Here is a 72,089-nt window from a genome sequence, read left to right on the forward strand (position 1 = left end):
AATCAATTCCAAAAAAAATCACAAAAAGAATGAATTAAGTTTAATTTGTTTTATATTTATTTTTGTATATTATTTAATATTATTTCTTATCTTTTTTCTTTGTCCCGAATCAGAATAAAAGATCAAATATGCCAGAGATTGTATGCAGTTGATTTAAGACTTTTTTGGAAATTTATCGTGTAGTCGCTATGATTCTATCAAGCTTCTGATAAATTTTCATTAACTTTAAATCCGAGATCATCATTCACTCACCATCGATCTTCACTAACATCGTGAATATACTTGACTAGCTTCAAGATGATTCACGTGCTAACATACTAACAATTGACTTTAATTTCCGCATTTTGTTATATTGTCCTTTATATTTCTTGCTTTATGCTTTATTTTATTATTTATTATTTATGTTTCTGTTATTTTTTCTTTGTCCACTTGGACATATTATTTATATTTCTGTTATTTTTTCTTTGTCCACTTGGACATATTATTTATATTTCTGTTATTTTTTCTTTGTCCACTTGGACATATTATTTATATTTCTGTTATTTTTTCTTTGTCCATTTGGACATATTATTTATATTTCTGTTATTTTTTCTTTGTCCACTTGGACATATTATTTATATTTCTGTTATTTTTTCTTTGTCCATTTGGACATATTATTTATATTTCTGTTATTTTTTCTTTGTCCATTTGGACATATTATTTATGTTTCTGTCATTTTTTCTTTGTCCATTTGGACATATTATTTATATTTCTGCTATTTTTTTCTTTGTCCATTTGGACATATTATTTATATTTCTGCTATTTTTTCTTTGTCCATTTGGACATATTATTTATATTTCTGCTATTTTTCCTTTGTCCATTTGGACATATTATTTATGTTTCCGCTATTTTCTCTTTGTCCATTTGGACGTTTATATTCCGCTATTTTCTCTTTGTCCATTTGGACGCTATGTTTATGTTTCCGCTATTTTCTTTTTGTCCACTTGGACCATACTTTACTTTTATGCTAAAACACTAATAAACAACAAAAAACTAAAAAAAAAAAACGCTTAAGGTTCTCTCTTGGACTACTGGTTACTATCCCTAGCATTTTGGAGATTCGGACTTATGGACTTAGTGCCTCTGGACCCTTATTCTGTTATTACTCTGTGGTTGTTCTGTCTGGCATTGGATTGTTGTCTGTTTGCGTATGCAGGTATTTCCTTGAAAGTCCTTGATGGTTAATTCCAAGGCATTGAGATAAGGATTTTACCCGAAAACAGCCGTTACTCTGCCTGATTTTCATCAAACTTTTAATGTGCTTAATGCAAAGTGGTGCTAAAGATAATAAGTTCATCTGGATCCCCAAGTGGTAATGCGTCGGTCAACTGTTGGTTTCTTATTTTGGTCAGATCATTCTCTCCTTAAACTTTTATTTTATGCACTAGGTTAGCCTCTTCATCTCCTCCACTTCTTATATTTTCAAAATCTTCTTCCTTTTTTTCCAAAATCTTCTTATGTTTGTAAAACCTTTTTTTAAAACCTTTCTTAAAAATGTCTTTTGCCCTTAGTGGCTTTTTTGCAAAAGTTTAGACACGATTAATTGTTGTAGTGAGTTGCGATACCCCACGATTTTGAAATTGATTGATATAATGAGATCTTTTCTGCGTGAGAGAGCTAGTGGCATACTCGTTGATTTTATCCGAGTTGGAGCCCTTCTTTCATTAGCGATGCAAAGAACTCATTTGTTTTCATGCTCAAGATCAATGGCCGAGTATTTCTCTCCGACGATGATAAAGTGTTTATTCGTTTTTTTTAAGACCGTTTTCCCTTTTAAGCGGAACTACATTAGCTCTGACTTCTCCATTGCACCGAGGAGGTATGTAGGCACAAGGCTTAATGTCTTGCCGAGCTTATTTTAAAAATCAAACAAGAGCAAAAGTGATCTAAGCAAAACTAAGAGCCCATGGATAACCATGGATACAAAGGGTGCTTAAAACCTTCCCTTTGTATAACCAACCCCCCGAACCCAAAATCTGTCAAAAGGTCTTTCCTGTTCTTTTATGCCTTTCCTTTTTTGGATAAAATAAAAGTCGGTGGCGACTCTTGCAAAAATATAAATTAATAAAAAAAAAGAGAGCAAGGAGTCAGTTCGCCTCAAAAAACCGAGTTTACAGAACTATCTGTTGCACCCCAATTTTTGACCTCTGAGATCCCATCATTTTCTAAAGTATTATGATCATTATCATTATCATTTATCATTATCATTTATCATCATGCATATTTTTATTTACTAACAAAAAAATAAATAGAAAAAAAGTTTGTTGCTTGTGTGTTAAAAAGACAGGAGAATGATCAAGAGAAAGTTGAAGAATTAAGGGTTTTGAGGCCCACAAGAGGTTCAAAATTCTCTCAAGATTCAAAGGTTCCTTCAATCAATATTCAAGTCCAAGGATGGCTCAGTTTAAGGCAGACAACTCTGGAGACTTTGCTAGGGAAATTACTGGTTATTCAGCCTTACGAACTGACTCCTTGCTCTCTTTTTTTTTATTATTTTATATTTTTGCAAGAGTCGCCACCGACTTTTATTTTATCCAACATTTAGGAAAGGCATAAAAGAACAGAAAAAAGACCTTTTGACAGATTTTGGGTTCGGGGGGTTGGTTATACAAAGGGAAGGTTTTAAGCACCCTTTGTATCCATGGTTATCCATGGGCTCTTAATTGCTTAGCTCACTTTTTAAATGCTTTATTGATTTGAAAATAGAAGAAGTGAAGATGGACAATACGTCACATAGGTCTCTGAAGAGTTTCACCGGGAATAATGCCCTTCAAATACCAGATGAAAGTTTTGAAAATAGATGAGAAGTTTTGAAAATACGTTGTTTGAAAATGAAAGATTTTTGAGCAAGCAATTAGGAGTTATCTACTCTCAATTTATAAGATCTTTTCTATGCATTTAATACTTTTCTTAAATGATGGTATGATTAAAAAAAAAAGTAATAAGAGGGAAAACCATAGAGGTGCAAGTGTGCAAAGTGCTTTTTTTAAGTTTTATCTTGATTATTAATGTTTTAGCTTAAAGGTAAAAATATGGTCCAAGTGGACAAAAGGAAGATGACGGAAACATAAACAATGCGTCCAAATGGACAAAGAAAAAATAGCGGAAGCATAAATAATATGTCCAAATGGACAAAGAGAAAATAGCGGAAACATAAATAATATGTCCAAATGAACAAAGAAAAAATAGAGGAAACATAAACAATGCGTCCAAATGGACAAAGAAAAATAGCGGAAACATAAATAATATGTCCAAATGGACAAAGAAAAATAGCGGAAACATAAATAATATGTCCAAATGGACAAAGAAAAATAGCGGAAACATAAATAATATGTCCAAATGGACAAAGAAAAAATAACAGAAATATAAATAATATGTCCAAATGGACAAAGTAAAAATAGCAGAAATATAAATAATATGTCCAAATGGACAAAGAAAAAATAGCAGAAATATAAATAATATGTCCAAATGGACAAAGAAAAAATAGCAGAAATATAAATAATATGTCCAAATGGACAAAGAAAAAATAGCAGAAATATAAATAATATGTCCAAATGGACAAAGAAAAAATAGCAGAAATATAAATAATATGTCCAAATGGACAAAGAAAAAATAGCAGAAATATAAATAATATGTCCAAATGGACAAAGAAAAAATAGCAGAAATATAAATAATATGTCCAAATGGACAAAGAAAAAATAGCAGAAATATAAATAATATGTCCAAATGGACAAAGAAAAAGTAACAGAAACATAAATAATATGTCCAGATGGACAAAGAGAAAATAACATAAACATAAATATGATGAATGATAAAATAAAGTATAAAGCAAGAAATATAAAGAACAATATAATAAAATGCGGAATTTAAAGTTAATTGTTAGTATGTTAGCACGCGAATCATCTTGAAGTTAGTCAAGTATATCCACGATGTTAGTGAAGATCGATGGTGAGTGAATGATGATCTCGGATTTAAAGTTAATGAAAATTTATCAGAAGCTTGATAGAATCATAGCAACTACACAATAAATTTCCAAAAAGTCTTAAATCAACTGCATACAATCTCTGCCATATTTGATCTTTTATTCTAATTCAAGACAAAGAAAAAGATAAGAAATAATATCAATAATATACAAAAATAAATATAAAACAAATTAAACTTAATATTTTTTTTTTGTGATTTTTTTGGAATTGATTTTAAGTTAATTAACAAACTAATTAAACAAATAATTATACAAATAATTAAACTTAACAAGAAAAATATTCTTTTTTATGTCAAAAATTAGATTATAAAAAATATAAACCTAAATCTAAAAGAAAATTATTTTTTGGTTTTTTAGGTATTTTTTGTTAATTATGCAAAGAAAATAAATTGATTAAAAGATATTGAAGAAAATTAAATAAAAGGATCTTGTGTGGTGAGTTTATGATGGATCATGGTGAGCTTGATTAATGGCAAAGAAGTATTTCAATTATTAACATCATCAAGTAAAAAAGGAAACAAGGATGAATACTTAGATAAATAAATCAAAGTATATTTGGAAAATAAAAGAAACTTTTGAATTCAAATGAAATATAAATGATACATATTTTATAGAGTTTCAAAGTGAGGAAACTTACCTTCAAATGATGCTTGGTTTGAGTGGAGGTTTCTTATGTGGCTGCTGTTGCTCCAGTGCGAGTTCAAGCTCCTCGACCTGAGGTTGCTAACCAAAATCAGATTCGTAATAGGGTTGACTTTGACCCCATCCCTATGACTTATACTGAATTGTATCCTGCATTGGTTCATAAAGGGTTGATCACAACAAGATCTATGCCTCCTCCTCGGAATCCTCTTCCAGATGGTTTTAGGTCTGATCTTCATTGTCCTTTCCATCAAGGGGCAGCGGGCCATGATTTAGAAAGATGTTTCCCTTTGAAGGCCAGAGTTCAAGAGTTGGTTAGATCAAAGATGCTATCTTTTAAGAATGTTGGTCCCAATGTTGTCACTAATCCTTTGCCCAACCAGAGTGGCTGAAGACCAGTCAAAGGCAATTATCTTCCTAAAGCCAAGCGTTTCAGACGGGATAGCTCATCCCTGTTGCTGATTAGTCACTAGGCCTTGTTTCTTTACTGTTTGCATTTCCTTAATTGTGCTGTTTACTTTTAGACTTTGTTTGTTTATGAATGGTGATTTTAATGAAATGAGCATCGTATGTTTGAATTCATTTTCATCTACTATGTCTATGTTTATGCTTCTTTTACAAAAAAAATAATAATAAAAAAAAAATTCTATTTTGCTTTCTCTATCAAACTTGTGTTTTATGCAAAGATTGGAGGGAGGATGATGACAATGAAATACCCAGGTTGTTGAACTGTATGCTTTCAAATAAAACTTTGCTGACGATGTACAGGCATTGTTTCAATTCCCAAACACTGGAGAAATAAGGAAGTTAATCCCTCGTCAACCCCTTTGAGCCTAGAAGTTGGTGTTTCTTTCTATACGAAATAACCCACATTTTAACCCGGGGCAGGGTAGTTCCCAGTTAATTTGGTTGTGCATTCTATTTTAAGAGAATCATTCAATGCACCTTTTAACAAGTGTTTTAATCACAAGCTTTCCTCCGCTTACATCAAAGAAATGTTGGAAACGCCGAGCAAAAGTCGATGATGGTTCATTATAATCATTAAGCAAGGTAGTCACTATCTTTCAGGAAAAAAGTATCAAAAAAAGAAAATCGACGAAAAGCCTGCTAAGTCAAAATCAAAAAATGACTTAGGCAAAAATTAAGGCATCCCGCTGACTGTAAGTTCAAAATAAACAGTTCAGGCAAAAGTTAGGGATATCAAAAGAAGGAAAAAAGAGAGATAAGTCAATAAATTCTTGAACCACAAAATGTTGTGACTATCAAAAGGAAGAAGTGACTACCATCTTTAAGTTTTCTTGGCTTGTGAGCTTTCATCATTACAATAGGTAAAATTCCAGAAGTCTCTTGGAACCTGAATGCATATTTTGAATTAACTGAGTTTAGGACTGAAGATCATCATGAAGATGGGGTGGGTTACAAAAATTTTGAGCCTTATACCTTTTGTTTTTTTTAAACCGTGTACCTGACCACGTTACAACCTTCAAAAGCCCTAATTGAAGCAAGGTTTATTTTGAAAGCATACTACAACAAGGTTGCGTAAGCTGACTCCCAAGAGATTTACCAATCATTTATGTTGATACCATATCTTTGCTTTATCTTTCACGTTGATTGTTTTAACCTTTATGTTTTGACCAGTGATTCTATTTTCTTTACAAAGTGACTTTGATTTCAAAAATATGTTTTGAGCATTGCATTAAAATTACCATTCTTGAATGAACAATTTATTTGCAAGTAAGCACTCATCTTCTAGGAAGTTCAAACAGTCGAGAAACTTGGTCATTGATCCTATCAGGGGCACGTTACTTCAAGATCCTGTTGTTCATATGTTTAATCAAGATTTGTTGATCAGAATATCCTCTTCAAGATGTATACTATGGAAAGTCTTCCCAACATTCATTTCAAGAGTTGAATCCGTGATCAGTTCATCCCCAACATAGTTCAACTAAAGCCATGATCAGTTAACTTGCAACAATTATTCAATCCGGGGCAATCTTCTTCAGCAATCCCCAAGCACAATTTATCAGTCCTTCTCAAAGGATCATTTGTTTGATACAGTTATCAGTGTGACAAGAAGTTTGTTCAAGCATCTTCCGAAGCAGAGTTGGTAGAGTTCCCGTGTTGAGGAATCAAAGCTCCAATCTTGCCTCACAAAAGAGTCAATCTCAGTTGTCATAAATAACTACATTGCATTGAGCATTCATCATGCATAGAAAAAAATTCAACATCATGCATAGAAACAAATTCATGCTCATTTATATTTTTCCAAGTCTTGTTGTTATCAACATCTTACCTTGAGATCAAAGTCCAACTTACTTGGCATTGACCTTTAATATTATTCAATCACGCTTTACTCTTGATTGATCTTTATTTATATTCAATCATGTTTTACTCTTGATGTTGTTTGATCGTGCTTTACTCTCGGTTGGTGTCTCAATCATGTTTTACCCTTGATGTTGTTCAATCATGTTTTACTCTTGATGACCTTTGATATTGTTCAATCATGTTTTACTCTTGATTGTCTTTGATGATGTTCAATCATGTTTTAGTCTTGATTGCCTATGATGTTATCCAATCATGGTTTACTCTTGATTGCTTTTGATACTATTCAATCATGTTTTAGTCTTGATTGCCTATGATGTTATCCAATCATGGTTTACTCTTGATTGCTTTTGATACTATTCAATCATGTTTTAGTCTTGATTGCCTGTGATGATGTTCAATCATGTTTTACTCTTGAATGCCTCTGTCAATTTATGCTCCTTTCCAAATTCATTCATGTTTTACTCTTGAATTATTTCTGATATGGGTTCTAGAGATTTTTCTTTCTGAACGTCTCTATTGATTTCCTGTCCAGAGTTCCTTTCACGTTTTATTCCTAAAAGCTTCTGTCGACTGTTTCTTTCTTTTGTGAAGTCCGATTCTATTCCTGGATGACTTATACCTTTTCCCCAACGGAGTCTGTTTACTTCTCCCTTGTGGTGTCCTGTTTCCATCTCGTGGAAATCATATGCATTCAAAATCATAAGCATTACATTGCATCTCAGGTTCAAAAATTGTGTTTTTATATATATTTAAGTCTCTTCAATCACGTCGAAACGAAGATTTCCAATCTTCACATCTCCGGATAGAAGAAACTTAAATAGGGGCATCTGTTGCACCCCAATTTTTGACCTCTGAGATCCCATCATTTTCTAAGTGTTATGATCATTATTGTTATACCCCAAAATTTGCCTGCGTTTTTTTAAAAAAGAGAAGTCAACAGACTTCTGTCTAAAAATTTGGAGTTTTATACAATCTTGGATTTTTATTTCATAAATATCCTGCTTTTATAAATACTCAATTTTTAGAATTTTTCTTTTATACAATATTTTGGTTCGCTGTTAAATTTATTCTTACATAAACGCCAAATACTGTTTATCACTTCATACACTGTTTATTTGAGATTTATTTTCAGATAAATAATGCTGACGCAGTTGGTACAGAATTAAAATTTGCAGGCGCGGAGTCCGGGTTTCAGATTATACTGGTAACAATTAAATTATTATTGGTTTTATTTCCCACTAATTTTTATTTTTATACTATATTATTTTTTCAAAATCTCTTTCTTTCTTTTCAAATATCTTCCTTTCTTTTTCTTTCAAATCAAATCCTAGCTTTATTCTATACCCCTTTTCTTTTCAAAAACCTACCATACTTTTTTTTTCAAATCCTACTAGTATTCAAACGGTAACACTCCATTTCCAACGTCTCTATCTCTCTCTTTTCACTCTATAAATACTCCTCATTTTTTCCATAAATTCTCACATCAAATTTCACTCATCTCCCAAATTTCTCAAACTTCTATCTCATAATTATTTCCTCTTCTTCCCTGGCAAAAATGGCAAAGTGGATGGATACACTTTTTCTTATAGTCATCACTATTTTTACGGTGATCATGTCCTTCTTCTGTCTGCATAGTCCTGAAAAATGCGGACCTGCAATGGTTACACTTCCGATCATCTATTTTCTGTTGTTCATAGCATGGATTATTAATCGTCATTTTTAAAGTTTGTCGTATCTTTTATTCTCAATTAATGTACCGTTTGTTTGTCGTACTGTTCATTATATTTGTACTGTTAGTATTAAATGTTGTACTATCTATTGTACGGTAGTTTAATTATCAAGATAATATTATGTGTGTTAAATATTTATTTTTTTGTGCATTAAATATTTTTTCAAGGTTATTATCGGTAATTTCGTATGCGTACAGTATATTTTATTTATTTATTATGTTTGTGTTTTTCTAACAGCTCAGGTAAACAAATTTTTCACCATTAACACAACAAAAAAAACAAAAAGAAAAAAATTAACTTTAACTGTTAAGTTTTCACTTTAACTGTTACGTTAATACCCGGACGCACAGTCAATAGCTCGAACAGTCAACAGACGACCAGTTTGACCAAAAAGTCAACACACAGTCAAAAATGCAATTTTTTGTCAACATCCATATTTTGTCAAAAGATTCATCATGTGATCAATGGTTGATCATAATTCATCAAGAAAAGTTCAGAAATCAACAAAACTCAAAATTGCAAAATTAGAGTTTTTTACCTAAAAGTCAACTGAACTTTGACCAGCCATAACTCTCTACTCGTTCATCAGAAAAATTACAACCAAAGCTCATTCTCAAGGAAATTCAATTCTCTACAACTTTGATGTTGGGTCCGAGGTCAAGAAATGCTTCCGCCTAAGAGATATAAGCCAAAACATTACAGGTCATTTTCAAAGTCAACAAAAAGCAGTTTTTTGTCAAAGCCCATATCATCAAGATAACTTCTCCAAATGCAAAAACGCTTCCAAAGTGGCTTGTAGAGGACATCTTGGGCTTTCCAAAAAGTACAAGAACACTTTCATAGGATCAAAATTGAGGGAGATATGCCTTGATGAAGTTGACCTTTTTTGGAAAATTGCATGAAACAAGTAATGACCAAAATTTGATTTTTTTTCAAAAAGGCCAATTCTTTTGTGATTTAATCTTGATTCTCATATGTTTAAAGATATTCACAATATATCCATGATTCATGACATTTTTATTTCATTTTAATTAAATTTTATTCATTTAAAATTTAATTAAAGTGAGATAATTCAAAGATATTATCCAAGATGCTCATATGATACAAGCAATGATCCAATTCATCTCTAAAGGCCAAGATTCCATTCAAGATATGCAATGATCATAAGTTGGAAAGAATAATAAAACACTTGAGATTTTAAACCATAGTTAGTCTTTTTAACTTAAGGCATTAAATGCTAATATTCCATTTTATCTTCAAAGTTCATCATCACATATTTATCAATAATTATCCCAAATACTATCATCATTTTTTTTTGTTATAATAGAATATTCTAACTAACCATATTTTTTTCCACCATCATTTTAATAGTTTATCTAACCATCTTATCTTATATTTTTCTACAAATCTTCATTCTCAAATTTTTATTTTAGTTAATATTATTTTAATTAACCATATTTTTGTTTAAATTTATTTTATTAGTTATGTTATTATTATTATTATTTTGTTTTTCTTTTTTTATAATATTTTATATTTTTAATTTCATTTTTGTTATTGTCTTAAACCAAAATTAGTATTTAAGTTTTATTTTGATATTATCTTATAACTTGATTTTACTATTTTTATTTTGATATTATCTTTAAATGTTATATTTTAATTTTTATTTGTGTTATTATCCTTATATCATTGCATACAAGTTTTTCCTATAAATAGGCAACCATATGTTCATAATAAAGGGGGGGAGGACACCAAAAAAAAACATTGTCAAGTCTTTGTTTTCTCTTTTCTTTTCTCTCTTCCAAGTTTCAAGTTTCAAAGGGAGTAAGAATTTGGAATTACAAAACTAAGAAACCTCCACTCAAACCAAGCATCATTTGAAGGTAAGTTTCCTCACTTTGAAACTCTATAAAATATGCATCATTTATATTTCATTTTAATTCAATAGTTTCTTTTATTTTCCAAATATACTTTGATTTATCTAAGTATTCATCCTTGTTTCCTTTTTTACTTGATGATGTTAAATATTGAAATACTTCTTTGCCATTGATCAAGCTCACCATGATCCATCATAAACTCACCACACAAGATCCTTTTATTTAATTTTCTTCAATATCTTTTAATCAATTTATTTTCTTTGCATAATTAATTAAAAATACCTAAAAAACCAAAAAAATATTTTTCCTTTAGATTTAGGTTTATATTTTTATAATCCAATTTTTGACATAAAAAAGAATATTTTTCCTGTTAAGTTTAATTATTTGTATAATTATTTGTTTAATTAGTTTGTTAATTAACTTAAAATCAATTCCAAAAAAATCACAAAAAAAAATATTAAGTTTAATTTGTTTTATATTTATTTTTGTATATTATTTGATATTATTCTTTTTTTTTTCTTTGTCCCGAATTGGAATAAAAGATCAAATATGGCAGAGATTGTATGCAGTTGATTTAAGACTTTTGGAAATTTATCGTGTAGTCGCTATGATTCTATCAAGCTTCTGATAAATTTTCATTAACTTTAAATCCGAGATCATCATTCACTCACCATCGATCTTTACTAACATCGTGGATATACTTGACTAGCTTCAAGATGATTCGCGTGCTAACATACTAACAATTAACTTTAAATTCCGCATTTTATTATATTGTTCTTTATATTTCTTGCTTTATACTTTATTTTATCATTCATATTATTTATGTTTCTGTTATTTTCTCTTTGTCCATTTGGACATATTATTTATGTTTCTGTCATTTTTTCTTTGTCCATTTGGACATATTATTTATGTTTCTGTTATTTTTTCTTTGTCCACTTGGACATATTATTTATATTTCTGTTATTTTTTCTTTGTCCATTTGGACATATTATTTATGTTTCTGTTATTTTTTCTTTGTCCACTTAGACATATTATTTATGTTTCTGTTATTTTTTCTTTGTCCACTTAGACATATTATTTATATTTCTGTTATTTTTTCTTTGTCCATTTGGACATATTATTTATGTTTCTGTTATTTTTTCTTTGTCCACTTGGACATATTATTTATATTTCTGTTATTTTTTCTTTGTCCATTTGGACATATTATTTATATTTCTGCTATTTTTTCTTTGTCCATTTGGACATATTATTTATATTTCTGCTATTTTTTCTTTGTCCTTAAATCAACTGCATACAATCTCTGCCATATTTGATCTTTAATTCTAATTCAAGAGAAAGAAAAAGATAAGAAATAATATCAATAATATACAAAAATAAATATAAAACAAATTAAACTTAATACTTTTTTTTGTGATTTTTTTGGAATTGATTTTAAGTTAATTAACAAACTAATTAAACAAATAATTATACAAATAATTAAACTTAACAAGAAAAATATTCTTTTTTATGTCAAAAATTAGATTATAAAAAATATAAACCTAAATCTAAAAGAAAATATTTTTTTGGTTTTTTAGGTATTTTTAGTTAATTATGCAAAGAAAATAAATTGATTAAAAGATATTGAAGAAAATTAAATAAAAGGATCTTGTGTGGTGAGTTTATGATGGATCATGGTGAGCTTGATTAATGGCAAAGAAGTATTTCAATTATTAACATCATCAAGTAAAAAAGGAAACAAGGATGAATACTTAGATAAATAAATCAAAGTATATTTGGAAAATAAAAGAAACTTTTGAATTCAAATGAAATATAAATGATACATATTTTATAGAGTTTCAAAGTGAGGAAACTTACCTTCAAATGATGCTTGGTTTGAGTGGAGGTTTCTTAGTTTTATAAAATCAAAAAAAGAGAGCAAGGAGTCAGTTCGCCTCAAAAAACCGAGTTTACAGAACTGGCGACTCTGCTGGGGACTGAAAAATCTTTTCAAAGAGGGGTTACCTTAGAGTTTTTGATCACTTTAATATTTGCTTATACTTGGTTATTTTGTACATACTTGTTATTTCATGCTATATGTGTGGTTCCGTCACTTGAGATACATTATGGACAAATCCTAACCCGGATTAAGTACACATAAGAATTAGGTGGAGGGTATAGTCATGTACAGGCGTACGTGAGAATCCTTCCGCTCAGTGGAGGTTCCTTGTTGGTAATATATGTTTAGCATGTTTCGTAGCGAAGACATTATTGCTTTCATTGAACTGTAGAAGCTGAGTTGGCCGTAGCACCCCAACCCATCCTGGCCTTATTAGGTTGTGGCGCAGAAACTATTCAGGTGAAGACTTGGATTAGTTGTCATGCGGAGAGCCACACTCAGACGAGTTTTTCTTGAGAATATTGCTAGCTCACAAGTTCAGTTGTGCAAGCCGGTAATATCCGAAAGAAAAATGTAGACTCTGACGTATCAGTAGAACATGTTGTGCAGGTGATTAACCCCTAGTATCATCCCATGTTTGGTTCTCTGACCTCATGCTCGTGACGCTGGACCTTTGAACCTATGTGTACCATGTTTGTATTACCATGTTTGCAATACCATGTTTGCAATACCATGTTTGCGTTACCATGTTTGCATTACCATGTTTGTGTTACCATTTCTGTATATGTGGCATTCATGCATTCATACATTCATAAAAATCTTTTCCTTTGATTTCCAATGAACTCAGAGGTCTTTTTTTGTAAACATCGTAAGTTTCATCAAACTCAATGGATCTTGGGTGTTGATGGGGTGAAAACTCTAATCCACCAAAATGGATGATTGATTTTGATGATAACTTGATCAATGCTTTAATCCAATGCTTGAATGTTTGCAAATTAATATCTTAAGTTCTTTGAAACTCAAAAAAAAAAAATTAAAAACAACAATTACATCATTTGCATACATACATTCAGGTTATCCATGAAACTTATCCTTGTCTGTCTCCATCTTCAAAGTTATCTGTCTACCATCGAGTTGATTCTTCCTCCTCGAAATCCTCTTCCATAAGGTTTTAGGTCTGATCTTCATTGTCCTTTCCATCAAGGGGCAGCAGGCCATGATTTAGAAAGATGTTTTCCTACTGTTTGCATTTCCTCAGTTGTATTGTTTGCTTTTAAACTTTTTTCATTCCAGAATGTTAATTTTAATGAAATGAGCATCGTATGTTTGAATTCATTTTCATCTACTATGTCTATGTTTATGCTTCTTTTACAAAAAAAAATAATAAAAAAAATTCTATTTTGCTTTCTCTATCAAACTTGTGTTTTACGCAAAGATTGGAGGGAGGATGATGACAACGAAGTACCCAGGTTGTTGAACTGTATGCTTTCAAATAAAACTTTGCTGACGATGTACAGGCATTGTTTCAATTCCCAAACACTGGAGAAATAAGGAAGTTAATCCCTCGTCAACCCCTTTGAGCCTAGAAGTTGGTGTTTCTTTCTGTACAAAATAACCCACATTTTAACCCGCGGCAGGGTAGTTCCCAGTTAATTTGGTTGTGCATTCTATTTTAAGAGAATCATTCAATACACCTTTCAACAAGTGTTTTAATCACAAGCTTTCCTCCGCATACATCAAAGAAATATTGGAGACGCCGAGCAAAAGTCGATGATGGTTCATTATAATCATTAAGCAAGATAGTCACTATCGTTCAAAAAAAAGTATCAAAAAAGAAAATCAACGAAAAACCTGCTAAGGCAAAATCAAAAAATGACTTAGGCAAAAATTAAGGCATCCCGCTGACTGTAAGTTTCAAAATAAACAGTTCAGGCAAAAGTTAGGGATATCAAAAGAAAGAAAGAAAATAGAGAGAAGTCAATAAATTCTTGAACCACAAAATGTTGTGACTATCAAAAGGAAGAAGTGACTGCCATCACTAAATTTTCTTGGCTTGTGAACTATCATCATTACAACAGGTAAAATTCCAGAAGTCTCTTAGAACCTGAATGCATATTTTGAATTAACTGGGTTTAGGACTGAAGATCATCACGAAGATGGGGTGGGTTACAAAAATTTGAGCCTTATACCTTTTGTTTTTTTTAAACCGTGAACCTGACCACGTTACAACCTTCAAAAGCCCTAATTGAAGCAAGGTTTATTTTGAAAGCATACTACAACAAGGTTGCGTAAGCTGACTCCCAAGAGATTTACCAATCATTTATGTTGATACCATATCTTTGCTTTATCTTTCACGTTGATTGTTTTAACCTTTATGTTTTGAACAGTGATTCCATTTTCTTTACAAAGTGACTTTGATTTCAAAAATATATTTTGAGCATTGCATTAAAATTACCATTCTTGAATGAACATTTTATTTGCAAGTAAGCACTCATCTTCTAGGAAGTCCAAACAGTCAAGAAACTTGGTCAGTGATCCTATCAGGGGCACGTTACTTCAAGATTCTGTTGTTCAGATGTTTAAATCAAGATTTGTTGATCAGAATATCCTCTGCAAGATGTATACTATGGCAAGTCTTCCCAACATTCATTTCAAGAGTTGAACCCGTGATCAGTTCATCCCCAACATAGTTCAACTGAAGCCATGATCAGTTAACTTGCAACAATTATTCAATTAGGGGCAATCTTCTCCAGCAATCCTCAAGCATAGTTTATCAGTCCTTCTCAAAGGATCATTTGTTTAATACAGTTATCAGTGTGACAAGAATTTTATTCAAGCATCTTCCGAAGCAGAGTTGGTAGAATTTCCGTGTTGAGGAATCAAAGCTCCAATCTTGCCTCACAAAAGAGTCAATCCCAGTTGTCATAAATAACTACATTGCATTGAGCATTCATCATGCATAGAAAAAATTCAACATCATGCATAAAAACAAATTCATGCTCATTTATATTTTTCCAAGTCTTGTTGTTATCAACATCTTACCTTGAGATCAAAGTCCAACTTACTTGGCATTGACCTTTAATATTATTCAATCACGCTTTTCTCTTGATTGATCTTTATTTATATTCAATCATGTTTTACTCTTGATGTGGTTTGATCGTGCTTTACTCTCGGTGGGTGTCTCAATCATGTTTTACTCTTGATGACCTTTGATATTGTCCAATCATGTTTTACTCTTGATTGTCTTTGATACTATTCAATCATGTTTTAGTCTTGATTGCCTATGATGTTATCCAATCATGGTTTACTCTTGATTGCTTTTGATACTATTCAATCATGTTTTAGTCTTGATTGCCTTTGATATTGTCCAATCATGTTTTACTCTTGATTGTCTTTGATACTATTCAATCATGTTTTAGTCTTGATTGCCTATGATGTTATCCAATCATGGTTTACTCTTGATTGCTTTTGATACTATTCAATCACGTTTTAGTCTTGATTGCCTATGGTGATGTTCAATCATGTTTTACTCTTGAATGCCTCTGTCAATTTATACTCCTTTCCAAATTCATTCATGTTTTACTCTTGAATTATTTCTGATATGGGTTCCAGAGATTTTTCTTTCTGAACGTCTCTGTTGATTTCCTGTCCAAAGTTCCTTTCACGTTTTATTCCTGAAAGCTTCTATGAAGTCCGATTCTATTCCTGGATGACGCATACCTTTTCCCCAACGGAGTCTGTTAACTTCTCCTCTGTGGTGTCCTGTTTCCATCTCGTGGAAATCATATGCATTCATAATCATAAGTATTACATTGCATCTCAGGTTCAAAAATTGTGTTTTTATATATATTTAAGTCTCTTCAATCACGTCGAAACGAAGATTTCCAATCTTCACATCTCCGGATAGAAGAAACTTAAATAGGGGCATCTGTTGCACCCCAATTTTTGACCTCTGAGATCCCATCATTTTCTAAGAATCATGATCATTATCATTATCATTTATCATCATGCATATTTTTATTTACTAACAAAAAAATAAAAATAAAAAAAGAGTTTGTTGCTTGTGTGTTAAAAACAGGAGAATGATCAAGAGAAAGCTGAAGAAATTAGGGTTTTGAGGCCCACAAGAGGTTCAACATTATCTCAAGACTTAAAGGTTCCTCCAATCAATATTCAAGTCCAAGGATGGCTCAGTTTAAGGCAGACAACTCTCCAGATCGCCTGAAGCACCAAATTAGGGTTTTGACCTTTAATCAGGAGATGATTCCAAGACTCAAATTATGATTCAAAGGCCTTCAAATCAACATTATAGTCCCTTCATGTCATTCAATTGAAGAGAAGACCTTGATTCATTGAAAGATCGCAAAACTGCGGTTCATTTGAAAAAAGTCAACTGCAGTCAAAAATCAAGATTTTTGGTCAACATCAATTATTTGAAGTAATATTCATCATTTGATCAAGGATTGATCATAATTCATCAAGAAAAGTTCAGAAATCAACAAAACTCAAAATTGCAAAATTAGAGTTTTTTACCTAAAAGTCAACTGAACTTTGACCGACCATAACTCTCTCATAATTTATCAGAAAAATTCCAACCAAAGCTCATTCTCAAGGAAATTCAATTTTCTACAACTTTGATGTTGGGACCAAGGTCAAGAAATGCTTCCGCCTAAGAGATATAAGCCAAAACATTACAGGTCATTTTCAAAGCCAATAAAAAGCAGTTTTTTGTCAAAGCCCATATCATCAAAATAACTTCTCCAAATGCAAAAACGCTTCCAAAGTGGCTTGTAGAGGACATCTTGGGATTTCCAAAAAGTTAAAGAACACTTTCATAGGATCAAAATTGAGGGAGATATGCCTTGATGAAGTTGACCTTTTTTGGAAAAATGCATGAAACAAGTAATGACCAAAATTTGATTTTTTTTCAAAAAGGCCAATTCTTTTGTGATTCAATCTTGATTCCCATATGTCTAAAGGGCATCCACGACCTATCCATGATTCATGACACTTTTATTTCATTTTAATTAAATTTTATTCATTTAAAATTCAATTAAAGTGAGATAATTCAAAGATATTATCAAAGATGCTTATGGTTGCCAATCAAGACCAATTCAAAGATGCTTCAAGATAATATTTGAGATTGGAAAGAATAACACTTGATTGTTTTAACCATGGTTAAGAAATGCACTCATTGAAAATATTCCATTATCATATTTTTTCCACAAAATCAATCATGAAAATTCCAACTTCCAAGGGTTCAAGATCAAATCATTTGCCTATAAATAGAGCTTCATTTCTTCATTCATGAGGAGGAAAAAAAAGGGAGGAACAAGAGGAGAGCACAACAACAAACACCAAAGCCATAGCATAAGTTTTATATTTTCCAAAAGTTTCAAGAAACTTGTAAAAATCAAGGCTCATTCAAATAGCCACTTTCAATCAATTTCAATCACTCTATTCCACTCTTGGGACATCATAGAGTAAGTACAATGTAATTTTTAATATGTAGTAGTGTTAGGAGTTCATGAATTAAAAACTCCATATTTATGCATATTTTCAATTTCTCAAAAAAAAATGTTTTAATTTTAGTTTTGAGTTGATAAAATGTTTATTTAATTTTTAACATAAAAATATTTTATTTCTTTTCATAATTAATTTATTTTGCTTAATTAATTAGTAATTATGTAAATATTGCTTTTTTTTAATTATTTTCAACCAATCAAAAAACTCCAAAAATATTTTCCTTTTAGACTTAGGTTTATATTTTTTATAATCTAATTTTTGACATATAAAATAATATTTTTCTTGTTAAGTTTAATTATTTGTTTAATTAGCTTGTTAATTAACTTAAAATCAATTCCAAAAAAAATCACAAAAAGAATGAATTAAGTTTAATTTGTTTTATATTTTTTATTTTTGTATATTATTTAATATTATTTCTTATCTTTTTTCTTTGTCCCGAATCAGAATAAAAGATCAAATATGCCAGAGATTGTATGCAGTTGATTTAAGACTTTTTTGGAAATTTATCGTGTAGTCGCTATGATTCTATCAAGCTTCTGATAAATTTTCATTAACTTTAAATCCGAGATCATCATTCACTCACCATCGATCTTCACTAACATTGTGAATATACTTGACTAGCTTCAAGATGATTCACGTGCTAACATACTAACAATTGACTTTAATTTCCGCATTTTATTATATTGTCCTTTATATTTCTTGCTTTATGCTTTATTTTATTATTTATTATTTATGTTTCTGTTATTTTTTCTTTGTCCACTTGGACATATTATTTATATTTCTGTTATTTTTTCTTTGTCCACTTGGACATATTATTTATATTTCTGTTATTTTTTCTTTGTCCACTTGGACATATTATTTATATTTCTGTTATTTTTTCTTTGTCCATTTGGACATATTATTTATATTTCTGTTATTTTTTCTTTGTCCACTTGGACATATTATTTATATTTCTGTTATTTTTTCTTTGTCCATTTGGACATATTATTTATATTTCTGTTATTTTTTTCTTTGTCCACTTGGACATATTATTTATATTTCTGTTATTTTTTCTTTGTCCATTTGGACATATTATTTATATTTCTGTTATTTTTTCTTTGTCCATTTGGACATATTATTTATGTTTCTGTCATTTTTTCTTTGTCCATTTGGACATATTATTTATATTTCTGCTATTTTTTTCTTTGTCCATTTGGACATATTATTTATATTTCTGCTATTTTTTCTTTGTCCATTTGGACATATTATTTATATTTCTGCTATTTTTCCTTTGTCCATTTGGACATATTATTTATGTTTCCGCTATTTTCTCTTTGTCCATTTGGACGTTTATATTCCGCTATTTTCTCTTTGTCCATTTGGACGCTATGTTTATGTTTCCGCTATTTTCTTTTTGTCCACTTGGACCATACTTTACTTTTATGCTAAAACACTAATAAACAACAAAAAACTAAAAAAAAAAAAAAACGCTTAAGGTTCTCTCTTGGACTACTGGTTACTATCCCTAGCATTTTGGAGATTCGGACTTATGGACTTAGTGCCTCTGGACCCTTATTCTGTTATTACTCTGTGGTTGTTCTGTCTGGCATTGGATTGTTGTCTGTTTGCGTATGCAGGTATTTCCTTGAAAGTCCTTGATGGTTAATTCCAAGGCATTGAGATAAGGATTTTACCCGAAAACAGCCGTTACTCTGCCTGATTTTCATCAAACTTTTAATGTGCTTAATGCAAAGTGGTGCTAAAGATAATAAGTTCATCTGGATCCCCAAGTGGTAATGCGTCGGTCAACTGTTGGTTTCTTATTTTGGTCAGATCATTCTCTCCTTAAACTTTTATTTTATGCACTAGGTTAGCCTCTTCATCTCCTCCACTTCTTATATTTTCAAAATCTTCTTCCTTTTTTTCCAAAATCTTCTTATGTTTGTAAAACCTTTTTTTAAAACCTTTCTTAAAAATGTCTTTTGCCCTTAGTGGCTTTTTTGCAAAAGTTTAGACACGATTAATTGTTGTAGTGAGTTGCGATACCCCACGATTTTGAAATTGATTGATATAATGAGATCTTTTCTGCGTGAGAGAGCTAGTGGCATACTCGTTGATTTTATCCGAGTTGGAGCCCTTCTTTCATTAGCGATGCAAAGAACTCATTTGTTTTCATGCTCAAGATCAATGGCCGAGTATTTCTCTCCGACGATGATAAAGTGTTTATTCGTTTTTTTTAAGACCGTTTTCCCTTTTAAGCGGAACTACATTAGCTCTGACTTCTCCATTGCACCGAGGAGGTATGTAGGCACAAGGCTTAATGTCTTGCCGAGCTTATTTTAAAAATCAAACAAGAGCAAAAGTGATCTAAGCAAAACTAAGAGCCCATGGATAACCATGGATACAAAGGGTGCTTAAAACCTTCCCTTTGTATAACCAACCCCCCGAACCCAAAATCTGTCAAAAGGTCTTTCCTGTTCTTTTATGCCTTTCCTTTTTTGGATAAAATAAAAGTCGGTGGCGACTCTTGCAAAAATATAAATTAATAAAAAAAAAGAGAGCAAGGAGTCAGTTCGCCTCAAAAAACCGAGTTTACAGTAGAGACATCTGGAGAGACCACCTCAAAAGATTGGCAGGGAGTTTCGATGAATTCGTCATCCAACTCAACATATTTGGAATTGCTCAGGTGACTAACCACATATTCCTCTTCGCCATAAACTGTGACAACCTTTCCTTTTACTGGATATTTCAACTTCTGATGCAGAGTAGAAGTTATAGCGTTTGCCCCATGTATCCAAGGGCGTCCAAGTAAACAGGAATATGTTGGGTGAATTTCCATTACGTAAAAGATAGAATCAAAGATTTGAGAGCCCACTCTGATAGGGAGATTCACCTTTCCGTACACTGTTCTTGTTGACCCATCAAAGGCTCTTACCACAACATCGCTTGGTTGTAACATAATTCCTTTGAAGTCAAGCTTTTCTAGTACCGTTTTTGGTAACACGTTCAAAGAAGAACCGTTATCTACCAGCACATGAGATAGAGTGGTGCCATTACATTCAATGGAGATATGTAGGGCTTTATTGTGATTCTTTCCAGCAGGGGTTAGATCGATATCAGAGAAACCGAGGCTGTTATTCACGGTTAGATTGGCAACACAATTCTCAAATTGATCGACCGAAATCTCTTGAGGCACATGCGCAGCTTTCAGGAATTTCATCAGAGCTTTGGCATGAGCTTCTGAATACTTTAGCAGAGATAGCATTGAGATTTTTGAAGCAGTGTTCCCCAATTGCTCGACAATATTGTAATCACTCTTACAGATGATTTTCAATATTTCCTCCATTTCTTGTTTTGATGGATCTTTAGCAGTGACTTCCACTGGTATTTGAACTGGTTCAACTTGTGGCTCTTTGCCTCGAGCGTTGTCATCTTGATTAGGAACTGGGACCTGGACTGGACCAGCAGCAATATTTGGAGAAATTTCTGGTGAAAAGATTCTTCCACTTCTCGTGATCTTGCTGGTACCCACAATATTATCCACAGTCGGAGCAGTTAACTTCGTGGCCTCTTTAGTTGAGGTATCCTGTTTAACTCCATGGACATAAACATTAGTGTCGTAACCCCACGGGACAGCTTTGTCTGAGGAGTATGGAAATGGAATTGGACTAGCAATGATTACTGATGCCACTTTGCGTGTAGCAGAAATTTTGAACGGATCCTTGGCAGAGATTTTGAATGGTAAGCTGGAGATCACTGAGACATCCTCTATTCTCATCCCGTTTGCAAAGACTTCGCATAACGCGTCCATAAAAGGGAGCCTCTCAAACATAATGATACGGCGATCCATCCACTTTTGAATTCCCATTCTCCGATTTTCACAACCGTTGGGCAAGTATGTGCAATAAAAGCAATCAGGGTCACAACCTGGAAAGTAACCAGCTTGGATTAGCTTTCCTTTGACTTCGAGGAGTGGAGTTGATAATTCGTTCACATCATAGATGTAAACAGTGTCCAGGATAGCATTAAACAGCTTTATCATGCTTCGGCATAGGTGCTGTGATGACATTTGGAGTTTCTGGAGGATCGAACTCAATTTCCCCAGCATCTATCATATCTTGTATTTTATTTTTCAGGGCCCAGCAGTGATCTGCGTCATGTCCTGGACAATTTGAGTGATACGCACATGTTGCATCGGGGCGATAACTCGGAGAGGAAGTGTTGACATTGTTTGGAGGATCTTTTAATGTGATCAGATCTTCTTTTAGCAAATGCTGCAATGCCTGAGAGATTGGCATGTTGATTCTGGTGAAATTTCTTCTTGGCGCATCTGGTCGTCGCGTATATTTTGGCTGTTGATCTTTTTGAGGCGCAGATGCGTAGATTAGAACTGCCCCTACAGATTGGTGATGCTCATTCTTGCGACCTTTCTGAATTTGCATTGTATTGACCTCATTTCTCCCACTGATGGGCCTTTTTGTAGTACCAGAGGAGGAGCCTATTTGAATTTTTCCATTTTGAATGCCACTTTCGACACGTTCTCCGGTCATTATCAGGTCAGTGAAACCTGCTGATGAGCTTCCCAGCAAATGACTATAGAAAGGGCCAGTTAAAGTGCCCATGAACATGTCGACCAGCTCGCGATCAGATAAGGGTGGTTGAACCCTTCCAGCCATATCTCTCCACTTCTGTGCATATCCTTTGAAACTCTCTTTTGGTGCCATGGACATGCCCCTTAGTTGAGTACGGGTTGGTGCAAGATCAGCATTGTATTGATACTGTTTGTAAAAAGCAGCAGCTAAATCTTCCCAGGTATGGACTTTGGTACTTTCCAGCTGGTAGTACCACTCGAGCTGTGTACCCGACAGACTTTCTTGGAAGAAGTGAATCCACAATTTGCTATCTGTTGTGTGAGGTTGTATCTTCCTCACATAGGACCTCAGATGTAGTTTTGGGCAAGAAACTCCATCATATTTTGCAAAGACGAGAACTTTGAACTTTGGAGGGATAACAACATCTGAGACGAGTCACAGATCATTGAAATCTAAACCAGGTATTTTTTGTATCTCCATAGCTTTCATGCGTTCTTCCAACTGCTGGTATTTGTCATCATCCTGTTCGTCTCCAGAATGATAATCTTCTTCATTGGAAGAGAGAGAGGGTTTCGCAGAACCCTGGTTGTTGTGATTGTCTCCTTGTTCACCATCACCGACTATTTCAGGGATCGGTGGCGTTTTGAACCTTTTGGCTGGGATTCTGATCTTTCTTTTCAGTTGGCTCAAGCCTACAGATCCTTTGGGCTTCTTTTTCTTCTTGATCATCTGGTCTTTCAGTTCTTGTTGCCCCTTTGCCAGTTCCAGAATTGCCACTTGAACTTGGGTGTTCTGTGCTTCGAGATTCTTGATGCTTGTTTCATATTCCATCTCTTCTGACTGAAATAAACAGCGAGGAGATGAGAAATCCGTCATGTGAACCTGTTATGCAATGTTTATGAATGAATGAAATGTATATGCAATGTATATGAATGAAATGTATATGCAATGTATATGAATGAAATGTATATGCAATGTTTTCAAGGATCTTAGAGTTAGATTTGTTAAAACAAAGAAACAAACATTAGTTAAACAATTTATTTCTTTTTTTTTGCTTTTTTTTTCTTTGCCTCATTCGGGCTTACAAAACAGAAATAAAGGAAATGAATGATCCCTCAGGTCTCCCATGGACGCTTTCTCTTTGCACCCAGGAATGTGTTGATTTGCTGTTCTTCTTGGAGTTGTCCGGTGAGCTCCAATAATCTTCTCTCATAGTTTTGACAATGTGCCTTGAAGGTGTCTATTTCCTCTTTTAGTTGAACCCAAGATTTTTGCAACTCTTCCAGGTCAGTTGGCATATCCGGGTGTAGAATAACTTGAGGTTCGTCACCTTCGACTTCTGGCTCAATAGTCACAGGTAGAATAGCGGAATATGGCATGATGAGTTTCTGAGCATGAGCCCGCACCCATCTGAGGTAAGGTTCCATAGGGATAGAATTCCATTGCCCCAAAGTTTTGCTTTCTATTCTATAGACACTGCCCTATGCATGTATAAACCTTCGTCGGTGTCTTTGGGAATCACCCTCGCAATCAAACACAATGCCACGGATAATCATGTCATGAGGACCGTTACTCCTTGCATATCCGAATTGGCGTAAAGCTAAAGAGGGATTGTAAGTAATGCCCCATTTGATGCCAAGGAGTGGCACATTAGGGTACTCTCCACAATGATCAATGATAGTAATGTCTCTTTGAAAGAAGTTGTTCCACCAGATATCTGAATGAGACAAAGACATAATCCTGCGAGATCATTGCATTCTTTGTTCATTTCTCAACACTGATCGGGGAAGATGAAATGTAAACCATCTAGCCAGTAGTGGTATACAGCACATAAGAGTTCCTCGTTTCTTCATGGTACGAGTGTGTAGAGAATGTAGAATGTCTCCCAGCAATGTTGGTACCGGGTTACGGGTTAGGAAAATGTTGATGATGTGTACACTTATGAATTGGTCAGGATTAGGGAATAAAACCAAACCATAGATCAAAAGAGCCACAACCTCCTCAAAAGCTGGATAACTTTTGTTTTCTAGTAGTAATCGAGCCTTTTCCATTAAGAACTTAGCAAGCAAACCCTTAACTCCACTCTTCGTTTCCCAATTGGACTCGATTTCTGATTTTCGCAAATGTAAGGCAGCAGCAATGATTTCAGGTTTTGGAATCCTTTCTAAACCAGTGAAAGGTAATTGATCTCGAACAGGTAATCCAATTAATTCAGAAAACTCTTCCAAGGTGGGTACTAACTGGTAATCAGGAAAGGTAAAGCAATGATGTTCAGGGTCAAAGAACTGGAACAGGACCCGTATCATGTCTTCTTCAAACTTTGAGGTAACCAAATGGAGTAGGTGACCATGCCTTTCGGTGAATTGAACATTCCTGGGGAATTCTGATACTAAGTTTTTCAGTTCAGATGGCACCGTTGAGATGTTGATTCGGATGTAATCTCGGGTAGCGGGAGCCATTACCTGCAAAAACAAAGGTAAACTCTTTGATCCTTGAAGTGTTTAGTGAGAAAATGATATGCTTATGATGCTTATGATGTCAAACATGTGGCACACACAAACAAATCAAACAATAGCCTTAGGTTTAAAGGCTTGCATGAAGCTGATAGGTGATACCCTCCCCACTGAAGTTGAGTTGGTTAAAACCTGTCCTAGAATAGTATTCGGGTTCTATGATCCTTGGAGGTAACATTTCAATACGGCGCTCGGACGGCCGATCAAAATATTCCTCGAGGATAACTAACTTCGATCAATTTCAAAGTTAGCCACTTAATAGGCCACAAGTCAAGTTCAACTAAAAGGTTCTAAGACAAATTAGTGTTTAATGACATTTCGGAAGACTACCAGATCAACCAAAGTATCACACTAACGGTGACTACCAGATCAACCGTATCAGTACATGCCGTACAGTTTCCTTGGTCTATTGTCACATACTTAAGGTATCTCGAGATTCGGGTTAGAATCTTTCACACAAGTCAAACAATTGAAAACATCGGAGTGATCTATTCTCTAAAGGTAACCCCTTTTGAAAACATTTTTTTTTTAGAAAGTATTTCCCCAGCAGAGTCGCCAGTTCTGTGGACCTCGGTTTTTTGCCATACCTCTCGCGGAGAGATACGCGAACTGACTCTTTTTTGTTTCTGCTTTTGTATTTGAAAATCAGAGAGTCGCCACCGACCTTTTATTTTATCCAATTAAGGAAAGGTTTATAAAAGAAACAGAAAAAAGACCTTTAAGAAATTCTGGGTAAGGGGGTAGGTTATACAAAGGGAAGGTGTTAGCACCCTTTGTATCCATGGTTATCCATGGGCTCTTTAATTTGCTTAGCTCACTTGTTTTCAATTGCTTTTAAATGCTCGTATGTGGTTTCAAATACCTTTGTAAATTGAATTTGTAATGACCCTTGTGCGGATGTATACAAAGTGTTTTTATCTTTCAAAAGATGTTTTTTGAAAAAAGAACGTTAACTTCGTAATGATCCTTGTTTGGATATATACAAAGTTTTGTCTTTTTGAAAAGTTTTATTTTGAAAAACAATGATATATGAGAGATTTCTTTGTTTTGATTTGAGCAAGCAAATTAGGAGGTATACCCTGAGTTATAAGGTCTTTATCCTATTTCCTTTAAAAATCTATCCTTTCACCGGATATAAACAAAGGTTCGATTTTGTACTCGAAACAGTAGAATTTGTTTTTTTGATTTTTTGAAAAGAATGAGAAAGGGATTACCTTAAGAGGTGCAAATGTGATTGTGTTTTGATTCAGGTATTTTATCTTTGAAGTTAATGATCTAACGGTTCAATTTTATCTTTGGCATACACGCAGTTTATATGTGCTGGAATTTAAAATGCGGAAATGTAAAATGCGGAAAGTAAATCTACGCTATAACATCGATTGTGCGGGAAATGTAAACTACGCTATTTACATGAATTTGACAACCTATACATTTATCTAGGAATTTAAATTGCAAGAAATATAAAAGAAATGTTTTTGGATTTTTTATGATTGATTTTAATTATAATTAATGCATGATTAATTAAATTAAAATGAGGAAAAATATGAAAATAAATTTCAAACCTAAAAATTAAGTTCAAAATGCTTTTTAATTAATTTTAAAACAAAACTAATTTTTTTGGAATTTTTGAAATTGATTTGAAATTTATTAAGTTAATTAATACATAATTATACAAATAATTATACAAATAATTAAAATTTAAAGAGAAAATTATTCAAAATATGTACAAAATTAGTTTATAATATATAAACAATATTTCATATGAAGAACAATTTTTTTTATGATTTTTTTGATTGGTTGAAAATAATTAAAAGATAAATATATGCATATTATCTAATTAATTATACAAAATATTTAAATTATGAAGAAAAATAAAATATTTTTATACCAAAAAATAAAACATTATTTTAGAAACTTAAAAATATTTTTTTGTGTATTTTTTGGATTTTTAAAACTATTTTTAATTAATTTAATAAAGAGATTAAAAAAAATAGAAAATAAAAAGATAATAATCAGGTGTGGTATTTAAATGAAGACCATGGTAAGGATGAGTGTTTTGATGCGTTGGATTGAGAGTTTAATGAGATCAGATGGCCCAGATATTGAGGTCACATGGAAAGATGATGGAAAGCGCACATGGGAACCCAGGATTCAAAAACACTGGCGCGCGCGTTCTATCCAATGAGGTGAGGACACCTCATCGTCTTCAACCTCCAGCCAGCACCTTTAATAGCGTTTTTGTAATAAAAGTGCTGTAATAGATACGTTCTAAACCTGCAAAAATAGAGAATAGGGTCAAACATGAATATAAATTTGGCGCGACATGCCCATTCGATTCGTCTCAATCTACTGAATTCTACCATGCCCTTAATTTGTCCTATTTTTGGCTCTAACGAAGAACCCTAAATTTGAACTAAGAAACCCTAAAATGGTAGTTTCGTGTACAGGCCCCCAAACTTTAATTAAATGTCCAGAAATGATCAGGACATTAAGCTAAGTTCAAATATATGTCTACATCTTGTTAAACATGCCTGAATGATCAGATACGAGTTGGTTTTATTTTGAATAAATCGTGACCTGTAGTGCTTAGTTCAGTGGGTTTCAAGGCTGGGAAATGATTGGAATAGGTCCAGTGATACTTGAAGAAGGTGTTTTAATGTTTAGTTTGTATTGAAACTGACTTGAATTCAAAATTCGAATTTGGAATTTCTTTGAAAAATTTAAGTGATTACAAGTATGGTTACAAGCATAGAATCTCTTCTGAATTCCTGGTCCTTATTTGTGAAGTACTCTAAGCTATTTATAAGCTATGTTGTGCTTAGAATTGAAGCCAAGAAGCCTTTGGTTGCCTTTGTTGAATTCTTGATTTTTAAATATTAAAACCTTTGAATTGTTGACCAAGTCTTGCTTCTCTTCAATGCTCTTGCCTTGTACTTCAATCTTCTGCAGAAAATTAAAGATTCTTGGATGACTCATGCTTAGAAACTAAGCTATCAATTATCCTTCCATTTTCCATTTTCATTTAATCTTAAAATAGAATAAAATTAAACCAAAAATGGATAAAAATGGTGTGGGATTTGTCTTGGTCGTGGGAGGCCCATAATATCATGGCAAACATGTTTGAACCATGAAAACTTGGCCCCATTTGGAAAAAATACATTTTTGAGCAATGTTGGTTTTATGCATTTTCCCAAAATTTAGCCAACTTCAACAAGGTGTAAATCCCTCAATTTTTGTCATATGAAGGATATCTTGCACTTTTTGGAAACCTCAAAGAGTCCTATAACCAATGTCTTTGGTCTCATGTCAAAATGATTTTTGATGCTCCTTGTGTGTCCTTTTGAAAAAAGTGTCTTTTTGTTGACTTTGAAAATGACCTGTAATGTCTTTGTTCATATTTTTCAAATGGTGAATGTAATGACCATGGGATCAATTGCATTTGAAAGATAATTGAATTTCCTTCAAAATGAGCTTTGGTTTGAATTTTTTGGATGAAGGATGAGAGAGTTATGACCAGTCAAAGTTCAGTTGACTTTTTAGGAGAAAACCCTAATTTTGAATCTTAGGGTTTTGTTGATTTTTGATCTTTCCTTGATGAATTATGATCATCAAATGATCAAATGATGAATCCTTTGACAAAATATGGATGTTGACAAAAAATTTCATTTTTGACTGTCTGTTGACTTTTTTGGTCAAACGGGTCGTCTGTTGACTGTTTGAGCTGCTGACGGTGCGTCTGAGTGAATTGAAGTTTGAAAATTTGTATGATGGTACTTTGAGATGTATGTAGGTCCATGAAATCCATTTGAGGTCTCAAAAACTTGTTTCTCCTGAAAAAACAAGAAATCCTAATTAGGGACTGTTTGTGTAGGAGACAGTTAAGCGTACCTGATTTTTGTGCAGTGCTGAGTCTCTACTAATCATGTGATATTCAGAAGACTTCTAGGACAAAAATCTTGGAATTTTGAAATTGCAAAAGTTTGATTTGATTGATGGTACAAAACACAGAGAATTGTACTGCCAGCAGTTTGACTGTCAACTGACAGTATAGTTTGAATCCTCGACTCTGCGCCTGCAAAAGATTTAGTTCTGTACCAATTGCGTCAGTACTATTTATTTGCAAATAAATATCAAATAAATAGCGTGTGTGAAGTAATAAACAGTAACTGGCGTTTGCGTAAGAATAAATTCGACAGCGAGCCAAAATACTGTATAAGAACAATTCTAAAAACTAAGTATCTCATATGTCAGGATATTTATGAAATAAAAATCAATGATTATATGAAACTCCTAATTTTTAGATTGGAGTTTTCTTGAAAAAAGATGCGGGCAAATTTTGGGGTATAACAGTATCCATTGCCGAGGATTGATGATTTGATGGATCAGTTGGTCGGAGCTAGTATATTGAGTAAAATTGATTTGAGGTCTGGGTATCATCAGATTCGTGTGAAGACGGACGATATTCAGAAGACTGCGTTCAGAATGAGGTATGGTCATTATGAATACACCGTGATGCCGTTTGGAGTTACTAACGCACCTGGTGTTTTCATGGAATACATGAATAGGATTTTTCTTCCTTATCTTGATAAGTTCGTTGTGGTGTTCATTGACGATATCCTGATATACTCCAAAAGTGAAGAAGAACATGCAGAGCATCTCAAAATTGTGCTGGGAGTGTTGAAAGAGAAGAAGCTTTATGCCAAACTGTCTAAATGTGATTTCTGGTTAAAGGAAGTGAGTTTCCTGGGTCATGTAATTTCCAAGAGCGGTATTGCCGTAGATCCGACAAAGGTAGAAGTCGTGTCTTAGTGGGAAGCTCCGAAGTCCGTTACTGAAATTCGTAGCTTTCTGGGTCTTGCAGGTTACTATCGGAAGTTTATAGAAGGATTTTCAAAGTTAGCTCTACCATTGACGAAGTTGACTAGGAAGGTTCAAGCATTCGTTTGGGACTCGAAATGCGAAGAAGGATTCCAAGAATTAAAGAAGAGGCTGACTAGTGCTCCTATTTTAATTTTGCCGAATCCGGCAGAATCTTTTGTTGTGTATTGTGACGCTTCATTGATGGGACTTGGAGGTGTACTAATGCAGAACCAACGGGTAGTCGCTTATGCGTCGAGACAACTTAAAGTGCATGAGAAGAATTACCCAACTTATGACTTAGAGTTGGCAGCGGTGGTGTTTGTGTTGAAATTGTGAAGGCACTACCTTTATGGTTCACGATTCGAGGTGTTTAGTGATCATAAGAGTCTGAAGTACCTATTTGATCAGAAGGAGCTTAATATGAGACAGAGGAGGTGGTTAGAGTTCCTTAAAGATCATGATTTTGAGTTGAATTACCATCCGGGTAAGGCGAATGTCGTTGCTGACGCTTTGAGTAGGAAGTCCTTGCATATGTCGATGTTGATGGCGCGAGAACTAGATTTGATTGAGCAATTCCGGGATTTAAGTTTGGTCTGTGAAGGCACTTCGAATAGTATCAAGTTAGGTATGTTAAAGCTGACAAGTGGAATTCTTGATGAAATCAGAGAAAGGCAGAAGGAGGATGTGGGACTAGTTGACAGATTGACTTTGATTAACCAAGGAAAAGGAGGTGAGTTCAGAATTGATGAGAATGGCATAATGAGATTTGGCGACCGTGTTTGTGTTCCTGACGTTACTAAACTGAAGAAGAGTATCTTGGAAGAAGGACATCGTAGTGGATTGAGTATTCATCCCGGTGCTACTAAGATGTACCATGATTTGAAGAAGTTATTCTGGTGGCCTGGAATGAAAAAGGAAATAGCTGAATTTGTTTATTCTTGTTTGACTTGTCAGAAGTCAAAGATCGAACATCAGAAGCCGTATGGGGCTATGCAGCCTTTATTTATACCTGAATGGAAGTGGGATAGCATATCCATGGACTTTGTATCTGGATTGCCAAGAACAGCTAAGAACTATGAAGCCATTTGGGTTATTGTGGATAGACTGACGAAGTCTGCTCACTTCATACCGATGAGAATGGATTATTCTATGGAAAGGTTGGCACAGTTGTACATTGAGAAAATAGTAAGTTTGCATGGTATTCCTTCGAGTATCGTATCAGATAGGGATCCAAGATTTACGTCCAGATTTTGGGAAGGGTTACAGAAGGCCTTGGGTACTAAATTGAGGTTGAGTTTTGCTTATCATCCGCAGACTGATGGTCAGACTGAAAGGACGATTCAATCATTGGAAGATCTATTGCGTGCTTGTGTATTGGAAAAAGGTGGTACATGGGATAGCTACTTGCCGTTGATTGAATTTACTTACAACAATAGCTACCATTCGAGTATTGGTATGGCTCCATTTGAAGCTTTGTATGGTAGGAGGTGTAGGACACCACTGTGTTGGTATGAATCTGGTGAAAGTGCAGTGATTGGACCAGAAATTGTTCAAGAGACGACGGAAAAGATTAAGATGATTCAGGAGAAGATGAAGGCTTCTCAAAGTCGTCAGAAGAGCTATCATGACAAGAGGCGAAGAACACTTGAATTTCAAGAGGGAGATCATGTGTTTCTGAGAGTAACTCCTTCGACGGGTGTTGGTCGAGCACTGAAGTCAAAGAAGTTGACGCCGCGTTTTATTGGTCCATTTCAAATTACGGAAAGAGTAGGAGAGGTGGCTTATCGTATTGCTTTACCAACAACACTTGCAAACCTACACGACGTATTCCATATATCTCAATTGAGGAAATATATTGCGGATCCGTCTCATGTAATCCAAGTGGATGATGTGCAAGTAAGAGATAATATGAAGGTTGAGGCGTTGCCAATGAGAATTGAAGATCGGAAGTTAAAGCAACTACGTGGTAAAGAGATAGCATTAGTCCGAGTGGCTTGGGGAGGAGCTGCAGGTGGAAATGTTACGTGGGAACTGGAGAGTCAGATGGAGGACTCCTATCCCGAACTCTTCGTTTGAGGTATGTTTTCGAGGACGAAAACTCTTTTAGTGGGGGAGAGTTGTAACACCCCGTTAATTCTTGTTTATTAATTTAATTATTTTTTTAATTAAATTATTAGAATTAATAATTTTTGGGAATTATTTGGAAAATGATGAAATATTAGTTTGGGCTAGAGTGGTGGTTAGCAGAAGGGGGTGTTAGCTAAGCAAGCCCATTGTAATATTTTATTTTATTTTTCATAAAATAAAGGGAATTGGGAAAAGAGGAAGTAGAAGCACAAGAGACAGAGTCTGAGAAAAGGAAGAACACGTGAAAGAGAGAAGAGCCAAAGGGGAAGAAGACCTTCGAAGATTCGACTCTGAGGTAAGGGGGATTCTTCGGGTTAGTAATCCTTATGCGATTGTAGGTAGTAGGATTGATTAGGATTGTTGTCTATTTCAATCGTACGTGTCAGGTTTGGGGATTTTGTTAGGTTATGATGAATTTGTATGAATTACATGATTCTGTTTATACTCATGATATATGCTGTTAATACTTGTATAAAACTTGTCTGAAATATGTGATGATGTGAAAATTGATGGTATTTGCGTGCTATGCTCGTATGTACCTGAAATTGGGGAAATGGGATAGGGTAAATGCTGTCAAAATGGTGAATTTGGCTGTGCAGGTACGTAGGAACCGGTTCCCATGTTGGACGAACCGGTTCCCCCTTATAAAAACAGAGAGGTGTGGATTCTGGGTTGCTGGGAACCGGTTCCCAGATAGGGACAACCCGGTTCCCCATAGTAAAAATCATAGGCGTGATTTTGGAAGCAGCCAGGAACCGGTTCCCATGTGGGACGAACCGGGTTCTGCAGCATTTTTCTGAAAATGTTTTATTCTTTAAAAACCCATAACTTTTGATCCGAGTATCCGATTTATGTGCCGTTTTGGGGGTTGCGAAGCTAATGAGGTGCTCTATCTGATAAAGTAATAATGAGGGCAGTGGCCGACTTTATTTTTATTTATTCAATTAAATTATTGTTGAATTGGATTATGGCAGCAATTAACATTAATATGATGGGTATGTTATTGTGTTGATGTGGTGTACATATGTGAATGATTGAATGATGCTTATACATGTACATACTTGTTGTGACGTTATTGGTAAGAGGTGATAAGCGATGTTAAGCATCAGATTGATGATGATATATGATGATATAAGTATGTGTCATGTGTGCATTATTCATAAATCATTTGCATTGGAAGGCTAATTCCCATTGTGCGGAGATTAGCAGGAAGTCATCGTGTGCCCATGTGGGGTGTGAGCGATGAGGCAGTAGTCGTGTGCCCATGTGGGGTGTGAGCAACTAGAGGGCAGTATCAAAGAGAGAAGTCATGTGAATATGATTTCACGAATTTTGGTACCACATGCATGAGTGTCAGTCCATTCATTGCATTATAGCTTGATATAACTGGATGATTGTGTGGTGTGATAGATGATACTTATGTACTGATGCTTGCTTGTTATAATAATTTCCGATTATATGTATGTTGAATGGATGATAATTGCTATGAGATTTTATTGCTTATGATTGTATAATGGTTATTAATTCGAATGAAACTCACCCTTACTTTGATGATTTCAGATTAAGGATGTAGCGGCGTCTTGATTGGGTGAAGATAGCTTGTAGGCTAGCCTGTAGTTCGTGTTGAGTCATGCTCTGATTGTAACACTGGGATCGATTAGTCTTAGCGTTACTTGCTATACATTGTTGCCATTTTGGCTATGGATTTATGTATTGAGTATTTGTTGCCATTTTCCGCTGTGCTAAACACCTGTTTGATATTGGTTAATTTCTAATAAAGCATGACAATCGACTTGATGTTTTTATTTATTTAATAATTGTAGCATCCTTGCTGTTTATTTACTCTGATTATATTATATTTCCGCGGGGGTTTAGAAGGGTGTTACAGCAAGGACAAGCAAGCCTCCAGTGGAGCGCAAGTTGTTCGATTCTGAAAATCAGAAAGAAGAAGAAAAGATGCATTCCAGCCCTTGGAAGGAAGACGATAGGATGACAAATGATTTCGACTCAGACGGAGTATCGTGTATAAACCTCAATTGCAATGTTGTGTCAGTACTCCCTCATGATTTTAATCAAGAAACAGAAGCTGAAGATTGTGGGGAAGCTGATGAGGAAGAGATGGCAAGACACAGACCTGTGTGTTATTATGTGCTAAACAATGGGGCAGTCGAAGAGCATAATGCTTTCTTCGAAAGGCCTGATGAAGGTATGAGGAACCATTTGAAACCACTCTACATAAGGGCCAAGATTGAGAATGTTGGCATTAACAATGTCTTAGTAGATGGGGGGCAGCGGTGAACCTAATGCCCCAATACATGTTGAAGAGAATTGGTATGTTCGATACTGATATAAGACCACATAACATGGTTTTGTCTAACTATGAAGGCAAGATATGGCAAACTTTAGGAGTCGTTCAAGTGAATTTAACTGTGGGTTCCGTCACAAGGCCAACGATGTTCATGGTGATACCAGCAAAGGCGAATTACAATCTTTTGCTTGGAAGAGAGTGGATCCATGGAGTTGTTGCTGTGCCTTCGACAATGCATCAAAGACTAACCATTTGGAGGGAAGATGGCATAGTAGAAAACATTGAAGGAGATCAGAGTTACTACATGACTGAAGTTAATCAAGTCAATAAAACCAGTTTCGACAGGAATTTGGCGAATATAGGACCTTGCCATGCTGCTGAAGATATATACACTACGAACAAGAATGCTTTATACTATTTGTCTTTACACCCTAATGGATTCCAATGGAATAGAGAGATAATGGACGGTCCAGAAGATACCGCACCAATGGAGTATTTGCAAACAATACGGCCAACAGGCTGGGATGACGACGTTGGTCATGTCTGAAGTATCTTTTTTCGAAAAGATTTCGGCTTACATAGCCGAGAACAAAAGAAAGACGGCTCTCGAAGCCGAATTATCAAACATGACAATCAGTACAGTTCAAAGAGAAGCACAAACGAAGGATTCTGGAGTACATCCTACTCCTCAATTCCTCAATGTTTCAGTTCAAGCCGAAAAAATCTCAGGAGAAGAGATGTATCAAAGACTGGACGTAATCTACGATGAAGAACCCTTGGGATTCGAAAAAGACCCAATGGCGTCAAATATAAAAATGTTAGCCCAAGATCCACTCGAAGAAGTAAATCTTGGAGACGGAGACCAGAAGAGGGTAACATACACCAGTACAAAATTAGAACCAATGTTGAAGTCAAGAGTCATCGCGTTGTTGAAAGAAAACAAAGATTGTTTTGCATGGGATTACGACGAGATGCCTGGTTTAGGGAGAGATTTGGTCGAGTTAAAGCTGCCCATAAAGGAAGGAAAAAAGCCCATCAAGCAAACTCCTAGAAGGTTCGCACCAGAAATTCATTCGAAGATCAAAGCAGAGATCGAAAGACTTCTACGATGCAAGTTCATCAGAACTACAAGGTATGTTGAATGGATTGCTAATATTGTGTCGGTTATTAAAAAGAACGGTTCATTAAGAGTATGCATAGATTTTCGTGATCTTAATGCAGCAACGCCTAAGGATGAATATCCCATGCCTGTGGCAGAAATGTTAGTAGATTCAGCCGCAGGCTTCGAATATCTAAGTATGTTGGATGGATATTCGGGGTATAACCAAATCTTCATTGCAGAAGAAGATGTGTCCAAAACAGCTTTTTGTTGCCTAGGGGCCATAGGCACCTACGATTGGGTTGTAATGCCTTTTGGTCTAAAAAATGCTGGGGCAACTTATCAAAGAGCAATGAATTCTATATTCCATGATTTTATAGAAACTTTCATGCAGGTATACATAGATGACATTGTTGTAAAATCTGTTTCAGATAACAGACATTTTTACCATCTGACCCAATCGTTCGAGAGAATGAGAAAACATGGCTTAAAGATAAATCCCCTTAAATGTGCTTTCTTTGTGCAGGCTGGAGATTTCCTGGGCTTCGTAGTCCACAAAAAGGGAATAGAAATTAATCAAAATAAAACAAAGGCTATTATGGAAACAAAGCCTCCATCCACAAAGAAAGAATTACAGTCTTTACTGGGAAAGATAAACTTCTTGAGAAGATTCATCTCTAACTTGAGTGGATGCACGCAAGCTTTTTCTCCCTTACTTCGACTCAAGCAAGGAAGGTTTGAATGGCGTGCTGAACATCAAGAAGCTTTCGAAAAGATCAAGCAATACTTGATGCATCCACCAATATTATCTCCCCCAAATGGGAAGAAACACATGCGCCTATATATCTCAGCGTCAGATAATACAATAGGTAGCATGTTAGCCCATGAAGACGATAATGGCATCGAAAGAGCCATATATTACTTAAGTAGAGTACTCAATGATGCAGAGACTAGGTATAGCGCAATAGAAAAACTTTGCCTTTGTCTGTATTTCTCTTGTATCAAACTCAAGTATTATATAAAGCCAGTTTATGTTTCGTCTAATTGTGATGTTATTAAACATATGCTATCAAAACCAATATTGCATAGTCGAACTGGAAAGTGGCATTGGCCCTTACTGAGTACTATTTGATATTTCAACCCCTTAAAGCAATGAAAGGTCAGATCGTATCAGATTTCATTGTTGACCATGTAGTGGTTGAAAACCCTCAACAATATGTAGAATTGAAGCCTTGGAAGCTATACTTCGATGGTTCAACCCATAAAGAAGGAACCGGCGTTGGAATACTGATAATTTCTCCTGATGGAATTCTAACAAAGCTCAAGTACAAGATTGAAGGTCCCTTATGCTCCAACAACGAAGCTGAATACGAAGCACTGATTGCTGGACTTGAAGCTTTGTTAGAATTGAGGGAAACTAGAGTCGAAATTAAAGGAGACTCTGAACTAGTGATTAAGCAATTGACGAAAGAATACAAATGTATCAAAGAAAATTTGATCATGTATTTTGTCATAACAAATAGGCTGCTCAAAAAATTCTAGTACGTGGATTTAAATCACGTATGTTTGTTTCTATCTAATGGGTGTGTACTATGTCTAAGCCTACATGCGAATAAATGCAAAAGAAATACGGGGAAAAGAAGGAATATTTACAATTGTGCTCGTTCAAGCCCCGCGACTTGATGCCTACGTATCCTTTTCAGGAATCAGAGCGTCGTAGTTCGGCTCAAGATGTTTTGTTTGTTTTGTGTTTTTTAGTTGGGCGGAGTTAACGTTCGTGCTATTGCATAAGGGGACGACCTACGATGCGTTCGAGCGGAAATAACAATGCCCTTAAGAATGCCAAACGAGGCAAGAGAGAGAAGAGAGAAGATTTGTCGAGCGTCTCGAGTTACTCCCTTAAACAAGTGAGGTTCGATCCACTCAAGTGATCCCCTTAAACAAGAGGGACGAGAGTTTCCGTTCTTTTTTATTGTTTTCACTTATTTATTAATGTTTTTTAAGAGTTTTCTTGGTATTTTTTAAAGGGATTTTATTTGGATATTTATTAAGTGTTTTAATGTCATAAAAGAAAAAGAATGATAAAAGGGGAGACTGGCCTAATTTCTAAACCTAAAATTATTGTTATTCTAGTCTAAGTCTAATGTTAATATGGTGACCAAATTCTAAAAGGAGCACTAAAATGGTATTAACAAAATAGGCCAAAAATATGGCCAAAAGCTAAGCAACAAAATCACAACAATTATACAAAAATTAACATGTAAATGATACAAAAGCAATTCAAACATTAGTGCAAAAATTAACCTAAAAAATTACTACTATTTTTATAAGCTTTTTATGAAGGAATTTAAATGTCAAAATTAACCCAAAAGTGGCCTAAAAATCTAACAAGTTTTATCGATTTCATGAAAGAGAAATGAACTCTAAATCAAGCAAAAAGAAGACTAAAACGATAAGCCTAAAATTAATATTTTTTATGGATATTTTCATATGACAAAATGTACTATAGTCTAAAAGAAAATAACAGGAGAAAATTAGTACTTTTATTGCCTAAGAGGAATGAGAAAATCTAAGAAAATTCTAAATTCTAATGTGAAACAGGGGGGTGTGAATTGAATCCATGGGTGCAAGGAGCAGGCGCTGGGCCTAGGGTGTTGGCCCAGCAGAGTTTTTTCATTATCAGATTTTGTAGCAAAAGGAAAGATTATGGGCCCAGGGGGTGCGTACAGCAAGCCAGCCCAATATTGTTTTTTTTTATTGTTCACAGCCTTTATTACCAAGAAAAAGTTACGGGCCCGGAGGGGTGTTAATGGTGAACCGGCCCAGAGAACGTTTTTGTTATTATCTCAGAATTGTCAAAAAATGGTATAGGCCACATGGGGGTATGCATAGCAGTTCGGTGGCCAGGCCTAAGAGTTATATTGTTTGATCCATAACATTTCATTATTCAGATTCTAGAACAGAAAATAAATAAAAAAACAAATTAATAAAACAAAAAGAGAATTTGGGAATTAGGGTAAGACTTGTGACCTTTCAACTCTCACGTGAAGTTCAGGGTATCTCTTCGTCCTTCTTCACTCGCGGCGGCTCACCATTCCCTCTCCGACGGAGCTCAGACCACCGTCGTGGACACACATCTCTCCAATGCCTCTCGTCCCTCTCTAGCTCTTTCTCTTTTCGCCCCTGTGATTCAAGATCGGGACACCTCCGTTCTTCGCCTCAACCTTCTTCGTGTCAAATCGATGCTTCCTTCAGCTCGTCTTCGGTTACTGATGAAGATTGACACAGAGAAGAAGTGATTCCGCACTAGATGAAGATGATGTTGAAAGTAAGACTATGAATTGAAGACGCGATGATTGACGCGCATACTTTGTCGTTCTTGCGATGCATCTCAGGCGAGGATGACGGTGAGGATTGAAGAGGTGAAATGAAGATTGTTGTAGAATCCGGAGATTCAAGGTTGATGCGAAGATGAAGCTGGAGTTGTGATGATGATCGAAGCCATGGTTAGAGAAGATTCTGGTGATTTGAGGTGTGAAGAAGAGGGATTGAAGATTGATGAAGGCCGAGAGAGGGTCTGAAGATTGATGAATTGATGAAGGTTCAAAGAGAGAGAGGTTAACAATGGAGAAGATTGAGAGTGTGGAGTGAAATTGAAGATGATGAAGAATGGTGTAGTAGATGATGAGGAGTATGATGATTGAAGGTGAGGAAAAGTGGTGGAGGAGATGGAGAAGAAAATGGAGTGAAGAGTTCAGAAGATGGAGATGAGAGTGAAGTGAAGGTGATGATGAATGAAGAATCGAGAGAGTTCAGAGAGATTGGCTAGAGATTGAAGGAGGTGGAAGATGAAGTTTTAAGAGTGAAAAAATGGTGGAGAGAGGATTGAAGATGGAGATTCTAAATTTATAGAAGTAAAGGGAAAAGAAATCAGTTACAGATGAAGAATTTTTTGCCAATGGATTTGAATTTTTCAGTTATCAAAGGAACGGTTAGGATTCAATCTAAAAGGTTAGTTATTTTCTGTTACAAAATGTTAACTGAATGTTATAGTTAGTTACAAAATTCTGTTGTGTTAGTGCTAGGTTGTTAGTAGTTAGGAGTTAGTTTGGAATTAGTTATAAGGTGCAAATCTGTTAGTTAGAATAAGTGTCAAAATTAATGAAAAGGCTGATGGTTAAAAAGCAAAACAGTTAGTTTGCAACAGGTGAGTTATGAAAGTTTGTTACAAGGTGAGGTTGATTTCTGTTTTTGGTGGTTAGAATAGTTATGTAAAACTGTTAGCTGTAGTTAGTAATTGGTAGGAAATTTGGGAATTGGAAAATGGGAGTTTATGTGATAGTATGGCTGGAATTTGAATGTGGTATTTTTGTGTGATACGCGGGTTATTTGGTCTATTTTGGTTTAGTGTGAAAGGTAGGATTTGTATGAAAAAATGTGGTTTTTAAACATGTTGAAATGCATATGTATATTTCTTTTTTGGTTTTCTTTGGATGTATGCAGAGCTGGATTTTAACCGTGTGTATGATATATATATATATGTGCAGGTACGTTCACAACTGAGATGGTTCCTTCTGAGTCATGTTGCAGGGCTGATTGAATGGTTTATGGAGGGCTGTACAATGCGAACACGATAGCAGGTGAGTGATTTCTGAATGATGAGCTGAATGACGCGAATTTAAACTGTCTGTTTGGGATATGTAGGTTATGGCATTGGTGTAAAAAGTTGGGGTTACTAGAAGGTTTGCTGGCTGGTGAGAAGCTGAACCTATTAAACATGATGATGATAGACATAGGTGTAAAACTATACATATATCTGTACTGATATGGATGATGAATGCTGTCAATAATATTCAGTAAAAACTGGTATGAACATCTTAGTTAGTTGCGAAATTGTTACGGGAATTAGAAGGAACTGATTAGCCAGAGATGTCATTCCCGGCCGCTATGGCCGCTATAGCGGCGCTCCGGAGCGGAACGGCCCCCCCCCCGCGCGCGAAACATGGAGCGGTTGCGGACATGCGGTAGCGGGCGCTACAGCCGGGAAACCGGATCGCGGATCGTTCCCGGGCGGAGCGGATCCGGATCCTTTCCTTTTTTTTTTAATTTTTTTCTGGGTAAAATTACTTTTTTACCCTCGTTTTAATCCTTCCCTCAAAGTTCAGTCACGATAATCTCATTTCACTCTCGTTTCACTCTGCCCTAGCCAGTAGCCACCGAAACTTCACTCTTCTCATCGTTTCACTCTTCTCATCGTTCTCATCGTTTCACTCTTCTCATCGCTTCCGCCACCAGCCACCCCAGCCACCGTTCAGCCACCACCAACCACCGTTCTGCTTCCAGCCACCGTCCTCTCACGGTAACTTCACTCTTCTCATCGTTTCACTTTTCTTTTCTTTTACACTATTTTACTTCCAGCCACCGTTCTTTTCTTTTCTTCCCACTGTTTTCTTTTATTTTACTTCTTTTTGTTAATTCTTTTTCTCCACTGTTTTATTAAATGTATATGTCACTGTTTTTTGTCGATAGAACAATATGGCAGCATCTTCCTCAACACCAAATTCTTCTACGTCGGTTGCTTCGTGTGCTGCAATATTCAAACCAACCAATAGTAAAGACATAGGATGGAAATATAATGGTTTGAAGGATTTGAATAATCGGAAGAAGGTCACATGTGATTTCTGTAACATGACAAGTAGTGGAGGAATAAGTAGAGCAAAAAGGCATCAAGCAGGAATTCAAGGCGATGTAATTCCTTGTTTGAAAACACCGGAGGATGTTAAGGCTATATTACGTGCCGACATTTTTGAGAAAGAGAAAATTAAGAAAGGAATACAAGAAATTGCGGTGCAAATAGATGCGGATGATACCCTTGATATCGAGGAAATAAGTAGGATTAGAACCGGAAAGAGGATTGCCGAGAATGAGACCTCTTCAATAGCCATCAAGAGGACTAAAGGGCCATTAGATTTGGTGTATAAGAAGGCTAAGGACACAAGTATCAATGATGCTTGTGATAAAGAAGCGAGGGCAAGAACTATCCAATATGTTGCTCGCTTTTTTTATACGTGTGGAGTTGCTTTTAATGTAGCAAATGCAAGAGCTTTTAAGTTGATGTTGGAAGCCGTTGGGAGCTATGGTCCTCATTTGAAGCCGCCAAGTTATCATGAACTTAGGGTTCCACTTCTTAAAAATGAGTTGGAATATACGAAAGGTTTGTTGAAGAACCAAGAGGTGCAAAGAAACAAATACGGTTGTTCAATTATGTCGGATGGTTGGACGGATAGAAAAGGTAGAACATTGATCAATTTCTTGGTCAATTGCTCGACGGGGACCATGTTTGTGAAGAGTGTGGATGCTTCCGACTATGCAAAGACGGGTGAAAAGCTAGCCGAGTTGTTGGACACATTTGTTGAGGAAATGGGTGAAAAAAATGTTGTCCAATTGATCACCGATAATGGAAGCAACTATGTAGCGGCGGGTAAAATATTGTGTGAAGGGAGGAAACACTTGTTTTGGACTCCATGTGCTGCCCATTGTATAGACCTTATGTTAGAAGACATAGGCAAAATTCCAAAGGTGAAAAATGTTATACAAAAAGGGATTAAGGTTGTGGGCTACATTTATAACCATACTTTTGCTTTGAATTTAATGAGAAAGACTACCGGCAATGTTGAATTGGTTAAACAAGGAGTGACAAGGTTTGCTACCCATTTCCTTTGTCTACAAAGAATGCAAGAACTAAGAGGAAAGCTTAGAGAGATGTTCCTTTGTGAAGAATGGACAAGTTCCAAGTGTGCCAAAGATCCTAAAGGAAAAAGGGCAGCTACTACTATTCTTAATGTATCATTTTGGAGTGATGTTCTCTACACTCTTAAGTGCATGGCGCCTCTTGTAGATGTGTTAAGAATGGTTGACAATGAAAGGAAACCCGCAATGGGATACATATATGCCGCAATGGGGGTAGCGAAGGAATCGATTGAAAAAGCTTTCAATTTAAATTCAAGCAAGTATAAAGATGTTTTTGAAATCATTGATAAAAGATGGGAGTGTCAACTTCATCATCCGCTACATGCTGCAGGCCACTATCTCAATCCTGAATATTATTTTTCTAAACCAGAAATTGAGTCCGATGCTAGATTGGTAAAAGGCCTCCGTAGGTGCATTGAGAGACTTAGTGAAAGTGAAGATGTGGAGGATTTGATTTCAGTAGAATTGGCACAATATCGGAGTGCTTCAGGTCTCTTTGGTATAAAAGCGGCAATGAGACAAAGGTCGACATTAGCTCCAGGTAAGATGGAATGATTTTTTGAAGTTTTACATGTGATATACTTTGTGTTATGTATATAGAATGATTTTTTACAATTACTTGCAGCTGAGTGGTGGAAGTCTTATGGAGCCGAAACTCCGCATTTGCAATTGTTGGCTATTAAAGTGTTGAGTTTGGGTTGCAGTGCTTCCGGATGTGAGCGTAACTGGAGCATCTTTGAGCATGTGAGTATTAATTTTATACTAGGATATTAAAGTATCGTACATGCAAGTATTATTAAATTAATACTTCAAATTATTGTATTTTAGATTCATTCCAAGAAGAGAAATAAATTGGAACATCAAAAATTGCAAGACTTGGTGTTTATCAAGTATAATCAAGCTTTGGTAGAGAGGTTTGAAATTCGAGATAAAATTGATCCTATGGAATTTAGCGAAATTAATTTCCACACCGAATGGTTGGTGGGAGAGATGGAAAAGGTAGGAGATGTTGGTGAAGAATTGGTTGATCCAAATCATGATTTAACTTGGACTCAAGTTGCCGATGCTAGTGGGGCTAATGAGCCTTTAATCTACACTAGGAGGTCAATGGCACGCCCACAAACATCAAGGCCACCAAGAGCAACAATTGCACCAAGAGCAACAATTGCACCAAGAGCAACAATTGCACAACAAGTGGTGGTAGAAGAGGTTGAAGAAGATGTTGAAGATGAAGAATCGGAGGAAGATGTTGAAGAAGATGAAGAATTGGAGGAAAATGTTGAAGAAGAAGAAGAAGAAGAAGAAGAAGATGAAGATGAAGATGTTGAGGAATATTTTGATGATGCTACATGATTTTTTATGTTTGCTTGAATTTTCATATTATAGTACTAAGTTTGAATTTGAATCTATATGTTTTGAATCTTTATGTTTTGAATTATTAAGCATGGCTCTTTGTTTGACATTAGATTTTATAAATATTTTATGAGTGATGTGTTTTATAATTTTCTATATAATTATTAGTATATAAAAATTTGTCCCGCTATCCGGGATGCCGCTATTCCCACTATTCCCATTCCCGGGGGTCGGCCGCTCCGCTCCGCTATCCGGGATTAACAACTCTGTGATTAGCTTAGAACTGTTAGTGTAGATACTGTTAGGGAAGTTAGTACTATGTAAGGAGTTGGAATTACTGCTGAGCTATATGTTGTTTTCTTGCTGAACCTATATTATCTCAATGATGCAGGGCGGTATGTGTGACTGTAAGTGTTATGATTTCATGAAGTATGAATCAGGTGGTGAGGTCTTAGCAGCTTGTTGGGTTGAGGTGAGTTTGAATAATTATTGAAATGTGGTTTAGAAAAAGGATCCGTTAGAGATTAGTCAATAGAAATGCTGGACTGTTTGTAGCTTGAATTGGTTTGAAAATGATATGAAAGGGGTCTGTTTTGGTATAGTTTGTGGAACTGTTTTGAATGAAACTAGTTGTGTGATATGGTTTGTATGTGAATTTTGGTGTCTGCAGGTGATAGGAGGATCAAAACTTCATGTTGAACCATGGTTGGCTTGGTAAGTGCAGGTCTGTTTTGGCTATACTACGGGGATGCAGGCTTCTTTATTTGTTGCTGAAAGTTTATTTTGTTCTTGTTTTAGCAGGTGCAATGCGTAAGCTAATACCATAGCTAAGATGAAGTGGAGTTGACTTGAAGAATCAGAGAGAGAAGTTTAGGATCAGTTTGAATTCGGTCAACTGTTTGACTAGAAAGTCAACTATAGGTCAAATGTACAATTTTGATGTGGTTTTCAATGTACTTTGCTTTTGCCTTGTCTTTGTATGTTAACTTCTTTAAAACTATGGACAATATTCAATGTTCTCCTTCAATTTTAAATTCTCACTATTTCCTTCAATTTCTTCCACTTGAATTTATGTTATCTTGAATGAAAGGCTTCTAAATATAATGGCTACTTGAATAGTAGTGTCCAATGTGAAATAAGGTGGATTTCCAAATGTTTGGTCAATAGAAAGTCAACCCTCCATGGTTGCCTTTGTTGACCAAAATCCAACCTTTATAGGAATAACCTCTATCTCCTCCTTTCATGATATGCATATAAGAAATGGTCCTTATCCAACTTCGAATAGAAATCCAACTGACTTGCCAACATTAAATATTACACGATGCTCCTTTTGATGTTCCTTATTTAGAAATTTAAGCAAACATTAGTTGAACTAAGATAGCTTGTATTCCAAGTAACCACGACCAACCCTAATCCATGAGAGTGATGAGTTCTTGGCCCATCATAACTATATACAGAGGTATGAAACTCGACTCATTCCATGATCATTGATCCAATGCCAAGTTTATTGATTAATGAATGCATGAAGTACGTTAATGCCCTGATGGAGAGTATGTACATGAATGAGAAGTCTAAACCAGATAAAATTGAAAGGGGTAGGACAAATTTGGGGTATGACAGCTGCCCCTATTTAATTGTCTTAAACCTGAAGGTGAGATTGGCGTCGGCCTTTCGAACATTCAAGGTAGAAGAAGAATAAATATCAAAGACCCGAAATTTGTCTTGAAAGATGATGAAGCGTTATCCTTATTTTTCATTTTGATATCTGCTGGGGGAGGAGATGGTTTTTGTTTTACTGATGGAATGAGTTTATGGTGGGTAACGGTTGAATGGTGATAGCTTGTAACGTAGCCAAGGTGCCAATACAAGGTTCTCAAAGGGAGTGATTGATGTATGTGACAATGATTGGAAAAAGAAGTAGGTTTGATAGAAAGATAAGGTAACATAGACGAATGTTTTTAATACAGGCGAGTATCGAAAGAAGATACAGACGAGCATCAAAGAACAACATAGACGAGCATTGGATCAACACAGACGAGTATCGAAAGAGGATACAGACGAGTGTTGAATCAATACGGACGAGTATCGAAAGAAGATACATACGAGCATCAAAGAATAACACAGACGAGTGTTTGGGACAATATAGACGAGCATCGGAAGAAGGACACGGACGAGCATCAAAGAATAACACATACGAGTGTTTGGGACAATACAGACGAGTATCGGAAGAAGGACACAGACGAGCGTCAAAGAATAACACAGACGAGTGTTTGGGACAATACAGACGAGTATCGGAAGAAGGACACAGACGACCATCAAAGAATAACACAGACGAGTGTTTGGGATAATACAGACGAGTATCGGAAGAAGGACACAGGCGAGCGTCAAAGAATAACATAGACGATTGTTTGGAACAATACCGACGAGTATCGAAAGGAGATACAGAAATAGAAATATATTAGAGGCTAACAAAAGGGGCTACAGAAATAGAAATATATTAGAGGCTATCAAAAAGAGGCATTCAAAAGATTTTGGATAATAAAAACTAAGGCCTATAACACCTCCATCAAAGCCTCAAACAAAGCACCCTCTAGTTGATCCTTTGTTCTATACCCTCCAAAGATACTAGGGGCAGGCTTTCTGCTTCAAAGAGGTCTAGAGATCCAGACCTACGCATTCTTCTCACGAAGCCCTTACTCAGAAACATGTAAGACAACAACCTTCCATAAGGAAGACATGTTACTGCGCCTTGACGAGAAAAGGTCGTAGCAACAGCTTCGACAAGCTGTTTGAAGATCATCAATGGAAAGTTGATTTTCCTCCCTCTGAGAGCACAGAGGATGAATTCCAAGTCTTCCACCATGATGATGTCTTGATCATGGTTTCGTGGATGAAAGTTGCCCACTAAGAGTTGGTGCCAAACTCTAATGAGTTTAGCGCTAAAAGGATCATTAGCCATGAGGGACATCAGATGTAGTCATGCTAATGGTGGTGTCATCAAAAGCTTCTCCAAAATTTTCACATCTCAGCAGTTCAGAGATGGTTAAGGGAGTGATGGCAATGTGAGCCCTTCGAACCTGAGATACTATGGTGGTTCGTCCTTCTGGATCTATGCGCAGGGACACAAACATCCAGAAATCTGCCAGCATGTAAGGGTAAATGGATCCCTCCAGGATTTCCTGGTAAAACTGGAGGTGTTGGTCAGCAAAGAGTACACCAATGTTGATGCGGTTGTCATTGAACTCCTCCTTAGAGAGGTTGAATTCTTTTTTGATGCAGGACCTGATGGTAGCATGAGTTAAAGGTTGCGCCATTGTAAGGAAGAGAACAAGAGTTTTTAGCAAGTTCTGTATTTGGAAAATGCAAGGAGGAGAAAGAAAATTTTAGTAAGAGTTTGGTGAAAGAATGAACAAAATGCTAGGCCTTATATAGAAAACCTTGGCCATAAAGGAACGGTTTATTTCTTAAGTGTTGATTGGACTGTGTTTGATATCCCCAAGAGGAGTTATGGCCTACGCCGTTTCCCGCCTTGGATGTTGAAGTGTAATCATTCTAAAAACTGATACACGCACGTCTCAATAGACGTTTTGGAAAAGTGATGTCATCATTTAATGATGGTTACGGCTAGGGGAGTGGAAACGTCAAGTTTAGGCTGAAGAGGCTGCGAAGAGTAATCATGTCACGTGGGGGCATTATTAAAGTCATTATTATAATAAAAAATAATGTTGGCAATTTTTAGGAATTATTAAGATACTACTCGTGATAATTACAGAAACAGATATATGGAAGATGGAAAGACAAAGTTACTCATATTCCTGAGGAAAGTTTGATTACAGAGTAAAGAAAGGAAAGAACTAAGTACGAAGTACAAAAAGATAGTGCAAGGTCCAAAATGGTTAATTAAAATCCTTGGGAAGGTTATCTTTCATCTTCGAATACTGAGTTTCCCATAAGAACATATGACGTTCGATTAACGCCTGTTATCTTTTCAGTTCTTCGATCTTTGGCACTAGCTTTTGTATCGTCTCGAAGTGTCGAATCCCTAACTGCGCTACTTCAGTCAATTCATCCTGATTGGTTTGATGGATTGCTACCTGACGAGACCGGGCATCCTTTATCTTCTCTACGAGGAGCTCAATTTCTTGTTTCCAGGATTTGATATTCGCCTCACAATCTTCATATTCTTGCTAGTTCTTCGAACGCTCAAGCTTAAGGGCGTCAGCCTTTTTTGTTGCATCGTTAGCATCTTTCCATGAAGAACTATGAGAAGTCACCTTTGTTGTGAGTTGTTCGTCAATATTTCTTTTACGAAGAAGATTAGATTGGAGTTGCTCGATCAGAGAACCCAGTAAAACAATCACTTCTGAGACTTCCTCTGAAACTAGAAGTAAATCCACTTTCTTCAAAGATTGTTTAGACCATAACATTTGGTGGAATCCTTGCTTAGAGCTTCAACGAGGTTGGTTTCAAAGAAATTTTCTCTTATTTGACGGAGGAGATTAGGGATATCATCCTTGTCGCCAGTATCCGCCAGGACGTTAGATGAAATTCCAAGCCCAATGGGCGAAACGCTATCAACACTCATCATGGTCTTGAGGAAGCTTACGGGATCAGTTTTCTTAAGTTGCTCCAGTTCGGAAGGAGTAAGCATTGCGGAGGCCTGCTTCGAAGTAGTCACAGGAGTGACTATAGTTCCGAAATTAGAAGTTTCATGAGAACCAGGTGTAGGCAGTTTGGAAGTTTCTTCTGTAACATCTTGTTCAGATATAGTATCTTCGCTGCCAGTTGGTTGTCTGGTTGCATTACCACTATCTGAACATTGAGGATTTTCCCCCATATTTTCATCTTGATGAATAGGTGGAGAATCATCATTCGAATGGCTTTCTTCTGCAGGCACAGTTGGAATGATAGTTGTAAGGGGCTGAGCGTCTTCGAGAACTGGAGAAAGCATAGGAGATTTGTGTCGAGAAACACCTGTGGTGGGCAGTTAGAATGGATCAAAACGAAAAGGGTGCAAGAAATTTATTTGTCATTCGAAAAGGCAGACATTTACCTCGAAGATTGTCAAGGTCAATGTTTAGACTTGAGGTTTTGAGATCAGAAGAAGCTGTACCGGCATCATCCTACATTCATAAGGTAAGATGTGAATGTAATCATTAGAATTAAAATTTGAAAAGATGATTATGTTGTGAAATCCAAATACCTTGGTTGGAACATTATTTGGGCTTGAGTTGTGGCTCTCTACAATGGGGATAGTACTAGCAGCCTGTAAGGGTGATCCATCAGAAGATACCTTGTCACTTGACGAAGTAAGCTTCGAATTCCCAGATCCCTATTCTTTGGTTGAAGGGGTGGCAGCTTTCTGTCTTTTCTTTATCGCTTGTCTAGTGCGAGGAGGAGATTTATCTTCGTCATCCGAATCAGCTGTTTGAGGAATTTTTCGCTTCGAAGAAGCTGGAGGTTTCGAGCTCTGAAATACATATTAAAACCAAGTGAGTAATATTCATAAAATTTCAGAAGTTAGAATATAAAGTATGTATGTACCGTGGGTTTCTTGCCAGTGGTGACAGAATCACTCCCACTTGCCTTGGTGTTCCTCGAAGCTCTAGAACCCTTCTGCGCAGGGGCTTCTTTGATATTTTTCTTTCGAGTAACAGCTGTGAACAAAACATGAGTCAGTATTTCAATGAAGAAGGAAAAGTTAGTTGAAGGATTGTCTAAACCCCAACCTTTAGGTATTGGAGTCAAGACACGAACGTGCTCAAGATCTATATGAAGATGTCCTTTGAAAGTATTCAAGGTATGCTTAGTCGGGCCCACTCGTTCAGCGTGTTTTTTAGATTGTTCCTGAAGGATTTTTATGACATTCCCACACACAAACCAGTCTGGAAAAGGAGGGCTTAAAGCCACACCAAAATCAGCACTAGGTAGTGGAGGAAATTTTGGGGGATTAAGTTCAAAAGCCACTTCATAACGTAGATCAGGTCGAACAGACGTGGGCAATTTCAACTTATCCAGTTTAGTAGAAAACTTTTCACGTAAAGTGACCGCAGCTTCACGAACGGTCCGACTAAGATCATCAGGCCTGTATATAGCTTCAAAGAATTTTTGAAATGCTTGGATTTCTTCAATATGAGTCGAAGTACCTTTATGGAAGTTCGCCTGCACATCAGCAAAAGCTTCAGTTAGTTCCCGAGTAAGGCTTTCATCATCGAAGATTTGCGTAGAATAATATTCTGTCCACTATTGATGAAAATCTATGGTAGAGTAAAAAGCAGGTTCGAAAGAAACGGGAGACAAAGTGGTGATGCCAACATATTTGGCGATTTTTTATTCATATTCATCTTCTGCCAGATGCGAAGTGTGTAGACACATGTGATTCCTTTTGTCATACAAACACTTTGGTTTGAACTGAACCAATCCAAATTGTCTCGAAACCAGATTTGGTTGATAACAAAGGAGACAGCAGTGACTTTTTGAAGATCGAAGTCGGTGATATAACAACTTTGGGGTGAGGAAAGCTTCCCATATAGCCATGGATTCGGCTTGTTGATCAAAAAGAAGTTGTTGGAAATTCTCGAGTAAACCATTCGGGACCCACTTTCCGTTGTACGAATGGAGCCATCGAGGGACTAAATTGATAATGTTTAGCGAACATCATTATGTATGCCAAGAAGGTTTCGCGAAGTTTGCCAGTTTCTTCATTTGGAGTCAGGTAAGCTAATTTGGTTCCTTCCATTGTTCGATTCTTTATAGTTGTACTTTCTTCATCCACGACACTTTTATATGGGAGGTGAGCCTCAAAAGTGGCATTAAGCCATAGTTGCAACAACCAGAAGGGACCAGCAAAAAGAAGAGATCATGTTTTGTAGTTCTTAACAAGATCTGTTGCTTCGCCAAGATTCTCATAAAGAAATCCTAGAATTAACTGGCTTAAGTTTAATCTTTTCCCAGCATTCAGCTGGTTAGACATGCAAAGATATCTTTTTGCTACTTGTATGGACCTAGAACAAAAGACGCATCTCGAAAGCCAGAGTGCTAGAAATGCTATATGTTCTTCATCAGAGACGTCTAGGTTCGTTTCGTTATGGTATTGTTGAATGAAGGCAGTATAAGTGATTGTGGCTTCGTTAAATTGGATGGTGTCAGTATCCATGAAATTAGGATCGAAGGTTTCTCCAGTTGGTCGAAGCCCTGTGATAGCAGCTACATCGAAGAGGGTAGGGGTAACCATTCCGCATGGAACGTGGAAAGTATTGTGAGAAGCATCCCAGAAATAAACGGACGCTACTAACATGGTTTGGTTATATTCTAAGTCTGTTTTGGATAACTGGATTAGATCATAATCCCTATTTGTTTCCAGAAAGACGCCTTTTGTTTTTCTACCTTCGTTAGCCAAGCATAATACAATTCAGGATCTTTTGCTAAAGGGATTGACCTAAAGACTTTCACAAAATTGGTTACATAGTTTAACCTAATTTTCTTCAAGACCAAAGAAGTTTCAGTCAAGGCTTCTTTTGTGTTATCAGGATCAGCTAAGACTGGGTGACCTTCATCATCTATCTTATTCTTGCTAACTAAAGGTCTAGTTTTATAATAAGCAGGGAAGAATTTACTCAAAGAGGGGTTGTTTCGTCCTAGTAACGGACCCATGAAAGCATGAGTTTTTCCAGAAAGTTCAAAAGGGAAGATTACCTGAGAAGCGTAGATGGCGCGCGCCTCTGCAACATTTGGGTCTGGAATATGTTCTTGATTCCCTACTAGTGTGGGATTTGGAAGCTTTTGAATAGGTTGAAGATCATTTGAAGAAGACGCCATGAGTAAATTTGATTTAAAGAAATAGGTTAAACGAGACCAAAGAGGATTTTTCTTTTTTATGTGTTGAAGGTAAGGAAAATAGAAGTGGAAGTTATGCGAGGGCGGAAGTTCAAGTATTTAAAGGCTTAACGGAAACCCTTTCAAATCTTTAGGGTAAAAGTCAAAAGACACGCGGCAGGCGTTGATTCAATCCAACGGCGGTCGAATAGTTGTTAGCCTTACTCCTAGTATATAGGAGTAATGATCATGAAGTAATGACAGAACGTGGGAATGTAAGTTCTGAGAAGACATCTTTGAAAATGACAAGACGTTTTGAAAGTGGAGTCATAAATGATAATGACGTTAGTCAGTTGTCTTGGAACTCTGAGAAATGAGTAAAACGAAATCTCATTATAACAAGAAACGCCTATTTCTCTTATTTTTCGAAACAGGCATTTATTGGGGGCAATTTGTTGGCTGAAGATTTCGTTTAAGGAGAATATTCTTTGAAGAGTTTAGAATTCGAAGAAAAGATGGCTACTGATGGCCATGTTTCGAGAATGTTGTTTAAGTTGGGATAAAGATGGTTAGAATTAGAGCTAGTTCAAAATGAATTATCTTTAAGACTTAGACGTTTTGCGAAATACGTAAGGTACTGAGGCTGAACGTGTCTTCGTGGCATTCTCGGTTCTGATCACGTTGCCACGCGTTGAAAGAGGATTCAGGCGGGAGGATTTGAATTTTGAAGTAGTTTGTGTAACCGCACAAAGACAGATGGCATCCCAGGGAACGAGTGTTTATTTTGTACAAATCACTCAGAAGTCACTCAAGTATCAAGTGTTTAGAGAACGAGTTCGCTGAGAAATGTACGTATGACACCAACACCATTTTAAGTACATTTGTATTTTCCTTTATTCAAGTATCTTTTCAATTTCTTTATCTATTCTTCTAACTTTTATTTCGAAGCACTTTACATTTCTGCATTTTACATTACTGCATGTTATATTTCTGCACTTTACTTTTCTGCAATTTACACGCTCTTATTTATGTTTTCTTTGTCGAAAGTTACATTAACTTGTATAACCAGTACTGTTTAAAGTGAATATTCATACGATCACATCACAAACAAGTTTTCTCGAAGTCAGAACAGACAAGCATGAATCGAATCATATCGAAAGACATTTGTTTGACTATGTCCTAGGATCAATCTAGTGGATCCTGCGAGTAACCAAAGTATATTTTATAGTTTGGAGGACTAGCGGTTGTTTACCGGAAATCACCGTAAACAGTAGTACGAGGTACAAGGTACAGACGAATGTTTCCTTCCACTACTGAGAAAGGAGGGACGTTGCATACTATCTTGTCTCCCACTATGATCAAGCCGCCAAACTTCTAGAAGTTCCAAAATTGTCCTCCTACGAATATATTATTATATTGGCTGTATAAAGGGCTTGAAGACTCAAGAGAGAGCTGCTAATTAACGATCATATCCATCTTTAAAAGACTGTTCATAGCTTTATATTCTTAAGTCTAGAATTTGAAATATATCATTTACACTCAGCTTGTGTAGAAGAACTTATACTATAAACAAACTCTGACTCAAAAGGTTGTTTGATTGTGCCTCAAGAGACCTGTTGGTCAGTAGTCTTGAGAAGTTTAGGACTAGAGAGTCTTAAAGGTTGCTAGTCACATGTGGTTTCTTGTGCAGGGGTGTTAGTCACTTGCGGGTAGCTTGTGCATTGTGTTGTCCGTCACTAGCGTTTAGCTTTTGCAGCGTTAGTCACTAGCGGTTGCTCATGCATTTGTAATCAGTTTGGTTATAGTGGATTAAGACCTCGATTGAGATAGGCGAAATCACCTTGGCGGATGGACTAGACTAGCTTGGGAATTTCTCAAGTGAACTAGTATAAACATACATTGTTCTTTCCTTCTTGTGCTTTATAGTTATTATCAAGAGTAAAGATTTTGCTGTTTAAGAGGGGAGTTGTTTTTTATCAAAATTTTGTTTGTTAAAAACCCTTTTCAAACCCCCCATTCTAGTGTTTTTCACACCTTCAATATGGTGGTAGATGATTATAGTATGGGATATGATCATTGAAATTATTTTGAGAAAGAACTATTCCGTTGCGTTATTCATATATGGAGAAACATGAAGTTTTAATATGTGTTATAATTTGATCAAGTGTATGTTATGTATGTTTTGTTGATTTTCATTGTTGTGAAAATGACATGTTGCATACTTGTTGTATGTATGTTATCTTACTCCGCTATTATGCTAAATTAATTTGGGGGTTAATAAAAGGGGTGTTATAAAAATACCATAAAATTAAAAGGGCATTATACCAATGATTATGACCAACTAGAGAAGGGGGTTGAACATTTAATGAGGAAGGGCATTTAAGGGAGTCTGTGCATGGAACTTCTCGTAACAGAGGAGAAAGGTCTCCCAAATCCAAGATAGGTCACCCGAGAATCTCCCATCCATGGACAGATACGGGCCCGGAAGATTTCGGGAAGATTTCGGGAAGATTCACCATAAACTCATTATCATCTCTAGAGAATTTACACGAGGAGAATCGAGCTCTTCTCGAAGAAAAGATATGCTCACCAGGCTATACATATTTTTGAGTCACTATATAGATTGAAGGCTATACATTTGATTTTCACACCTAGATGTTTTATGAAACTTACCTCCCAAGGATGACCTCATGGTCATTAACTTACAAGTATTTGATTGAGATATCAAAAGAGTTCTCATCAATCTCAAGATTAACTTACAAGTATTTGATTGAGATATCAAAAGAGTTCTCATCAATCTCAAGATTAAATATGAATATTTGTTTATAAAATAAATAAAAGAAAAACTTATACTTACATTATCTATATGATAAATTGAAAAATCAGGTTAAAGCAATCACACATGATATGATACATTTTTTTATTTGTAACAACCGATCAATTTGAATTGTAAAATAATACAATAAGATAACATAAATAAATTCAAAAATTATTTTCAACGTCAATAGAGGCTAGAGTCACATATTTAAGGTTGAATATTTAAAGAAAGAGTTGGTAATCAAATGAATGATAATAAAAACAAAGTATTATAAAAGGAATTATTTATAAATAAGTTAAGCATGAAAGGAGGCCTCGATTTCTTCCTGCTTTATTAAAGTTTAACCTGACCCCTCCACTCCATTCCACATGCTTCACCTCAAAATCCCCCTCCGACCACCATTAATAGTTTTTCCATCAAAGAAGAAACTGACACAATTTCCCTTTTCCTTTAATGATTTATTTACTATTCTCACACTGAAATTGAACTTGCAGCACAGACAGACCACTCTTTTCTCTTTATGTATCTATGGATGGATTGGAATCTCACACCTTTGCATTACTCTCTATGCATCCTTTATCCAATTATACTACTATTCAAAAATCATTTCCCTATTATTAATTTGGTGTTCCCAAAAGATAAAAGGTGTTATTAGTTTTTATCCATTTAAATAATAAGTGGTTTCACGCTTTTTGATTCTAAAAGCCCTTGTTTGATCTCTTTCTTGTTGAATTGAAAGCTCCTTTTCTAATTAGTAACTCAATGCTGAAACATAACATGGTCTTTTATTTAGCTTAAAGGAAAAGCATTCCTTATATAATATATAACCTTCATACCTACATTCACTTTTTGAATTGTATATCAAGCATTCTATATATGTTTTAGACTCTACTCGCAAAAACACTCACGGTAATTTAGCATATATGTAAAACACAAAGGAAAACTCAGATGTAATGAAGATGAAAATCTATAATTTACACTGAATGGGATAGATTAATTTTATATAATTTTTTAATCTCAAATAGTCTATTTTAAAGCTAAGTAGTGTGGTTTCATAAGAGTGCGATCCTCGATCAAACACACTCTTCCAATAGATAAAGCAACTTTTAACCTTTTATCAATTATTGCAACACTTTACAAAATATTGTCATTTCTGAATTCAAAAAATAACAAATTAAATTAATAAATGCAATTATATATAAGGGACATTAAAGTGAGTTAAATTTTTTATGTGGGACTATCTTTCATGCATTGAATATTCATTTAGTCACTTGTAAATTTTCTTGTTATTTTGGAATACACCAATGCTCATTAAAAATTACTCCTTCCCTTTTTTATCCTAAGAGCATCTCCAATGGTGCAACTTATATTTGAGTTCTTTATGGGACCCACTAAGCCACATCATATTAAAAGAATTTATTTAATTTTAATTTTAATAAAAATTTGATATGGGTCCCACAACTTTACCTCATAACTTGATTTGATTGGGTACTACAATCTTTTAGTTGTTGCATTGCAATGCAACTCTATTATGACATGGCAAAATTTTTAAATATTTTATAATTAAATTAATGATACAGGTGGAGAACTCAATAGAAGAAACTACCATTGAAGATGGTCTAAGTCGCTTTTAAAAAAAGGGAAATGCTAACAAGTGCCCCAGGGACACTCTTTAATAGCTTTAAAAAGTAAGTTTTTCTTGGAAATATGCGTAATTAATGCATCGAAAATTGAAATGGTGAACTTTTGAAAGAATATTTTCTTTATTTAGAATGCTTAAAGAGTGCCCCTGGGGCACTCGTTAGCATGACCCTTAAAAAAAAATATCACAATTTAAGTCCCTTTATAATTTCAATGAATAATTAATGATATTTTTTCTGTTATATCCTTAAATATTTATTATTCTCTCTCCTTTCAACTATGTAAATTTATCTTCCACATGTCATTAATGAAGAACAATTTTGTAAAAACCTACATAATTTCTCATTTCCATATAATATTCATTATTTTTTTGGGGTTAAATAAGTTTTTAGTTCCTCTAAATATCTCAAACTTCATTTTTAGTCCCTAAAAAAATTTGCTTCAAAGAATGGTCCTCAGAAAGTTTTTCTTCCACACTCTTGATCCCTCATGTCTAACGGCGTTAACAGAAGCTGACATGGCAATGCCAGAGTGGCAAGATGTGACGTGTCATGCCACATGGCCAAGGTCAACGTCACACTTGAACCCATAAAATTTTGTAGCTAATTGGTAGCTAAAATCGTAGCTAATCTGTAGCAAATTTATTTGGTTAGGTTTATATACCTATGTGATGTTACAGGAGAAACAAGTAACTCCAATCCTTAGTTATTAAGATCGTATGCACCAACAATGGATAAGCTAGTTAGTTTAGATAACAAGTTTCATGGTTTTGCCAAAGTATTATACATTGTTTCATCGGTTATAATGGAACCACACTTATCAAGTTGCAGCACCTATTCAACAAAATAAGAATAGTAAAGAAACATGTTGAAGTTGAAATTATAGCAAAATTACAAGAATGAAACATGTTACGTCTAATTCAGAAGTCACCAAAGTTCAAAAATATTTGAGAAATTCTACTTTTGTCAACCAGGAACAATCTCTAAGCCGAATATGATTAGGAAAACCACCAAGAAGTAGTTCAAGAAAGCGACCATTTATTTCTCCTTAATAATACAGGAAGTTGCTAAGCCTTTGTGTCTGCTTATTACTAACACCAGCAAGTAAAGCAAGTGGATAAGAATGCTTGTCAAGAACTTTAAGAGTCAGTTCTCGCAACGACGAAACACGAGACTTTCTATAGATAGGTTTATAGAGATTTGTATGATTGCCAGGGTCTGCAAAATTGTACAAGTTTATGGCTTTATATGCTTAAATGTCTCTCTTGTGAAGTAATGGTTCAATGTATGTTATATGATCTCTTGGATTTTGATTGGCAATGATGAAAGAAATTTCATCGTCGGTATATTTGGAACCTTGACATTTTGAACTCACGTAAACCAAACACTATTTTATCTGCACTTAAGTTAACCTATTATCAAATGCCATGCTATCTATAAGAATGCTTTGCTTTGTTCTCCCTTTACCCAAATAATCATGCATTTGATAGTTATGAACTTTTCAAAGGAGTATATCATGCATAATATTGTAATGGTGATTTGTTTTAAGTTTAGAGACTTAGAATAGTCGACTTAAGCATTTGAGAGTGATACAAATGGAATTAATTTGTCATTTTGTCAACAAAGATATTAGGGTTTATCAACATAAACATACTGCATTCTTTTAAAACCAAAACCATTGAAATAAATTTGCTATAGATTAGCTACAAAATTATATGGGTTCAAGTGTGATGTTGACATAGGCCACGTGGCATGACACGTCAGCATCTTGCCACCCTGACATTGCCACGTGGCGTGCCATGTTAACTTCTATTGACAACGTTAGACATGAGAGACCAAAGGTGTGAACCGGAAACTTTAAGAGGATCATTCTTTGAATGAAGTTTTTGAGGGACTAAAATCAAATTTTAAGATATTTAGAGGGACAAGAAACTTATTTTATCCTTTTTCTTAATATGTCTGAAAAGTCCAAAACGACTTATAATAAAAAATGGAAGTAGTATTAATTATAACAATCTCTCACTTGGTCTAATAATGAAAAGATCAATTACAGAAAAGGAAATAAAGAATGTTAATATCATTAATTATCTTTCGATTTAAACTTAGCCTTAGTAAGGATAACACAAAATCTAATCGGAATTTCAGGTAGCAAGGCTTTAAACCTGTTATTCCTTGTGATTAGATTGACGTTACCTTACACACACTCTTGAATGGTTCTCGGCCTACATTTCTCACCCAAACATTATTTTATGGCCATGTATTCCTATTTCGTGAATTTATCGTGAGAGAAACTCCAATTCTCACTTTGAGATGGCACCATATCGAAGTTCACATAGCTGAAGTACTTATTGTATCTTATTTACTTGGAATATATATTCTCAACATTGAACTTCATTAAGAGTTTGAAAACTTAACCCTCTAAATCAATAGTCAATATTATTAAATAATGTTGCGTAAACATCCAAATCAAACGGCTTGTTGTTACTACTAATTGAATATAAATTTTAATGTTTTCTGAATGTTATATTAGGTTGCTACCATTATTAGAAATCTTACTAGAGGATTTTTAATCACATACCTCTCGAGGTAGTCTTTACTAAGTCTCTCACCAGTAGCTTAGTAAATGAATCAGCTAAATTATAACTTAAACATTTATATGTGAGTAAAATGATTATATCCTTAATCAATTTTCTCACACAGGAATGGCTAAGACCTATGTGTTTAGACTTTGTATTATACACTTTGTTGCATGCTCTAGCTAAAGTGTCGTGTCTATGGCAATGTATCAACACCTCTAAAACATTGTCTTTGGCCAATGGAACTTCCAACAGAATGTCCCTTAACCATTTAGTTTTTTGACCAATGGATGCAAGAACCAAGAACTCTGATTCCATGGTTCGAAGAGTGATATATGTTTGTTTCTTGCACTTCCAAGAAATTTCACCCTCGACTAGTGTAAATATCCACCCAATTTAAGATTTATGATCGCCAACCATCGATATCCAACTCACATTGGAATATCCTCCATGAAGGCCGATATTTTTGGTTTTCAATGTGAAAAAGATATTCATCCTCTATCAAATGTAGTTTTTATGAAGACTATCAAAGAAGAAAGGGCTTAAAAAGACTTATAATGAATACTTGTCAATTATGAAGCTTAATCAAGTGATAAACCAAGATGTTTGATCATGATTAAGGTTGGAGAATACAATAGTGATCAACGAAGAAAAAGATTAAGATATTAATGGATAAGTGTTAACCTATGATAAAGTTAATAAAGATAAGAATCAAGCTATTGGATCATGTTTAAAGATTCATTACAATTCAGGTTATATAACTTTATATGCTCAGAATATCTCACGTCTTTTCAATTCTGAATTTATTTTACCATCATGCATTCAAAATACTCAAGCATTGCTATTAAAAATATGTTTTTTTTCCATTTTTCAATTAGTGTTATAGGTTACACTAAATTAGTAATCGGTTACTAGTTCATTCTATTTTTCCTAAATTGTGGCAGTTGATACCATCGTATAACACATTCAAAACTTCTATAATCATCTTATTTTTGCTAATCGGTTACATGTTAATTCTATTTGAATTTTTTTGAATGTTTAAAGAATGGTAACCAGTTACGCTCTATTTATAACTAGTTACACATTGTAGAAACACAACTTTTAATGAACTAACTTCATTCCAAACCATGACAAGCTTCATGGAATTGTTCAAAACATGTGCATATTCTCGAAAATGTTTCATAGGATCTATATAAGGCTAGGTATAACTGAAATTCAAACTACCTCTTTCATACATCAACTTTCAGACAATTTAAACAAGTATTCCAAATGTCCATACAACTTTGACGATGAAACTTTGTGCATAATTTTCATATCATTCAAACATTCTGAAAACTTAAATGTATATGTTTGGATTCTGATCAATAGAAAGAGAAGAAAATCACTCATATTAGAAATCATTTAATTAACAATTGTATATTAAATCACTTCAAAGTGTATTGTGACTTAATCATCAAGTTTGTGGTGATAAATTGTTGGAAAAAGGTCCTTTGAATTAGGTTGATTCAAAGTCCACCATAGTGTTTGGTGTTTGTAAAAAATGTCCTATTAATTGGGATGATTCAAAGTCCACCATTGTGTTTGGCGTTTGTGAAAATGTTCTTTGAATTGGGTTAATACAACGTCCACCATAGGTTTGATGTTGTGTATGCTTTAGAAGGTTGTAAAGAAGTCTTTGTGTGAAACTTGTTCAAGGATCTAAACTTTGTGGAAAAGCCTTTGAGGCGTGAATGAACTAGATGTACCCTTGGTTGATAAGGGGAACTAGTATAATTGCCTTATATCCTTTATTTTTTAGCTCTTTAATTTTCTACATTTTACTATCCTGAGTTCATAACATATTCATAACTTTTGAAAAAATAACAAGTTAAGAATTTTTGCGCAAAAACGAGAAAAATCAAGAAACCTTATCTCATAGTTACATAAACAAATAAATGAAAATCCTTGTGATGGCCATCTAATATTCACCATTTGGATTGCTAGTAAATCTACTCATTTTACAAACTACAATGCTATGTCGGGTTTAGTACATTGCATCAAATACATTAGACAACCAATTGCATTTGCATATTCTGTTTGAACCATAGTTCTTCCATCAATCTTTTGAATCTTTGACACTAAAATCAAATGGAGTACTCACTTCCTTAAAACATAAGTGTTTTAACTTATCAAGCACTTTCTCCATATAATGTGTATGGCTAAAATCATAACACCCATTATTTCTCGTTAATTTAATACCTAAAATAGTGTCAACTAGTCCAAGATTTTTCATCTTAAACGTGGAAGATATAAACCTCTTTATTTCTAAAACTTCATTCATCTTGTTGCTAATGATTAACATGTCATCAACATTGAGACAAATTAATATCATAATATTCTCACACACCTTTGTGTACAAACAATTGGCACAAGTCTTAGGAACAAATCCATTTGAAAGTATCGTAAGAACAAGAGTTAGTTCTGTAATACATCTCTGTATTTTGATGATAACAATGAAGTATTTGTGAAAATAACTCGTCATACCCTAATTTTGACCCCCCCTGAGATGGCATACCTTCAAACATCTCATCAAACTCAAGATAGGTACTCAGAGCAGTCACCTATTCATCTAATACCTAATCGAGGATGTTCAAAGACAAAAAGAGTTCAGGCAAAGGATCAATCAACAAGAGAATAACCTCTAATAAAATCACATGACTCAAATGATTCATTCATTTCACCTATGATTGATTAGACACCAGTCATCAAGACTCGGGTTTGCTTAAGTTCACCAATCTAGAGTTTTGAGCCCATCAAGGACTGAAATCAGGGACCACATTTGGGAAACCCTAAAAAGCTCCAGGACATCACTCAAAGGATTCAATCATATTCAAATGATCCATATAACAATATCCACTGGGCATTGTACCTCAATTCAAGATCTACAGTCATCAATTTCATCTGGTCGACAATTAGGGTTTTTAACCTAATTCACCAGGACAATTGACTTTTAATCAGGACATGGATCCACAACTCAAAACATGACTCAAGAACTTCTATTACCTCAATATAATCCATTCATATCACTCATTTGAAGAGGAGAACTTGATTCATTACTAAAGTCCAAGATTCTACTTCATTTGGAAAAGGTCAACCATACAAGATCACCTTTGACTTTTGGGATTTTTGGTCAAACCATGACTTTTGAAGTTCAATATCATCAATATATGATTATTGAAGTCATTTGACCAAGAGAAATCAAGAAAATCAATCAAGAATCAAAAAGTCAAAAGATTGACTTTTTATACTTAGAAATTTTTCTGTGTTTAAAGCTCTTTTTTTCAAAACTTTGGAAGGGAATATCTCAAAATTTCAAGTACAAACTGGAAAAAACTTCCAACATCAAAGTTGTAGATTTTGATACAATGAACAACTTTGTCACATATGATTTTTTTGCTAGAAATCAACCATTGAAGAGATATGGAGCTTCAAAGTTGCTGCCTCCATGAAACTAGCAAGAAACCCTAGTTTTCTTCAAACTTTAAGCACATTTTTCTCAAATTTCCCAAGAGATTTTGAAGAAACTCCAAACTAATGAATTAAATTACATGTTAAGGGCTTTCCAAATTGTGCTCAACCTTCTCCAAATTCATTTTGAGCTAGGAGTTATGATGATTCAAAGTTGGGCTCATGAAGAGAAATTATAGGTCATGACCAAATTGGAATACTTGCAAACATTGTACCAATGCCTATACCATTTGATTCATCCTTGTCCATGATATATCAGAAGAGATTTAGAGGAATCAAATGCATTATTTCATTATTTCTGGCCAAGTTACAAGAATTCAATGCCATGTGATTAAGTAATCATTACCAAATTGGAATCTTGATGAATCACCAAGGAATCTTCCCCCAAGCCAATTAGAGCTCACTTCTGCAACAGAATTGTCCCCTAAGATCACACAAAATCAATGGCTAGGGGATTGATCAAATGGAATCAAAATTGCCATCATTGCATATGTGATATTTCAAAGTTTCTTCATAGCTGAGAAACTAAGTTAACCTCATTAAGCAAGCTTACTATCTTCAACTGCTCTGAGCCTTTTGCCTATAAATACAAGGGCATACTCCAGTATCAAGACACACCAAAGCAACCGAAATCTTGCTTTCTCTCTTCTCTTCTCATACTTAGGTTTTTCAAAGGTTCTTTGGCAAGAAGACTCATATTCTTCAAACCAAAGCTCTTCCTTTGAAAGTAAGTATTCAAACACATCAAGGGAGGTATTTAGAGGTGATCCAAACATCTGGAACACTTCTGTACGTGGAGAATCATCATCTTCACCTATCACTTGGAGCTACATCAGTTGGGGTCGAGCAAAGGGTTCTGGGGAGTCTCAACTCAAGCTAAGCATCTCAACACCTTCCTGGGGGTTCACTGAAGCTACTTGGATCATTGCAACAACTCTGTAGCACACTTTGATCAGAGCTCAAACTCCATTTTTAAGGTAAGCTTCATGAACTTCAAACTCCATAGTTCACGCATGATAAATTAAAAATGAAGTTACCAGTTGGTTTCTGCAAATATAGGGATCATTAACCCCCAATCAATTGCATCATATCATACATATACATCATTTCATTTTAAATTCAAGTTTTAGGGTTCTTAGTGTTCATGCTTGCGAATTTTAAGTTACACTTAGAATAAATGAAATTAAAGGATACCATTATGATCCTTGTCCAAAAACGAGTAAAATCCATCTTTACATCTTTGGATTTGGTTGAGAATTGAGGGAGATAGGATTTCCAGAAATTTGAAATCGTGAGGTTGAAGATGAAGATGGTGGCGCCATTTTTCAAATTTCCCAGGGAGGAGTTTATTTTATTTTGAATGGTTAGGGTGTCATCTACGAGTTCATCATAGTGTCCCAATGGTTACAGCGCGCGTACAAAAGCTTTGCCTTGCCTTAGGTCTGGGGTTCAATCCCCCCCTCAGACCTTTTGTTTTGATCATTTCATTTTTTAACTCATTTATGAACTAGTTGTAAAACATATTGAACTGGAGGTGTTTGTCTAACAAGCCACGCGCGTGGTCCAGATGGTAAGTAATTTGTGTGTTGATCAAGAGGGCGTGGGTTCAAGCCCTTTGGGAGACAAAACCTTTTTTTTTAACACTTTTCTCATTCAAATTTTTCACAACTTCAACTAATTAATTCACCTATCAAATTAAATCATTTTCACTTGATTGTTTCACACATTTCTCATTTAATATATCTATTTTAAGAATATCCAAAAAATAACAAAAAATATATTATTTCAATATATTTTAATTAGATTTAAAATCATATGTTTTAAGTATGTTTCAATACTTTAAAAATATAGTTTTCACTTAATTTTCAAAACTTAATCTCTTGCATCTATTTTTGTGATAAAACCCTAATCATTTAGGTCTTAATTAGGTAAAGGCTTTGCCTTTCTCATAATTAAGTTGACTTTTGTCAATTTTTAAAACTGTTTTCAAACTCCGATTTAAACGGACGATCTAGGTTTTCAAACAACAAAACCTTGCATCACTTCAAATCATCTTCAACTGTTTTTTAATAAACAGTAAATCATTTTTATTGGGCCTCTAATAGAGTATAAGTCCCAACCCCTTTTTATTTTCAAAATACAGACAATAAAACTGTTTACAACAACAGTATATCATTTTCAAACAACAGTTTCTCATAAACAGTAAATGTTTCTTCTTTGGGCCTCTATTAGAGTGTAAGACCCAACACCTTCTTTCTTTTCATAGTTTGTTTTCAAAACTGTATTTACAAAATCTTCTTTCTGTTTTCAAAACATTCTTCTGGTATTTGAAGGGCATTATTCCCGGTGAAACTCTTCAGATACCTATGTGACCTATGTCCATCTTCACTTCTTCTGTTTTCAAAAAACCTTTAACTGTTTATCATAAATGTTAAACTATTATCAATAAAACAACAAAATTACTGGTGAGGCTTTGTACATACATCTTCAAAGGCCTCCACTCCATCCAGGTTAGGCTTTACAAGCTTTCAATTTACAGTTTTCATTTATATTACTGTCAAATATAAACTGTGTATATATTGTTTAGAACTACGTTTGAGTAAAACCTTAGGACATTTAAACTATATATATATATATATATATATATATATATATATATATATATATATATATATATATATTATAAGATTATGGCCTAGGATTGAGAATGTCTTCCCGGTGAAGGCTCTTTCCTAATTAGAGATCTTTTGTTCAAACCCTCAAGATGAATTATTCCCGGTGAAACATCTTGAAAAAGCCTGTAACACGGTGAACTGACTTTTTAAAGAAATGTTGCGGATAGCAAGAGTCGCCACCGACTTTTATTTTATCCAATTTTAGGAAAGGCTAAAAGAACAGGAAAAGACCTTTTTAAAAAGATTTTGAGTTTGGGGGGTAAGTTATACAAAGGGAAGGTGTAAGGCACCCTTTGCATCCATGGTTATCCATGGGCTCTTAATTGCTTAACTCACTTTGTTTGAAATGTTTGAATTGTTTGAAAAGATTTTCGAAGAAGAACTTTAGCTTGTAAATAAGCGTAGTCTTTTTGAAAAGTTTCTTTGAAAAGGAATGGGAAAAGATTTTGATTTGAAATTGAATTTAGAGCAAGCAATTAGTAGCAACTACCTTAAGTTAGAAAAGTCTTTCGAGTGAAAGGATCTATCCATGCCATAAGAGGGTAGGAATTCTTTCAATTGGATGTTTACGGCTCATCGAGAAATCGTTCGCCATAAGACTGTCCCATGCCATAAAGAGGGCAGGTAGTCTAAGGGAAGGATATAATAGTCTTTTTATCTGTTTAGGCATCATGCGAGGATACCTTAGCAATTTGGGACAATCATCATATTTTAGCGAGGCAGCTTCGAGGGAGTTTCAGTAACTTTGAAGGCAACATTGCTTTAGGTATCCTCGAAACTGAGGGACTTTGACTATTTAGCACAATTAGAGGCAACAAAATCTTTAAGGCAACAGGCAACAAAGGCAACAAGAGGAATTACCCTAAAGGTGTGTGGGTGCAACAATCACGTGATTAATATTCAGATAATTTTATCTTATAATTAGTGATCTAATTTATTTTCAAGGCTTGCACTCCCTAGGATTACTAACCACGCAGTTTAAAATGAGCAGAAATTAAAGCCTAGGCTATTACAATAAACACCTGCGGGGATGGGGGAATTAAAACAGAGAAAATAAATAAATAAGAGTGATGAATAATTATCTTTAGCCTTGAACTTCCTCGAACCCTTGATCAACTCTACAAATTAAGAGGAAAATAAATTAGGATGAGTGTAGCAGAAATTCTTCAACAGATGAAGTAAACCCTAATTGAACCTATAAGGCAAAAGTAAAAATTAATAAAAATTAAATTTAAATAAGAAAAGGATCGGAACTCGGCTTTTTAATCTGAGGGTGCGTGGCTGGAGAAATAGAGAAAAATAGAGGTAATCCTGAAAATTTGCGCAAAAAAGAGAAAAGGTTAGTGTATGAGTGATCTACAAACCTTAATTGATTAAAAAATCTATAAACCCTAAAAAAGTTTACAAACTCTACCCCTGAACCTAACAGGTTTATTCAAGAAAACTTATTGTGACCTACCGGGTTTGTAAGGCTAAAAAGATGCTTTAATGGATAACACCTACATTGACAGTGATTAGTTATCATGCTAAAAATCAGGATTTAGGGCATACAAATAATTTTAATGAGCCCAAAAGTAAATTGTAACCCTAGAATAAATATTAATTTTAAAAAACTAAAAAAAACAATTATTTTTAATATTAAAAATAAAACCGGGTTTTCGACTAAATAAAATATTTAGTTATGATAAAAGTAATTAGTTTAAATAAGTAAAGAATAAAAAGAATTATAATATATAAAAAAAAAAAAGAAATAAACAAAGGTGTTTTATGTAATTAATTAAAAAAAAAAATAAGGATTTTAGAAAACTTACCTCTAAGATCCAGTGTGGAGGAGCTGTGAAGGTGCACCATGGGGATTCACGCTAGGGCTCTTGGATCTGGCATTGATGAGATCTGAAGGCTGGCACTTGATGGTGTACCATGGAGTTGCGAAGGCGTGGTGCACCGAATTTGCAAGTAATTCATTAGGAAAAATAATAGTGTCTCGAGCCAGGTTCGAACCAAGGCATGTGAGATTGCTGCAGCCTTCCCTTGCAATTCAGTCCACTTGGCTTTCTTGTTATTAATCTCCTTTCAACAAAATAAATATAACAAACAAGAGTAAATGGAAAAAGGCAAAATCATTCAACGTGGGACCCCCTGTATTCCCAACGAGCCAATTAAAAGAGAGAGAGAAATGCCTGGCTGTTTGACCAACGAATGGGGGAGGAGAGAAGTCATGGGCACTTTGGCCAACGAACTGCATACTGCCAGCGCAACAGTCAAGGAACCCATGTACACTGTTCATCATCTTCCTCAAATCACTTGCGGAAATTGCTGCGATTTTTTATACGGCTTTACCTGCGGATTTTTCCGCAGGTTCTTCCTCATCAAAACTGCAACCTGAAACGTGAAGAAAGAGCAACGCAAACAAAAACCTAATTGCCCAGGTTGACTAAATAGGCTATTGCGCTTTCAATGGAATCCTTATCTTTCCTTGAAACAGCCTGCAAGCATCACCACGAACGGATACAAGCTTGGTGCCCTAATCATGGCACGTTACAATCCCTACGTGTAACCTTACAAACGACGATCTAAAATAGCTTTAAACATCAACAAGAGTCTATATTCATGCATATAATCGAGCCATAATGCCAAGATAACGAGTTTGAAAGAATGAAAATCTCACCAATGGTGCAAGTTGAGTAGGCTCGTTTTAGGCACTTTCAAGCTTCGAGATCGATTGAGAATGAGTCCTGGGATCTTCAGAAATATGATGCCACACTTGGAATGGATTGAAATTGGTTATGGGGAGTTTTTTTGATCGTGCCTCTTTTCTTTAAACTTTAAGCTTGCAAACCCTAGTGCTCTTTTGCCAAAATTCCCCCCCTGCTGTATGGAAATAATGTGAATATATAATAGTGCAATTTAGGGTTATCTTCATGGGCTTGGATCTTTGTTTGAATCACATGGAAATTTGGTTGAAAAAATACAATATTTCTTTCTATCTTTGGCCAATTTCAATCCATTCTTAACAAAATGTTGTGCACGAATCTTGATGGAAAATATGAGGAATATCTGAGTGGATATGATTGGGAATTAGAGCCAAATCAAATCTCTTTCATAAAGCTTTGATTATTTAATATTAATCACCTTTTAAATGAATAAAAATTCAAATAAAATTGAATAAATCACATAATTTCGTGGCAATTGATTATTGACTCCTAAATATCATCAGGATGAATATTGGATCTTAAAAACTTGGGCCCATTTGCAAAGAAATCCATTTTAAGGCTTTTTATTTCACATTTTTTCCTCCAAAATGGTCCCACTTTAACAAGGTCTATCTCCCTCAATTTTTGAGGTATGGAGGAGTTCTATAACTTTTTAGAACCCTTGAAGAGTACTCTAACCAGTGTCTTTGGTCTCACATCAAAATGATTTTCCATGCTCCTTGTGTGTTCTTTTGAAAAAGGTGACTTTTTGTTGACTTTTGAAAAGGACCTATAATGTTTTAGTCCATATCTCTTAAATGAAGCATTTTTTGACTTGGCATGTGAGAGACAAAATTGTAGAGAATTTAATTTCCTTCAAGATGAGCTTTGGATGGAAAATTTCTGATGTTCCATGTGGGAGTTATGGCTGGTCAAAGTTGGGTTGACTTTCTCCTTAAAAACCCTAATTTAGAAACTATAGGTTTTGTCGATTTCTGAGCTTCCCTTGATGAATCATGATCAATCCTTGATCAAATGATGAATGATACTTCATAATGAGAATGTTGACCAAAAATCAGAAGTTTTGACTACGGTTTGACCATAGTTTGACTTTTAGGTTAACCAGTCGATTATCGATCGTTTGGGCCGTTGAGTGAGCAATCTTTTGAATCAGTACTTGGAACTTGGCATGAGGGCACTTTGGATCATATGAGAGGTCATGGAATCCATTTGAGGTATCAGAGGTTCAAATTCCTTGATTAAATCAGAAACCCTAATTGAAGGCTTGTTTAGGAGACAGGTAAGTGAGCCTAATTTTGATATAGCCTTGAGCAATTGAAGATCATGTGAATCAAAATCCCTTGAAATATGATGGGAAAATTTTGGGGTATGACAGCTGCCCCTGTTCAATTTTCTTAAACCTGAAGATGTAGATTGGCTTGTGTGCCTGTCGGAATCTGAGGGTAGAAGAGGATTGAACACTAGAATACCCAATAATTTGCCCTAGCTGAAGCATAGACTTTTGTCGGAGACGGGCTTAAAGATGCCATCTGGATGAAGTGTGCTTTTAAGATGCCAACTGTCTTGGTAAGTTTTGAAAGTCAGAATCAATCGTACGTTAGATTATATCTGAATTTGAAGTGTTGAGGAGTAGTTGTTGAATGTTAGTCGTGTCAGCACCGTTCGTAGTGACTGAATTAGACTTTGGAAAAGTTGGTTGTGTCTACACCGTTCGTGATGATAGAATTAGATCTTCGAAGGTCGATCGCGTCAGCAACGTTCGTAGTAACTGAATTATATCTTGGAAATAGAATACCATAACGGGTCGTACATTAGACCATATATGATAGAGGACGTCAGAATGAGTCATGTATTTAAACCATATCTGAAGGAGAATATTAGATCATATCCGTTGGAGGGTGTCAGAACGAGTCGTACATTTAGACCATATATGTTGGACAGTGCCAGAACGAGTCATACATTAGACCATATCTGACTGAGAATACCAGAACGAGTCATACATTAGACCATGTCTGGAAGTAGGACATCAGAACGAGTTATTCATTAAACCATATCTGAAGGATAATGCCAGAACGAGTCATACATTAGACCATATCTGACTGAGAATACCGGAACAGGTCATACATTAGACCATATCTGATAGAGAATGTCAGAACGAGTTATTCATTAAACCATATCTGAAGGATAATGCCAGAACGAGTCATACATTAGACCATATCTGATTGAGAATACCGGAACAGGTCATACATTAGACCATATCTGATAGAGAATGCTTGCTTGTTAGAGTTGATAAGTTATTTGGTGAAGTTTTGGAATGTAAGAGGCTTGTCAGAATGAATCTTCAGCTTGATTATATCTGAGAGGAATGCTTGTCGAGGCGGAACCTGAAAACAACGTTAGAAATATGCAATGTCATGATGCATGTATTATATAGTAATGTATGCAATGTATGAATATGATGTATGAGTGATGTTGTTTGGAGTGTTTTGAGAAAATAAATCTCTGTATTGTTGTGATTCTGATGCTTGGTCTTGTCTTGAAGATATGCAGCTGGGAATTTATGATTTCTGCTTGGGGATGAAAGCGATTTGAATGATTGATCCTTGATGTACCCTGACTGGGGATAGGAGAGATGAATAGACCATGTTGGAGGAGAGCAAAGTGTCGGAGAACCGGTAGTGCTGAAGACGTGAATTCCGTTGAGGAGCTAAGTCTTTGTTAGAACGAGAACATTTGAAAGTATCTTCTTAATGATTACTCTGTAGGGGTATGATCCTGTGTAATCGGTTTTGTAGGAAGATGTGGATGTCTTAAACATTGCCCCCAGTGGTTATAGCACTTGCCATTCCTGGACTCGCATTGATTGGAACACTAGTGAGTACTGATCGAAGTGTTGAATATGCCTTGTATATCTTTGCCCCAGCTATTAGGGAACTTTGAAGACATTCGCCTTGCGAGGACTTTATAAGATGTGTATTATGGGTGACATGCCCCTAGTACTTAATATGATGCCCCTGACTAATCGGGAAGTAGCTTCAAATCCACATGAGCGCATGCCTCTGATTGTTTGGTATTTTTGAGAGATTCTTGGAATCTTGACCTGATTGCCCCAGATCGACTAGATGGACTGTGTCATGCCCCTTGTATACACAGGAGACATTGCTTTTGAAATGATTTCGTCTGTCGGGAGAACTTTGAGTCATTAGTTATACCCTGTGCAAATTATTTCTGTTGCTAACATTTGAAATTATGTAGCAGAATATACTTAATAATGAATTCATAAGATGCAAAGCATACGTCTGTCTTGAGTTTTTTTGAAAAACATAAAAAACAGGAGATGTAAAAGCGTGATGTTTATAAAAACGTGATGTTTGTAAAAACAGGATATCAACTCAGCATTTATGGCAAATCTTCAGGAGTCAGGATACCTTTTTAGCGACAGTATGCTTTCGAACTAACCATGCTTCAATTAGGACTTTCAAGGGTTGTAACATGGCTTGGTTCACGGTTTTAAGAAACAAAGGATAAAGGCTCAAAGTTTATTTGTACCCATCCCAATCTTCGTGATGTTCTTCGATCCTATGCCCAGTTAATTCAACTTATGCATTCAGGTTCCAAGAGACTTTTGGATTTACACCTTTGATAATGACGATGGTTCACAAGCAAAGAGAACTTTTGAGATGGCAGTCACTTCTTCCTTTTGGTAGTCACAACATTGTGTTGTTCAGGAATTTATTGACTTCTCTTTTTTTATCTTTTTGATATCCCTAACTTTTGCCTGAACTGTCTATTTTGAGCTTACAGTCAGCGGGATGCCTTGATTTTTTGCCTAAGTCTTCTTTTGATTTTTGACTTAGCAGGCTTTTCTTTGTATATATGTTTTTTTTCATTTTTTTTGAAAGATATTGACTGCCTTGCTTAATGATTGATGAACCCTCATTGGTTTTTGATTGACATCTCCAACACTTCTTTGATGTGTGCGGATGAACGCTTGTGATTGAAACCTTTGTTGAAAGGTGTACTGAATGATTCTCTTAAAATAGAATGCACAGCCAAATTAACTGAGAACTACCCTGCCCCAGGTTATGATCAAGGGTTTTAACTAATACAAGAAAGTAACTTCTACTTCTTAGGCTCAAAGGGGTTGACGAGGGATTAACATCCTTTTATCTCCACTGTTTTTAGGAATTGAAACATTGCCTGTACATCGTCAGCATAGTCCGCTCAAAAGCATACTGCATGAGGTTGCGGTATCGTTTTCGTCATCCTCCCTAAAAAATCTTACAGCTTAGCAGGAGTTGAATAAACACAAAACATATGCAAAGTAAAGACACAATTTAAAATGAGTGATAGCGAAATAATTTATTCAAGACAAACATATGCAATGCACTGATGATGATTAGTAAAACAGATAATGTCTATCATGAGTTAAATGTTTAAACAAACAGAAAAGAAACTTGCAAATGAAAGTAGATCTAATGATCCAAAAGTTCATCCGTCTAGACGTCAATTAGTATTGTCATGACTAGGCATAGGAGCGGTGATCACCACAAGAGTTTCGGGAGGGTTGAATTTGATTTCCCCGTTATCGATTAGACCTTGAATCTTATTCCTCAATGTTCAGCAATTGTTTGTGTAATGTCCAGGAATGCGCACCTCGCATTGAGTTTATAGCCATGAGTGGAGGCGTTAGAATTCTTAGGAGCATCCCTCAGAGTAATCAATCTGATCTTCAACAGATGTTGTAATGTTTGAGCCGACGACATATT

At 35.2% G+C, this 72,089-nt stretch overlaps 1 protein-coding gene and 1 long non-coding RNA gene across 3 annotated transcripts; both read left to right on the top strand.

Annotated features, from left to right (window-relative positions):
- The first annotated feature begins 38,465 nt into the window (after nt 1-38,465).
- Nucleotides 38,466-44,591, top strand: LOC131594913 (uncharacterized). Of its 2 annotated transcripts, XR_009281607.1 has the most exons (6): nt 38,466-39,483; nt 40,020-40,112; nt 40,177-40,226; nt 43,967-44,047; nt 44,246-44,289; nt 44,374-44,591. It is a non-coding gene; the product is annotated as an uncharacterized LOC131594913 (long non-coding RNA). The 2 variants fall into 2 exon arrangements; XR_009281606.1 differs by having other exon boundaries at nt 40,020-40,226.
- On the top strand, nt 40,529-43,838 carry LOC131594912 (uncharacterized). The gene is made up of 3 exons (XM_058867109.1): nt 40,529-42,763; nt 42,848-42,966; nt 43,051-43,838. Exons 1-3 carry the CDS (start codon nt 41,008-41,010, stop codon nt 43,573-43,575), a joined length of 2,400 nt encoding a protein of 799 aa, XP_058723092.1. The 5' UTR covers nt 40,529-41,007; the 3' UTR covers nt 43,576-43,838.
- Nucleotides 44,592-72,089: the final 27,498 nt, after the last annotated feature.

This window comes from Vicia villosa, linkage group LG4 (assembly GCF_029867415.1).
Source record: "Vicia villosa cultivar HV-30 ecotype Madison, WI linkage group LG4, Vvil1.0, whole genome shotgun sequence".
In the NCBI taxonomy this organism is placed as follows: domain Eukaryota; kingdom Viridiplantae; phylum Streptophyta; class Magnoliopsida; order Fabales; family Fabaceae; genus Vicia; species Vicia villosa.

Coding starts and splice junctions, on each gene's coding strand:
- LOC131594912 (XM_058867109.1), top strand. CDS start 41,008: ATGGCAGCATCTTCCTCAACACCAAATTCTTCTACGTCGGTTGCTTCG. Junction 42,764..42,847: donor AAGGTCGACATTAGCTCCAG/GTAAGATGGAAT, acceptor AATTACTTGCAG/CTGAGTGGTGGAAGTCTTAT. Junction 42,967..43,050: donor ACTGGAGCATCTTTGAGCAT/GTGAGTATTAAT, acceptor ATTGTATTTTAG/ATTCATTCCAAGAAGAGAAA.